Raw genomic sequence first — 72,089 nt, 5'->3', positions numbered from 1 at the left:
GGGCAGGAGTTTGGCATTCGATGGAAATATATCGTAAAATTCAACTATTATATTAGGTAAGGGTTTGTCTGAGTAAGCGATCTCGCGTATATTAACATTTAATGGATCGAGCTCAGCTTGTACAAACAAAACTTGAGGTCGAAGTAGGCGGGACCAATGCTCATCGAAAAATGCCCTCATTTCCCTAATAAATAAAAATTGTGATCTTCTCAAAGAAGATGCATAAATGTTTAAATATGTTTTTACCGTTAGAATGCGGAATCTGCAGGGAAGTGTAGGCAGTCGTGCTTCTTGATATAAAACATTGTTGGCTACAAATTTTGGCAAACCGAGACAATTCCGAATTGCCTCCCGCTCTAGAAGAAGCAGAGGGTTTATTTTGTACGCTGGCCCACCAGAGAATAGCACGCCTCCAAATTCCAATATCGGACGAACATACATACGATAAATCATCATTAAAGTGTCTCTGCGTAGCCCAGAGCGATGTCGGCCAAGTTTGCTTATCATGCCAACCGCGCGTGTCGCCCTAGATTTAACATGATCGATGTGATTTCGCCAGCTCAGGTTTGTGTCGTATATTACAGCGAGATATTTGATAAAGTCAACTTGCGGAATAATTTCCTGATGATATTGGAGAGAGATATTAATTGGTACATTCAATGGAAACACAATCAAAGCGCTTTTGTTAACATTGAGCGACATTCGAATATTCGCAAACCAGGCTTCAAGTGTTCCCAAGTATGACTGTAGTGTACTCTGTAATGAGTGAATATCACTCGCAGACGCAAAGAATGCTATGTCATCTGCATAGACATATACTTGTACACTACCGCACAACGGGATTGAACTTGGTAAAATGTTAAACAAAATAGGAGAAAGGACAGATCCCTGGGGAACTCCTCTTGTTTGACTATATTTTTGTGTCACCTAGCCACGCTGCGAACAATAAAATTTTCTATCCTTTAAAAATTCATGTATCCAATTGATTATATATCGAGGGAAATCCATGCTATTTAAAACGTTTAGGAGTATGACATGTTCTACACTATCGTAGGCTTTAGCTAAATCAAGGGTCACTAAAGCTGCATACTGCCGCCTGTGCCGTGCAAGCTTAATGCGTTCCTTTAAATCGACATGGGCGCACCATATCGAGCATCCGGGTCTAAATCCAATCTGACATGGGCTCAATAATGTATTATCCGTTAAAAATTTCATAATACGAATGTGTAATACTCTTTCTATTAATTTCATAACATTTGAGGTTAATGCGATTGGTCTGATATTATGTGGGTCCAATCCTGCTCCTTGGTTTTTGAGCAGGGGGATTATTTTTGCGAGTTTCCAGTCAGGAGGAATCCATGCATTCATGAGGAAGTAGTTAACGATATTGGAGAGGTCTCGTGGGGAGAGGTCAAACAATATTTTTAACATGCCTGATGTAATGCGATCTGGACCTGGAGCTGTGCCAGGGAGCAGCCGAATAACGTGCTGAAGTTCTTCCATTGATACCTCTATAAAGTCATCCCCTGATAGAACCCCTACGAAGTTTACTTGCAGCTGAGTTGTAAAACGCTCTTCTAAGGCTGGTTCTCCAGCTGGCGCGGGATCTTTCACTTCGTCGTCTCCTTCGCCGTTCTTGCTGGGCACGCAATGCTGATCGTTTTCTGGCTCAAAACACCAGGTGGCATTATTTCCCCTCCCAATGAAGCATCGACTCGATGCTCAACCACAAGACGTACTCGGAAAGTACACAAATTAGGCAGCACAAAAAAATGCAAACGCGCTAGCACACATACGGACATGCACACGAGGCAAAAAATACGTTCTGTGGTCGGGAACAAAAAAAAAAACCGCTTTGCAGTTCTTCGGTGGACGACGCGACTGCAGCAAAAAAGAAAAAAAGTTTGCTTCACCAGTACACTATAAGAACATCACCGTGTAAAATACGGCTTGAGGCGGACGACATGTACTATCTCTGCGCGTGGTAATCGGCACTTGGGCGATGGCAGGTCTCCGTCTGGAATCCCTTCATAGTTCACGTCACTGACACGTCTTAGTACTGTGTAGGTCCGAAGTACTTGCTCAGGAGTTTCTGGCTGATGTCTAGCCGTCTAATGGGGGTCTAAACCCAAACTTGGTCACCGGGCTCATGGGTAACTTGTCGACGGTGGAGATTGTACCCTATTGCATCGGCACACTGCTGCTGTCTTATGTGCACACGGGCCAGTTGACGTGCTCCTTCGGCGCGCTGAATGTACTCCTCGACGTCAGGAGCTAACTGGTCGAGCTGATCGATGTCTTCATACGGAATCATGGCGTCTAGCATAGTTTGACCATCTCGACCATAAACGAGGCGAAACGGGGTGAATCGTGTAGGTTCCTGCGTGGCAGTGTTGTACGCAAACGTTACGTACGGCAGGATTTCGTCCCACGTTTTGTGCTGCACATCTACGTACATGGAGATCATGTCTGCCAGTGTTTTGTTTAGTCTTTCTGTCATGCCCTTAGTCTGAGGGTGGTATGCAGTGACCTTTCGATGACACGTGTAACTCAACTGGAAGAGGTCGTCCAGATGCTTCGCCGGAAATGCCGTCCCTCGGTCAGCGATGATGAATGGCGGTGCGCCACGCCGAAGCACAATGTGATGCATAAAAAACTTGGGAACCTCAGATGCTATCCAGCGTGGTAGGGCATTCGTCTCAGCGTAACGCGTCAAGTAATCGGTTGCGACAACGATCCACTTATTGCCGGAGGAAGACAAGAGAAATGGTCCAAGGAGGTCCATTCCAACTTGATCAAACGGCGTACGAAGAGGGTCGATGGGTTGCGGTAGGCCTGCAGGCTTGAAGGGCGGTGACTTGCGGCGCTGGCATTCAGGGCATCCTTTCACGTAGCGTTTGACGCAAGCAGTCAGTCTAGGCTAGTAGCAGTGTTGCCAGGTCCGACGAGGCGGCGTAGCCAAAAGCTAGAGAAGTTGTAGCCCAAATGTATACAAACAGAAAAGAAGTGCAAAATATTTCGTAGCCAAATATAGCCATTGTTATTTGCAATTTTGTTTGTGTATACATTTTCACATTCCACAATAGCAATTCTTTTTTGCACAACCCGTCGTAGCAAAATGTCTGTGCCACCGTGACGGTCGGCTCTTTACATCAACAACAGCGACATCATGCTTGCACAGAACACTTTTGGGTTGGCCCTGGTAGCTCTTAAGTTCCAGCGAATTGCTGCAGAGGGCTAAATCAATGCTTTTATTTCATGACAGACAGTACTAAGTTATTTTTATTTATTTACAGTAATATTAACTACAAACTCTGTTTTTTAGTTGTAGTGAACACAAAATAATGTTCAGCGTCATCGATCTCTCACGTTATCTCTGCCTACGGCGTAGAAGTTCAACTGTCCAGTGATCTGCGATGGCGACATGCTCACGGCTTCTTTTTTGATGAGCTGAAACAAGTATTTCGCGCTATATGTCGTGTTATTTGTGTCATCGTCCTATTTTGTTTTCTCATTTTCTTGTTTTTGTTTTTCGATTAGCTTGGCCCGGATTAGCTGGGACACACACTACCTATATAGCGTCAATTTACATCAAACTGGCTGCCATCTTAGGTCTCTAGCACGCCAAGAACATGCGTTAAGAAAAGGGACAAGCAACAGATGCCATTCACTGTCTGAATCGGTGCAAGCAGAGCTTTAAAAGATTACTGCGCAAACCGGCACACTAGTACAAGAAGTGCGCAGTCGTTTTCGGCGACGAGCACGTCCCGAACTCGCTCGAAATGGCCGCGACGGCGTACAAACAGCAATGGTAAACAACAAATTGGTAACAGTGGTAATGCTGTGAAAACCGGTTACTGTCAAAAAGCAAACCATGTTGAAGGCTAATAAAGTTTAGAATAGGGGCCCCAAAAGTTTGGGGCCCCAAAGAGCTTTGCCGGTGTTAGCGTTCGGGCATGCAGGAATGAAGAGTTTTGGAATAGGCGTTTTGCGTTTGTGGATAGCGTGTTGCGTTTTCAGCGTCACTGCGGTGTCAAAGAAAAGCTGTTATAAATATTAAAATAAAATATACAATTTTATGATAAGAGAAGTAATTTAGACTTTCGTGTTCTCGCTTTTAATTACAATTTAGAACTTATTCTATTAGCAGCATGCAACTTGTTGCGCTTAGTTTTGAGTAACCAACTTTACGCACCCAGCCAAGTCAATTTGTGATAGGCCTACAAGCCATGAAATCGACAATGGAATTAGGAATCAGCGTCGTATAATGAATCAATCTTCATTACACATGTTAGTTGAGAGAAAGCGATAACTACAATCACTTCTCCTAGCTTACGAACTTCACGCATTACCACGAATCGAGCACAGTTTTATGCTAAATTAAAGCCGTCGCTTCGGTGGATGCCGCCATGTTTGTTGACGAAAGCTTTTGGGGCTCCCGCTAAATCGATGAAATAGCATGCCCGACGCAAAACCCAAACACAGTTTCAGTCTTGCGTAAGTGCAGTGGCTACGACGCTATTTCTTTGCGGCCCCAATGCATTTGAGGCCCCTATTCTAATACTCTAATAATTGCTGGGGTTTTACGTGCCAAAACCACGATATGATTGGGAGGCATGACGCAGCGGGGGACTCCGGAATAATTTTGGCCACCTCAGGTTCTTTAACGTGCACCTAAGTACACGGGTGTTCCTGCATTTCGCCTTGATCGAAATGCGGCCGCCGTGGCTGGGAATCAAACCCGCGTCCTCGAGCCAGCAGCACGATACCTCACAAGTTAAGCTAACGCGGTGGGTGAAGTTCATGTGACGTGGTGCACTGATCTCCTCGTGGCAAACATGTTTCGATATTAGTAGAATAAGTATCTGCATCTATGATGTTACGGGTAAACCATCTAGAAGTAAAAGCACCAGAACCCACCTTTCGCTTGGGGTCTTGCTCCCGTTCTTTTTTTATACGTTCTCGCATACTTGGCCCACTTCCCCATGTTTGGATTATCCTCTCTGAGGAGGATCCGATCTTACGTCCAACCTATCGAAATGAATCTCGAATCTAAGCGCGAAGAAAAGTCATCTAGCAAGAAAAGGAAAATGGCAGTAAAGCTTCGCGCCAGAAACATGGAGTAGGTCGAAAGCTGTGCCCGGCGCGATACAACATCCGGAAGACATGGCCATGAACACACTGGAGCGTGTCATCCACCCGTGCTTCCCTTCTTTCATGTCGGCGCCACGATCGCCCGACGGCCCCGACCCTATGTTACTGCTCTCCTTTCCTGAACGTAGCCATGTTAGTACAGTATACTGTGAAAAACTTCCTGGTTCATCCCGATGTCCGGGGATCGGGTGCCTAACGGTCAAGCAGGGTGTAAGTTTATGTGCATCAAGGATCAAAGCCACCGGCTCAGACAACGGCGCAGAGAAGGAAGGGGAGGGGGGGGGGGGCATTTCGCGCACGCACGCACGCACGCACAGCCACGCGGCCGGCTCAACCAGCTATAACACAGCCTTCGAGATTTGCTTCTACCCAATCAGAGCCACCTCTGCAGCATGGAATTGGGCGCCACTTATAGCCCAAAACACAGCCAAGTCGCAGATTTTCAGTAGCCCAAATATAGCCACATAGCCAACTCCTCCAAGTCGACGCCAAAAATTTTTCCCGTAGCCCAATTTGGCTATATATAGCCAAACCTGGCAACACTGGCTAGTAGTACAGTTATCGTACCCTGTCCAGAGTCCTTGAGTAGCCCAAGTGACCAGATGTCGGCTCGTCGTGGCAGGCTAAGAACATGTCGTCGCGAAGGGCTTGAGGCACTATATGTATATCGTGTCTGGCAATATATAGCTCACGCACTGGGTGATTGCCAAATGGGCACTTTGCCGGACGTGCGGCGCTTGGGCTGTTTTTTTTTTCTTGGAAAACAAGCACTAGGTTGTGTGGCTAGGCCGGTTTCTGCGTGGCGAAGATATGGCAACGAAGATATGCTCTTTTGTGCCTTCAATTGCTGACAGCAGGGACCTTATCATCCGTCATGTGATTTGGATGATTGTTTTGTACTTTTTCTTTTGAAAAGCACTAGTGAGTTGTTGCTTTGTGTCTGATTTCAATGTAGATATGCTGTTCTTGCCCTAAATTTTTTGCGAAAGTTTTTTGCTGGGCACACAAAAGAGCCGTTGGTTGTAGAGGTAAATAGCTTCGCAATAAAAAAAATGTGGCTCGACTCCACGCTGTGAAGGTGATTGGACAGTGAAGCTGTAAATGACACCCACAACGATTACCAATGTGACGTCACTTGAATTCACACACGTGGCTCTACAAAGAGTGAAACCAGAGACAAGGGAAATGTACTTAACCACACTCTTTATTACTTCACAACAACATTATATTCACGCTGTTCTTCTGGTGTCTTTACTTTCCGTGGTCTACACATGGTAGCCTGGAATGAACTGAATAAGTTGCTAGACCGTGGTGACATCACTACGTGATTTCTATGCTGTTGAGTACTTTTCCACTCGGAGTAGCTTACGCAACCGTAATATTTACCGGGAAACACACTCGCATTATTCGCAAACGTCATTAGCATACATTATACGGTTTGTACTTCACACGAGGGTTTTGAATGACGTCCACCCGTTTCGAAGCAGCTATAAACCTAATCTTTACCGAAACGCGTCGGAGGGTGTTTCGATTGTTCACACGCGCCTTATCATCCATCATGCAGTTTTGATGCTTGTTTCGTGCTGAGCTGTGCGTTTTTTTGCTTACGCCAACGGCACGAAAATTTCCTTGGCTGGTAGAGGTATACAGCTTCCCTGTAAAAAGACTTCCCTCTCCCGTTCTATGTTCGGAACGTAGACGCATATCGCCCTCCAAGTCGTAGCTCAAAAAGTAAAATCACGGAGGACCAACTACCATCCTCGGATGACGTGACCGCTCCTACTTCGGCAATGCTGCTATGCAAAAAAATTAGGCAGCCCCCAGACCTCTCCGCCGCGTGACATACGCATATCTGGGGCGGAAAATGTTAGCCATTCGCTCCGTGTGTTCATCAATCGAAATGTTTGTTTCTTGAACGGCCAATAAGTAAATATTATTTGCAACAAGAATACGGTTACCTTGACATTACCTTCTACGTCATGACACAAAGACCATTCGAAAGGTTAGCTGCCATTTTAAAGAAAAGAGAATCTACACCAGTTACCACACATCGTCCGTCTCGCATCCCCTGCTTCGTTGACACGGTGGTCCAGCCAGGCGCACCATTGGTTTTCTCGGCTTGGTTTCAAACCCGGCGTTTGACTTGAATGCCGGGCTTGAGCTTGAACGCCGGTCGGCTTCCCCGTGGAGCCTTCGATGGAGACCCGTCACTCCCTGTCTCTTGATGCATTTTCTCCTGCTCATCCACCTCCTCGTGATGTCTCTTAGCAGGTGAACAGCTAGACGTAGGCATCATGATGTCGAAAGTGTCCCACTGTTCGTCAAAAGGACAAGTTTCGCCAAAAAGGACAAGTTTCCATGGCGTATTTTCCTCAATCTCAACTGAGTTATTTGGTTCTGCCGTGTCATCCCACGGGCCTTTCCAGCTGTCCGATGGCTTGGCCTCATCAGCAGGTGCTGCCTTCTTCGGGGGCGTCAAAACCGAGGGCTGAGCATCTATCCCTTCATCAGCGGCTTCCACTCCGTCTAGCACGTCCGTCAGGTGGTCTCTCACGTCCTCCTACAATAACGGGCCTGTTGGGTAAGTTCGCACGCACTGGGTCTCGTCGTGGCCGTAACGACGAGAAAGCCCGCAGCGGGGTAGGCGGTACTCGCGACTTATGTGCCCGATGCCACGGCATCGGAGGCACAGAGGAGCCCTGCCTGGGGACGTGCACGAGCACACCTTCCGCTACACCCAGCTGGTGGGTAAAGTCCTCAGTGGTGACGCCTGCTTTCAGCTTCAGTGTCACAGAACGGATGGTTGACCCTTTGTCAGCGCATCCTTGTACCCGCCACTTGTCCCTGACGATTTCAGTCACTTTGCCAAAGGTGACAAAGCAGTGCGAACGTCCTCGTCAGGTACTCAGTGAAGATGCCAGTAGAGCATGATTCGAACGCCTCGGTCACACGGGTCGACGACCACACAACGGTGGTCCTTGACATCAAACGCGTCTGCAGCGACAATCTTCTTTTCCCCTTCTTTGTCCTTGGAAGTCACCGCCCACACATGGTTCTCGTGACATGCACCCAGGGCAACCACTTCCGGCATGAAAGACAGTCGTGTAAGACCGCTGAGAAAATGTTTCCCTTGTGAGGAAGAAGATCGTCATGGCGAAAAGCCCCGTCGCCATCGTGTGGCTCGTACCCAGTTCCCTCTCTGGCTACGCCCTACCTGCTGGTGCTTCGTTTATCGCTGCTGCGATACGACCCGAATAAACCCCCTTTACACCCTTTATAAGGCCTTGCGTTAAGTCTAAGCAGCGGAGCTGGTTATCGACGTAGCTTTTCTTCCAGGTTTTACTATTCTTGGCTAAGTTTTGCTAGGAAATGATAAGCGCTGCTAGGCACGATATTCCGAATCGGCTCCCTGCTGACGCGGAGATTCTCAGCTTGGCCGCGTGACGCCCTTCAAGATGAGTGGCCTCTTCTTCGGGTGTGCGGATCTTCTTTGGTCGTCCCATGTCAAGGGTACATGTAATCGCCACACAGTCAACAAGAGTTCTGCCGCCGTCGCGGCGGCTCCGAACTTTATCTACCCGGTGACGTCAGCCGCTGCACCTCCACATTTGCCGGGGCGTGGCTGGTCGAAACCTGCTGAGCCGACGCCAGAGGCACCTGCTGCAGTCACGGACACCACGCGCGTTCGGCGTGAACGCGGGGACATGGGGAAACTCGGGTGGTGTCGGCAGGAGCTCTGCGCGTGGCGCCCTTGGTGCTGCTACAATTTCTTTCTCTCTATCTCGTTCCCTCTTCCGAGCATTGCACGCGCCGCGTGCGTGCTTTCCTTCCCTCTCCTTAACGTCCCATGTCAGGCAACATGTGCACGGCACGGAGAGGAGGCGAAGCACACGCCGCTCCGCGAGGTGGTTGCTAGGCAAAGCAGGTGACTCATCGCTCAGAGATGTTTTCCGACTCGTGGCACAATTTACGGCCGGCTTAAACAGCTCCGCTGTTAAAAACTGTGTGCAATGGCAATGATAGCAAAGTCAGTTCGTTGTCCTAGCCTGGTTTTTCTGTTGACCTGATACCGCGGCCTTTCCGGGCCACTGAAACCGCTCCTTTGGAGCTCATGCTACGCACGACTGCTGATCACGGACGCAAGAAAGCAACTGATCGGCTAAACACGCACGCTCGCAGAAGGTGAATATATCTGAACCATATTAATATGTTATACCGGCAGCACAAAACAAATGTCAAAGGGGAACAGTTTCTATGAAGGCTTTGTTGAAATATTTGGTGACGGTGGAATAAAGTCATCTTTACGACCACATGTAGAGCAGAGTTGGAGCATTGTAGACATAAGGAAAACTCTGATTTTGCGAAAATTTAATGGATGGATGGATGACAAGACATGACAAGAACTTTATTTGAGTCCTGAGGAACTGAGATCTAGGCGAGCGAGCTCCCCCAGATTAGGTCGGTGGCTCCGCCCACGATGGGACCGGGAGACCAAGTCCCGTCGTGATGTCGTGGGCCCTCTGGACAGCCTGGAGTGGATGGAAAAAACTTTATTCGCTCGAAAAAGAAACGCCTAAAGAAAACGTCCTGTACAGGGTGTTGCCACCTGCCTGGCTAGTCCCATGTTGGGACCAGGAGGTCAAGCCTCCTAGCCCTATCACGGGCGTAGTGGACAGCCAGGACTTGAGGGATATGATTGTGGGATTTAATCATTCCTGAAAACCAGTCCCGGGAAATGCCAGGGCTGAGCGATCCACACTTCCAAAGCATATGTTCAAGTGTGGATATCTCCTTTTTGGATGCTTTGCATATAATATTCATGTCGTCAATGTTATACCATGCCTTCATTTATGCTGGTGATTAATATGAATATGTTTGTAATTTAATGCTAAACGCGCCACATCCCGTTGAGTTTCGGTGGTCGTGGGATGCTCCTTCCATTGGGGTGTTCCTTCAATGACCGAAATCAACAGATCTCTGAGGGCTCATGCGCTACACGTCGCGCAGCATGCACAGATAAGCAATCAATGAGTTGATAAGGATGATAAATAGTGATGAGGCGTTATAAGGCTATAATCACGGTTGATAATGGTCGACACGGATGGGTAAGGAACTAAAGAGCGATAAGAGCTTATAATGGTCGGAGCAATTTTGATAAAGTGAGGGTTGATGAGGTTTGGGTCAAGTCCGATAAGGTTGATACCGACGGATAGTGGTTGATAAGGCTCGGATGGAGTCCAATCATGGTGTCACGGAGTCCAATTTAGGCGTTGACACTGCGCATGCGCCAGTGTCCAGATTATGTTCGGCAGCGCGCCTGCGCATCGAGTAGCTCTGCTGCGAACCGATAGATGGCGCCGGGGTCAGCGGTCCCAGCTTAGCAGCGCCGGCGGCTTGACATTGCTCTGCTTCCGCTAAATTTTCGTTCAACGTAGAGTGAGTAAAACTCAAAATCTCGAAGGAAATTTGTTATTTCAGATTAAAGGATAAGTATACCAGGCTTAATGCTTCGCTAACATGAAGGTTCCTGGATTCCTGGAAGGTTCCTGGACGTGAATATGGATCGATCGGGCAGCACTCAAAGCCCACTCAAGTTACGCTCACGTGCACAATTTGTTTTGTCCGGTGTAGCCGTTCATCCAAGCATAAAAAAATGAAAGCGTTAGCCCATATGTGCTACACCTCGATCAGAAGAAAATGGTGACTGCACCGGAAAATGTTGTATTTCATCCTTATCGCTGCTTCCATTCACACTCGGAAAACCGTTCAAGCATCATTGCACGAATTCAGTGCAGCCGTTATATAAATTAAGAAATGAAACGGCGCAAGCATGCGATATGCAACGCACTAGAGCAAAGTGGCTGTTCATGGCTAGAACTTAAGATGAGAATGCACATCAGCTATGTAGAAACTCTTTCAAATGGGAATTTATTAGGCGGGACGAAGGCAGGTGTCTTATCTTGGATTAGAGCCTCACTAATACAGTTCACGGATGAAAACCTAAGCAAATGCCTTTTTTATTTGAATTCCACTTAACATAGACTGTGTATATTATTAATTTGGCTTTCGTCCATTGAGGACTGAGTGGCTCTTGCAAGATCTAAAAAAAAGAGGTGACTTTCTTTTTTCTTAAATTGTATATGAGAATATGCCAATGTATGCCTGTTTGACAATGCATGTGTGCTTGACAGCCGGTCCACACATGCACTTACGCCCACCCCACAATAATCCCATTGACATTTTTTTTGCAAAGGCACAATACGAAAAAAATTGTGCATGAAGCAGCTCGATAATTTTAATAGGGGTGAACCATCCCAGATGCTTATGCTCTCATACACTCCCAAAATGGAAAAAAATGTTGAATAAAAACATGCAACGTGTAATATACACCGCACGCGCATTGTAAAAAAAATTCTGTAGCCTGGATGGAACAGATTTCAAAATCAGGCACACATCTGCACAGAAAGCAGCAGTATGATACACGGTGCACAAAGATTTTAAAATATGCAAATGTCACGTAGCTGGACAGAAACATAGTAATGTTGTTGCCGTCCCTTAGAGATGCTCAGATTATTTTTTACATTCAGCCTAATTACATAATTAAGTAGCCTTAATCAATTAATCAACTTCTCAAATATTATAATTAGATTAAAAGTGTCAATGAGAAAATTGTTGAGCAACATGATAGACTCCCGATACAGCTTTCTATTGCTCAGTACGCGCTACGTAGAAGTGTTTTTCCGCGCGAGAAACAAGCCCACGAATACACGCAAAGTGCCACGAGCGGCCAGTTGCGCGGCAATTTTGGTGTATTCGCGGGTTTTTTTCACGCTCTGAAAACACTTTTATGTATCATGTATTGAGCAACAGAAATCTGTATCGGGAGTTTTCCATGTTGCTGTGCAATTCCCTCGTTCACACTTTTTATCCAATTATAGCATTAGAAAAGTTTATCAATCAATTATGAAAATAATGATGTAATTAGGCGGAATGCAAAAAATAATCTGAGTATCTCCAAGCGACGGCAGACAACATTACCTTGGTTCTGTCCAGCTACGTGACGTTTGCATATTTTTAAATCTTGGTGCATGATAATTAAGCCATCCAGTATGTATCGTATACACGCAGGAAAATTTGCACAAACTGCTGTGGCAACAGGAGGTTCTCTCTTCCGCAGCGGCCTTCGAGGTTTATTTGACCGTGTGAAGTTCTTTGGACAGTTTGGAAATAAGGTGAGCACCATTTTTAACGAGCTCCGCGTAATATGCCGTCGATATCGCATCCTCTGGAAAATGGCTGGCGCAGACATGGTCGGTAGGCATTAGAGCTCGGTCTGCCCTCAGATTTGCATTGCGCCACTGCTCTAGACGACCGCTGTCGGACGGCGCTTTGAATAAAGGCACACGCTCCGCACAAGTCCGGTATCCAGAATTGCAGTTCGGAACGAAGCACTTTCTACCCATTCCAAACGCCCCTCGGAAGGGCGCTGCCACCTTTGTTGAGGACCCATGGCGACAATACCCAAGCACAAGCTCATGAAATGCACGCGAACAAAAAGCGTGCCTTCAAAACAGCGAGGCCGCACATGCAAGCAGGAAAACGAAGCAGCCGCAGCACGCGCCTTGCCGCCGAGGCTGGAACCGCATTCCGCAGCGCCCCCTACGACGGCGCCGACCGAGCTGTAACCGAGCCGAACATAATCTGGACGCGAGCGGGCGGCGCTATCGCGCGCGTTGTGGGAGAGTGTCACCACCTCTCTCACTTATTTTTACACCGTGAGTCCAATAAGGTAACAGCCGATGAAGGTTGAAAACGGTCGGATTTAGTCCGATTAAGTTGATAACGTCCGAGAAGGGTTCATAACGGTTTATACTGGTCGGATCAAGTTTCATAACATTGATAATGACGCCGAGTTGCGTGGAGATTAGTGCATAGCACAATGCTTACGCATACTTAGACAACTCCCAGAAGAGTTTCTGGTGATATTTTTTGTCCTTTGCCGCTAAAACTAAATGATAATGGCTCCGCCGTAATCGAGAGTAGATATAACATGAAATGCCTACCGGCCAAGCAGATTTGTTGGGGATGATACTAGTCACAATGTTAAAATGTAGTGCATGTTCGCAGCGGTATACACCCCACGACACCACACCACAGCGTGCCATATTGTGCACTAATCTATTTTGTGTGCATGTGTGATTTTGTTTTCTTTCCATCCTTTTTTATTCTTTATTTTTACTTACTTTTTCTCTCTCTCTCTCTCTCCTTTCGCATCCCTTTACCCCTTTCCCCGGTACAGGGTAGCCAACCGGAGATAACCTCTGGTTAACCTCCCTGTCTTTTCTTTACCTTTTTTTCTCTCCCTCTCTCTCACATGGACGCTGTCCAGCTAGAAGAAGAAAACCGGCTGAAGGCGGGACGACAGGCAGCGAAAGACGCCAGGGAGACAGAGCGCGCTGCCCAGCTAGAAGAAGAAAAGCGCCTGAATGAGATGCCACACAGCGTGGAGTCATCTCTCGAGGTCACGCAAAATCCGCGCCGCGGAACTCAAGGACCGCTAGCGTTGAAAAGAACAGAGGCAATTCTGTCGCAGCGCCAAAAGACGACAACCAAGTTTATGGTGCCCTGTATCGGCCTTTTGAACGTCGCTGTTGGAAATGGCAAATAAAACTTCAGCGTACTAGAAGTTACAGCTTGAGTGACATTGTAAAAAAACAAGAACTCGGAAGCAATATTTTTTGTAACTTGTTCTGGCAGTAACCAACGTAGGTATGGGGTCCTATACAAAGGGTTGGGGGCCGGAGACCGCACTTTCTTAACTTTTCACTGGTTGCCCGGATGGTCTTGTTTTCTTATCGCAACGACGCCCAGACTGTTGTCGTTTGAGTGCCCTGATAACGGTTCTGGCTTTTGGGTCAAGGCCACTTGAATCTCGCCGACAACGTGAGCTAAAAGCATTTCATGCTTAAAGGCTTTGCATATAAAGGAAGCTATTATTGCGTTGCCTAGTGGAACTTATTTATCTTTCGTTACCTAGCGACAAGCCAATGACCCGCCAGACACGCCACGGAAGCGAGCGAGGGCGGCTGAGCCGGTGAGCGTTCCCCTGTTTAGCCTCCCGTTTGTCTTTTTTTATCTAGCTCTAGTCTCGTGGGCTTTCGGCGTATTTTTGCGTTCCTGCTGCACTTCGACGCGGCGCTCGTGCGCTATTAGAGCTCGACAACGTGTGAAATGTTCTGTGACAGTTGCGTTGCATTGCAAGCAATTTAGGCTTACGGTACAGCACGGGGCGTTGTGACGCAGTTAGCGAAAAATACCTCATCTGTTGTGGCGAGTTTAGTGCGCACTGGAATGCTACTGGGACATGACTGTGACGCTTTCTATGGGCCGCAACATTATTTAAACTTATTTCGGCACTCATGGGGGTTCCTTTTAGGTACGCTGGCCGCACAAGGCGTTGTGACGCAGTTAGCGAAGGAGAGGTCGGCCTCTGTGGCGCAGTTACTGTAACATTGGTAATATCTATAGTGTCGCGTTGACTGACTCATACGGGATGAGTTTGTGACGCTTTTCACGCCCCCCCCCCCCCCACAAAATGTGCCTAACTCAAGCTTGTCGGAAACGCGGTGAGCAACTTCTATGAGTGAAAACACGGGAGTGTGTTGCATGGGCTGGCAGAATGTGTAAAAGCTACCGCCGACGAACTGAAATACCACGAACTTGTAACTCGAAAATTGCGTCCTTTGAACGACTGAAACCAAGCTTTGTACTCACGCGTTTGTCTTTAGTGCGAGTAGAAGGCATTCTGCGAGCGTGTAGTCTGGTCTGGCTGGGAGCCTACGTGGTGGCCACCTCTGTGTACGTGCGTACCGTCGCGTCTGCTGAGGCCAAGTTGTGTCGAAAACGTTAAGTCGCCCTTATATTTGTGCTCTTAAAGCGCAGGAAATAAGGCCCGTGAATTCGGGAATACTTGGAAATCCCAAGTCATCGTAACTTATGTATGGTATTGTTTGAAATGCGTCAGGTGTTTTCTACGCCACGTTAGTAAAAGCGTATTGCCTTTGTTCGTAATGTCGCCCATTCATCACTTTCGCACTTTTCGCCTCTGCACGTAGTTTTGCTATAAGATCTAAATACCAGAACGACACATGCTTATAATGTACTTTTTTCAGCTTATGCCGTTTGGTGGAGCTTCGCACGTCAAATACTGCTTCTTCGCTGGTGCCAAAACATCGTATGAATGCACAATAACCCCGGAACGAGCATTCTTCTACAGCTAAATAAATATTTCCTAATTTTACAAGGCGTCTTGCGTCTACTTTATGAAATTGCACGTTCCACAGAGGACAGATTCGATGGAGGCTTGTAAAGATCGCTCGCAATCATATCGACTTACTAAAGAGAAAAAAAAAACGGTTCTACACGTAGACTGCGTGCGGTTTAGCAGTCGAAGCAAAACGTTACAGTGACGTTTCACTTCGAAACGCGGGTTACGCGCAAGCGTATGGCCGCCGCGAACATGCACAGTGAGCACCGCGGCCTCGAAGCACAAACGGAAAGAGCGCGGACGCTACATTGATCTCGACGGTGCAACGCCTGATGATGATGAATAAGCTTTAGTGCGCGAAGAGACTCCATTTGGTTAATCTCGGGTGCAGCCCTCTTGTAGAGCCCCACTGGCGGCGGCGGCTTGCCGAGCCTGGTTCAGGGCTCACCAGTGTGGCTCCTCAGTGCTAGCTTGGAAAGCTGTGCCTCCCAAGACCACGTTGCGAGTGTTTGTGATCAGCTCACCAGCCTGGATACCGCCTGGGCTGGGGAGTGCGTACACTGGTAAGTAGTGCGTGTCAATGTGGCTGTGTAGTCGTTGCACCAGGGGGATCTCTACCTGGTTATGTAAACCTCTGGAAAGATTGCGTGCAGTCTCGATGTGCTGGTTTGAAGGCGGCGCCAGGCCCTGGTTTGTTGGCGGCTTGACTAGGGGTGTGGTGGGGCGAATTCCGTCTGGTCAGGCGTTGGTCTTCCAACACCTACCTGCTCCTGATAGGTTCTTCATGGCAATATGTGGGCGGCCCCGAGGAGGGTTCTGCGGCTCGGCCAGCAAGTCCGCGAGCGACACAGTCCGCCTCCTGGTTTCCCCCAGGGCCGTGTGTCTTGGGCACCAGACAAGCGCATGGTCCTCAGTCAGCGTGAGGCCCAGGATATTGGTGACGCACATGGGAAGTGTGCCTCTAAGATATAACCGACAGGCGGCTTGTGAATAGTTCAGCCTGTATGCGGAGCCACCTCTTCGTTCTGCTTCGCTGAGTGCGAGGGCTATGGCTGCGGCCGCCGTGGTGGCGCTTGATCTGGTGCGTATAGACGCGAAGGCCACCACTTTGTTCTGTTTGATTGCCGCCGTTGCGTATGCCTGTTTTCTGGGGCCTCGGGGTGGTATGGGGTGAACGCTAGCGCCAGTGTAGAACGTATCAGGATCGTTTGTTCTCTTGAGGAGGTTTCGCAGTTTTCGTGCTCGCGCTTGCCGTCGCTTTTGGTTGTATAGCGGCTGCATGCTCTCGGGGAGTCGTTCCACGATGATGCGAGTTCGTAGATGCATCGGTACAACAGCCGTTTCGTCACCGCAGTATTGGGGGATAAGTGGGTATCCCAGTCCTTGCAGTAGGTTTCTGGCCTGGTCTGTGTGGTATTGCAACTTTTTCTTCTTGCGATTAGCGTGGCGGCTGCCAGTTCGACATATGTTATTTAGGCCGATCGACATCAGTCTGTCGGTGCTCGTGCAGCTTGGAAGTTGCAGTGCAGATTTATATGTGATTCTTGTGAGCTTGTCGATGTATTCAATTTCCGTCTTGCGTGTAGCTTGAAATGGTAGGGCGAAGGTGATTCGGCTGAGGACGAAGCCCTGTACGAGGCATAATGTCTTGACCTCTGTCATTCCATCTTTACTTGCTATTCTAGCTATGAGGTTTGTAATACTCTTAACAGTGTGTTTGACTTTGCCTATTGCCGTCTTTACGCTGGCATTTTCTTGTATGTGCGTGCCCAGAATTCGTGCTAGCGTGATCTGGTTGATGCCCTGTCCGGCCACATCCAAGTGAAGGGAGAGGGGGGGGGGTGCACGGTTGGACTGGGTGCGCGGTGGTCTTATTTACAGGTACTCCGATTTGTTTGGGGCGTAGGTCACACCTGCTGCCCAAAGGTATCTTTCAATCTTGTCTAAAATTAGCTATGGCAATATGCAATAGCATTTAATATACGTTAAGCTGCATAGAAGGGACCTTTCTTCTCAAACTACGACAATGGATCAAAGCATGCCGAGCATGCCGCTCTCCGCACATTGCACCAGTGAGACACGGTCCTGCCAGAACTCAAGAACTCCGTTGGCCAGCTTTGCAGGATTTTTCTCCTCCATGCGCAGCTTGTTCTGATGCAGACTTCATGCTTCGACAGCCATCATTCCGGCATTGAAGTTGCGCAGGAATGTTCCTCTCGGAGAGCAAATGCCACGAAAAAGCTGCCTAGCATCCTCTGAATGCGCGCTTTGTGAGTGCCTGGTGTCGATCTATATTACAGGCTACCAGAGGCACTTCTCTGTGCAAGTACATGTCGTTCATAGTGGGGACGTGGCACCACAGTTCGATCTTCATGTCGAGCCGCATGCATTTGGCGTTGCAGCCATCACCCACTTGCAGCCGTCGCCAAACAATGCGGAAGACCGCCCTCCATGTACACATGGAGGAAAATGACCAGTACCGTTTCTTTAGTGCTTCGCCATGTTAAATGCAAATATATGTAAAAATAAACAGCTACAAGTACAACACTTTAATTTTGCAGCTGTTTAGCGTTTGCAATTTTGAAGAAAACCAATAGTACAGCACATTAGATTTCTTGATGCCAGCACCTTACACACATGTAAGGCGAGTGTGCAAGCAGTGGTCAGGCTTCTCATCCACACCATGGTGAACCTGTTATTCAGAGGAACAAATTACCGTTTCCGTCAGGGCTTCGGAGTTTAGTTTTCTGGTTATTTTTTCTTCTTCCCAGTTTGTTCTTTTTATGTTTTTTATGTGTGTATACGTGTTTTGGCTACGCCACGATCAGCAAGCTAATCGAAAGGGCAAATCGTAATCGACATCGGGTTCAGCATTTTTTAAATACGATTGCTAGGTCCAGTGATTGTCCCCTGGCTGGCATTCAGGCATTGAGACCTCTCAAATGCAACAATCGCGTTCCTCTTGAAGGATTAGTGAACCGCTAACTTCACTGTGGTGCTACGTGCAAGCTATGTCAGTAAACGGATTTGTGCACTCTAAATATTCGTCTGAACGGCAGTAATCATAGGCGTATGGCTTCAAATCTGAGATAGGGGCCCTGAAAAATCGCATTCGCTTTCTAACTTCCGCGTCAAGTTTGCATCGCAATGTAGCGCACCGAGATCGTTGCGACCGCAGTATAACGCGTCGCACTTATGAGACGAAATCGATGCTCCAAGCATGCAAATGTCAGGACTAGTACGTGGTTGCTTCGTTCGCGTTACTTCTTGGAGTGCGCGAACATCAACTTGTGTAAAATTAAGCGCACGTGCATGCGCCCGGAAAACGGAGGACAAAGCTGATTCGCAAGCTAAATGTGTACTTTTCGCTCCGCCACGCAGGTGTACCTGCGGCATCAGCAGGCTGAATGTTTTTTAACAGCGAAGCTGTTTAAGCCAGCCATAAAACATGCGCGTTTCACAAAAAGCCAGCCGCGCTGTAGCCATGGCAACCAGCCACGCCGCAGCTGTTAGAACACCTGGCATAACCTCGTGACGTCATGCCAAGCCACGCATACGAAGTAGCGACAACCATGCAGCTGCTACCGCTAAGCCACGCCCAGTGACGGAGACACCTCGCGCAACCTATAGAGACTTTAGCACAACCGAGTTCCGCCGCGCTACCACCGCGCCGCAGTTTGTGTGACGTCACGCTTTCCTCCTTGCAGCAGCCGAGTTCTGCAGTGCCACAGCTGGCGATAAGCTTGCACTAGGGCTGCGCTAAGCTCGAGACACAGCGAAGCTGACCGATCGATTGCGTCTCCTGGTAGTATACCTAGATTGAACTTGGTTGTATCTACGTTCAACTTAGTAGCAGCTAGGTTCGGCCTTGGCTATGCCTGAGTTGAACTTGGTTATGCCAGGTATCTCTTAGGTTATGAAGCAATCGTCCGGCCAACTTCGCTGTGTCTCGACATTTACGCGGCCTAGTGAAACTTTGCCGTTTTTTTTTTTCAGTCGTCTGAGTTACTGTGCAGTGCTTAATTTTCGCATTGCACTTGGGCTTCTGCCGTCTATTAGTAGAAGATTCTACGGCTAGAGAAGGGCGACTCCGCTGTTTTTAAGTGTTGTTCGATACGGATAGAACCTCCTGCTGCACATATGGTGGGTCAATTCGCTTATAAACTTGGAAATAATTTTGTACAGCCGAAAAGCAAGTTATACAAACCGAGCCGAACTGGGTAACTGTAGCGAAAATTCATTGTATATATGTTCTGCGTGATAGCATCTTCGTGTGATGGCGTTGGCCCACGCGTCTCCCTTCAAGCACCTGCAGTGGTTTGGTATTGCGAGCACGAAATCTTTCAAGTTCGAATATAAGATATTTAAGAAAATCAACCTCTTGAGTATCATACGCTATTACATTAAAAGATTGTGTGCTTTAACATTCAGTGCCTACTGGCCGAAGGATGATTCTTGCAACGACGCGCAAAACTAATAATTCGCAAAAACCCACCACTCGGTCCCCGTCATCTGACATGAGCAAGAAAAAGGAGAAAGTGAGAAATTATACTATTGGCTCGCGCATGACAGTACATGTCACGGTAACGAACCAGAAGAATGAGAAGGATCATCATCATCATCCTATATTAATGCACACTGCAGGACGAAGGCCTCTCCCTGCGATCTTCAATTACCTCTGTCTTGTGCTAGCTGACTCCTACTTGCGCCTGCAAATTTCCTATCTTCATCACACCACCTAGATTTCTGCCGTCCTCGACTGCGCTTTACTTCTCTTGGTATCCATTCTGTAACTCTAATGGTCCACGTGGTATCCATCCTACGCATTACATGTCCTGCCCAGCTCTATTTTTTCTCTTAATGCCCATTAGAATATCGGCTATCCCCGTTTGCTCTCTGATCCGCACCACTTTCTTTTTGTCTCTTAACGTTAGGCCTAACATTTTTCGTTCCATCGCTCTTTGTGCGGTCCTTAACTTGTTCTCGAGCTTCTTTGTTGCCCTCCAAGTTTCTGCCCCGTACACTAGCACCGGTAGAATGCAATGAGAACGATATCTGTCATTAAATACTGCATTCATGTTAGCCAGTATGCAAAACCGGCTTCTCTACCTCTATCTCGCATACTTGTTTGCTTTTGTAGTTCGCTCCATTGTGCCCATCGCTGAAAAAAAAGAACCCCTCACTTATCACTGTGGGTGCCTCGATTCGTTCATAGCACCACACAGCCTAACACAACACAGTGCAAAAGCAAAAATAGCAGCTATCCAACGAGCAGTTTAGCTTTGTTGTTGACAATGTGTATAATTTATTTATTTATTTAGTGCATACTGCAAACGTTTAGGTCCAGGCATGGGGGCAATAGAATACATACGTAAAAACAAAAGAGAACATATTAGGAATAACCAAGTACAAATTTGTGCATGTTTTAGTCACACTGTGTCTGCAAACTTTCATTCCAATCTGATATTGGTCTGGGAAAATAAGAAAATTTATGTGTATCAGTTCGTGCATAATAGGGTGTTAGTGGGTCCGGATGATGCTGTCTTGTGCGCCGTGTTATTGCAGGCGTTATGCAAGTCGACAGCTTCTTCTTGGTTATGTAAGTCGATCTCTTATTGGTTCCCCGAACTCACTTGCAATAACATTACTTCTGAGCTGAACTGACCAAACTATTTCATTCGCCCTGCATTGTCCCAGGCGTGCCTGCCAGGCAAGAATAATGTGTGCTGTCTCTCACTACATGCTAGTATAATGAATGTTTCGTTTTGTTTTGTGTTACTTCTACGTGTGACGGCGTTGGCCCACGCGTCTCCCTTCAAGCACCTGCAGTGGTTTGGTATTGCGAGCACGAAATCTTTCAAGTTCGAATATAAGATATTCAGCTCGAATATAAGATATTCAGATATTCAGATATCAGCTCAGACCGCATTGCAATTGGGCAATGCAGTGAAGCCATTATAAAAACGCATATAAGATTTTTGTTTTTCCTCATTTTGTAGCGAACAAAGTTCCGTGTTTTAATGGCATTTCCTCCTAATTCTATGTCTATTCCAATAAGAGGCCCCATTACCCTGTTGGCCGCGGGCTTGCCTTCTAACGCTAGCGCATCCTGCTGTTCCTTAAATATGAATGCAACGCCTCGCGAAGTTTACAGCGAAGCTGTATATTGCTAGGGCATTCCGTTTGTCAGCGAGCAGAAAGCCCTCCTCCAAAAGGGGAGCGAGTGAGCGCAAAAGCGAGAGTTGGCGGCAGAAACACGCGGCAAAAACGCGCGTCAAAACCGGCATGGCGCTGACGCGCTCGTTTTTTGGTGCTAGCGTGCCGCGAGGCCACCGTGGCAAGCGCGTCTCGCCGCGCGGCAGCGCGATAACATCTCCCGCGCTCTCCGAACACGCGAGCAACACCACGAGCGCTCGTTGTTTCATGCGAGTGACGACGATCGTCGATTGAAAACCCGGCGCGGACCAACCACCACTCTACCAACCACCACAGCAGCTTCGCTGGTCAACCACATTCAGAGTGGAATGGCGGATGAATTTTTATTGCGATAGCAATTAAATGGACACTTCAACCGGATTTCTGCCGTCGGCGTCGCCGTCGGCGTCGCCGTCGCCGTGAGGTTCCCTATAGATAAAATCTTCGCCGCGCGCCGTATGCCCGAGCGGAAGCGTGCGGGGACGCGCGCTATCACGGAGAGCGAACACTCTCAATCTCCCACGCGCAAGCAAGGAAGCGGGAAGCCAGCGCCGGAGTGAGCGGGGGGGGGGGGGGGGGGCGCACTTCTACTCTGCCAACAACCGCGCTCGTCGCTCGCTCGCACCGTCGCTTATCTCCACACGGCTCTGACCTTTATGCGCCGTGCATTCGCCGCTCAGTTTCCGTTGAAGCGATAGACCGCACGTACCTTCGCCCGTTGCTGTGGCGTATGCGCTTGCTGCCAGCGTTTTGACAGTCGTTGTCTGCAGTCATTCAGTGTGATCTATTCGTGTTTGTTTGTGCGCGCTCACACCACGCTTGTTCATTCAGTTAGTAATAGTCGGGCCACATTTTCCAACGCACGCTACACATGCAATGCTATCGGCAGTGCAGCGCTACAGGTGTGTCCCTTCGCACGCGCTGCCCACGGGAAGCGCTTCTCATCAACACCACTGTTTCACACGCGCCTTCTCGTGGTCATCGAGTCTCTCTTCATGTCGGTCTACTTACGCCGCAGCACACCTGCTTACTTAATCAGCTCATGTTTACTACAATTCATATTGCTACCAAAGCCGCTCACCTTACTTCGTATGACATTGCTATGTTGCTATCGCATTCATTGCTTCGCCCTTAGGGCGAAACTGTGACATTTTTTTAAGTGACAGCTCGACATTTTGTTTGTAGGGGGCTTATGGACGCACAGCTGCTAACATGTGTGCTTCTCATTTCCTGTCAGATGTCCCTAGTCACTCTGTGCAGCATAGAGTAATTTTGGACAACAGTTGCACCAATAACCGAAGCGAGTGTATGCCCGCGCAACGTTTGCCGTTGTATTGACGTTCTCGTAAATATGCGTGTCATTTCTACATTTTCAACTGCAACAAAGACTTAGTGACTTAGCCTGTCGTCGTTAATGTTGCGGCCTGCGCATGGATACATCATCCTGCGGTGTTTTTCCTTTTCATTGTGGCGTGTTGACGTTGAAAACGAAGCGACGCGGCTTTCGGCAGCTAAGCGTAGCGTTAATAAAGGCGTGCGCACAGCCTGCGCACAGCGTCCGCACAGCCTCGGATGCACGTACGGCAGTGCAAGTGATGCGTATACCCATCACCAAATTGTCCGAGTGCCCACTGCTTCACAGCGTCGGAGCGCAAATAAACGCATTCCGGAGTGATGACCAGTGCGCGCAATCTCGGAGGCAACAACCGCCGACGTTGACCGCGGCCTTAGGTGCCACCACGGTGGTAGAATAGGAGTGGAGACCAAACGGCGCCGCTCCGCCAATGCGTCGCGCATGACGCGATGGCTCTCGAATTGCCGGCACTTTGCGTGAGGTGGCAGCAGGGGTAGTCTGGGCTCATTTCTCCGCTCCGCCGTACTTGAAAGTATGTAGATAGCAGGCGTCACGAGCACTGAAAATATATTTTTATTTCACCGACTTTGGAGAAAGAGCTTCGCGTCATAGTGCCGTACACCAGGGAGGTCTTCAATACCACGGAATAGTTACCGTCGCTTAAAACGGGCTTTCCGCGAAGATTTACGCATACAGCGTGACTTCGGCCGTGTAGTTTATTGCTTGTTTATTTGATTGTTTCGTTTGTTTATTTAGCCGGATGCAGATTGCTTCTGAGAACTGTACGGTGACTAATGCGTGATTGACAAATGAGTCATGCTTGAAAACAATATCTTTTTATATGTTCACGATCGACATACATTTGTTTCTTCTTCCTCGTTACAATATTAATAAACACTCCTTTATTAGCATATACGCGACTATGCAAAAACAGTATTTAATGTCTTACCAAAACTACTGTTGGCGTGTTAATCAATATATATATTTATGTATTATTATTATTATTATTATTATTATTATTATTAATGAAAAACGTTGGGTAGAGAAATCGTCAGTTTGCAAGCACGTCACTGAAATATAAAACCCCTGGGAGGACCGGCTGATATAAAAATGAAAGTTCATCGCCGCAGCCACTGTGATACTCGTTGTAGAAGCTTCAGCGTGCGCGATCTGTCTGCAGTGTGCATCCCAAGTGAATTAAGTCCACTGCGCCGCGTCTACAGCGGTCACGGCGGCTTCACTTACTGCGTGTTTCACGCCGCTTCTGTTCGTTGTTGCTCAGAGTGGCCGGCCAAGGTCGGCCGCGAACACGAAGGCGCGGCGTCGCCGCTCTGTCTAGATAGAACGGCGTATACTCCAGTCGTTTGCATTCTCCAGCATTTCGTAGGGGCGTGCACGTTTGCACTCGCCATGCGCAGGCGCCGGAACGGCGCTTGAAGGGAGCTGAACAATAAGTAAACAATTGGTGACTGCGCAACAGTGGAATTTAGTTACAGCCAGGTGATCCTATATCAACTACGCCCATAAGCCCAATGCTACCTACAATGACGTGAAAACCAAATATTTTTTTTGACGCTGTGCACTCGCCGGTAAGAATTTTCACGCTTCCAGCAAAATACACGCGCGTCCCTTGCTATCACAGCTCTGTGTCAGCCTTGACGAGATTAACCGCGCCTATTAGAAATTTTTAAGCTGCATAGAGTCTGATACCTTCATTTTTGTGGGCAATGCTAGCAGACAGCTTGTACAAGCTATTAAACATAAGCAACGCTTTAAAGACACAGAATTTGCGACAATAACCGAGCTTTTACAGCACAGCGAAAGCTTGCGACGCGCGTGTTTGAGCCCTTAAAACGTCTGTCGCCCCCTGGCAACCGCAGTAGAAACTCGGAGAGGTTCGGCGACATGCTTTCGACGCTCGTTTGGCCACCTCTCCTATTCTACCACCGTGGGTGCCACCATGCTGGCGGAAATGGCCTGCGGCGAGAGCCAATAGGCGTGCAGCTCTGACCCCTTGCTCTGCGTCAGACATGTTTGCCTTATACGCCCTACTGTGTTCGGTGTTCAGAGACATGACGACCGAACACAGTAGGTCTTAAAATCGTATCCTGCACAGTAGTTAATTACCTTTTTTCTTTTTAACAGCGGTGCTGTTTAAGCCGGTCATAATGCGTGCCGCCTGCTACTGCGTTGCCTAGAAACCTCCTCGCCGAGCGTCGCGCGCTTGCTCGTGAGAGAGAAAGAGAAAATGAGAGCGAGAGAGAGAGAGAGAGAAATTGTAGCACCACCAACCAACCAATGCGCATGGGTGCTGCCGACGCTATCCGCGCTTCTCCGTTTCCCCGCATTAGAAACGAATGCTCGCGGTGTCCGTTACTGCACCAGGCGCCTATGGCGGCGGCTCGTCCGAGCTCCCACCAGCTGCGCGCTACTGCGCACGCCGTGACGTCCTCCCGGCGCGTCGTCTACTGTGCGCCGCCCGTACACTGTGCTAGAGCACTGCACGGGCCCGGGCCGGCCCGAAAGCCCGGGCCCGGCCCGGCCCGGCCCGCGGGCCGGGCCGGGCCGTCCTAAGCGTTTGTCGGCGGGCTCGGGCCGGGCCCGGGCTTAAAGCCGCGTTAAAGCCCGGGCCCGGGCCGGGCTCGGGCTTGAGGCCGCGAGCCCGGGCCGGGTTCTGGCTTGAAGCCACGGGCGCGGGCCAGACTCGGGCCCGCTCATTGAAGGGCCTAATTAGGCCTTCGAACACACGCGACCGTTATGCATTGCATGTTTCAATGTATTCTGTGCCAAGCTGAAGTGACACGTGCAAGATGACTGTCATCATCATCATCAGCCTATATTTATGTCCACTGCAGAACGAAGGCCTCTCCCTGCGATCTCCAATTAACCCTGTCTTGCGCTAGCTGATTCCAATTTGCGCCTGCGAATTTCCTAACTTCATCACCCCACCTAGTTTTCTGCCGTCCTGGACTGCGCTTCCTTTCTCTTGGTATCCATTCTGTAGCTCTAATGGTCCACCGGTTATCCATCCTACGCATTATACATGGCGTGCCCAGCTACATATGTCAAGCTACATATGTAGCTTTTAGTCCAAAATGACCGTCCAGCATGTAAACTGGACAATAAACTGATTTGATTCGATTGATTTCGTCGGACACTTTGAAAATTATTATCTCGAAACTGGTTTAGTCCTGAGAATTTGTTCCAGGTGGATATGCCTTGCGAAGTCGGCGGCTATAATTCGTAGATTGAAAGATGTGCCATAAAGTAATTATTTAAAACGTTAATTAGCATAATAATGTTAATTCTTCAATTAGACGTTTTGATTTCTCGTGGAAATAATGGCGAGTAGTTTAGATCAAGGATTATAATTGCGCTATCTGCCACAGGCAATCTTTAAAAATTTGGTTCAGCTAAAATGAAACGCCCTGTATATTTGCATGCTCAATGACATCATAGAACTATAACGTACAAATCAAGGTAAGTGCATGCGCACCACCAGAAAAATAGTAGCACGGGCAATGGGCCGGATTACTGATGTTCCCGTGGGAGAAACAAAGATTTCGGCCTTTTATTGCTTATATACTGCAGCTTATTAAACCTCTAGAAGGTGAGGCTGACAGATACGGCACAATCTGCAAGTAAAAAAAAAGAATTTTTTTTTCTTACAGGCCGGGCCTGGTCATGCACACGCGGGCCCTAGATAAGCTTAGTAATGAACGCCCGGGCCCGGGCCGGGCCCGGGCTCAGTAACACGGGCCCGGGTCGGGCCCGGGCTTGGAACCACGGGCCCGGGCCGGGCCCGGGCTGGTCTCGGTCGTGTACGCCCGGGCCCGGGCCGGGCTCGGGCTTTGTATTACGGGCCCGGGCTGGGCTCGGGCCTCGTAAAGCGGGCCCGGGCCGGGCTCGGGCCGAAAAATCAGGCCCGTGCAGTGCTCTACACTGTGCATACGTTCGCCCCACTTCCCCTACGTGTGCTCGGACTGCAAGTGCTTCGTGAGGCGTTCCCCGATGCAACGAACCACGAGGAAATGGTTATATACTTGGTATAACTTATCACTTGGAATTACTTCGTATAACTTAGCATCACTTCTTATAGCCAGGACAAGCTAGGAACCGACCAGCTCCACTGTTTCTTTAGCCTTGCGCCACTAGTGCAAGCTACCCCGATCTTTTTTTCTTTGAGCTCCTTGGCTGACGTAGATGGGACACACGGTATATATACGTGCACTTATACCGGGTGTTTAGACGAAGACATTAAATATTAAAAAATAGCCGTTATGAAGTAAAAAGGCGGTTCCTTCGTAGACATGCCATCAGCGATGCCAACCACGGGTTGACGAGTGACACGTGGTAATTAGTCGCTAATTAACAAATATCGATTACCTTTGAAACTTTTAGTTTCCAGGAGTTCATCGTAATTGTGTAATTGAAGCGAGCTCTGCGTATAAGCCGTGTCAACTTTTGGATCTGGAAATACTCTATTACCTGCGGAACTGTGGCACTACGAAATTGGGCTATCAGATCGCGTGAAACCGAAACTGGCAGGCTGCAGCGAACACAAAGCAGCGCTTCTCGATGTGCCGTTCTGCTTACGCCACCCAGCAGAGGAGAGCCAGCGCACTGAAACAGCGAGGATCACGGAGCCGCAGCGCGCTGGCTGCCCGCTGCTTCGTAGAAACTTTCCGTAGAAACAACCGGTACGTAATTTAGGAAATTGGCAATATGCGGCTCAGACGGGACGATTTGTATAGGAGGTTTGCATTTTTACAAAAACGTTTAATTTTGACAGAGACAAGTGCTCTTTTCTGCAGACCCGCTGTTCTCCATTGTTTTCGTTATAAGTGCAGGACACTGCTGGTGCTTTTTTGTTTTGTTTTTGGCGGGCTCTCTTGTAACCTGTGCAGTGCAGCAGCGTTATCCCTGGTTGGTTTTACTAAATTTGTGTGCGGGATGGAATGTCCTCCTTTTTTGTCACATCTTCTGTGTCGAAAATTACCTGCGAAAAAGTACCCTGTTAAAGCTGTGAACTACAGCAGAGCATGAAAGTTGCTATTCTATTACAGGGACGAGTGTGTTCGTTCCTTCGTCCCTGTTTTCTGCCTTCGCGCTTCGATTCTACTAATAATTTTAATTATAGGGGTACGTGAGGGCGAAAGATTTGGTTTTTTTATATAACACGAAACGCAGTTAGGCTACAGTTTTCCTTGCCGTCTTCTTTTTCTTCTGTTTTTTTCCCGCTTTAACAATATCTTGTTCACCTCCCCCCTCCCTATGCATAGAATGCCATGTAAGCGTTCCTACACACGTCGATAAAATTGTATGCCATTCAGTAAAGCACTTCTTTACTACTTTAGCTCCTTACTTCTTTAGCTCTTTCCTATATATCGATACACACGCAATTTTTTTAGTGTTTAGAAGGTCTCTTTATTTGTCAGAATATTTATAGTGTTCGTGTTTAGCTCTTTTTGTGCAATGCTGCTTCTCGCAAGGTTCTGTCTTCAGATGGTCACCACAATGCAGCCGCCTTTCTGATATCTTTGCAGATATATAAGTAATAAAGGGAGCCGCGCTTGCCAGTGCATCTTGCTAATTAAAAAAAAACTGCCCCAACCATTTGTTCTTTACGGCTTCCGAAAAAAAAGAAACAGTGGCTCCTTGAAGTGGTCAGTTGCTGCATTTCGCTGAATGATCCATGGTCTCTTTAAGCGTAAATAGTGGTTGACTATGGCATTTTATCGTATTAATGCTAGTTTCGAATTAATGGCGCTCGGAGCTTTTTGTGAAGCGAAGCTTTGCGAGAGATCTTCTCCTTCGCACATCGGCGAAGTCTCGGTGTTTTCTTCTTCTACCTCTCGCTGTTGCAACGCGTGTGCGTCGTTCTCCACCTTGTCGTCGGCAAGCTGCGGAAAAAAGAAATGACGTAAGTGTAGCTTTTCCTGAGAGAGTTTCTAAATTAACGAAGTAACACTAAAAAAAAAAAAAAAACTCAAGCTCTTGAAAGCTCCCTTCTAAAATAGTGATAGATGAACAATTGTTCTGTACTACTTCCACTGAGCCACATTATCCGATTCCTGTTGCGTTAATTGACAAGGAGTAGTTAAAATTTAGCGTTGGTTAAGAGCAAAGTTTGCACTTCAGCAGCAATTGTTTCAGCGAGAATTGCGGAAATCTGGAACAATAACATATAATGATGCATCAAATAATGACTCAGTAACTCAGCAATAACGACGCATATCTCAGTTACGTAACGCATGTATATATATTTGGAAATCTCGAAATACCATCTCTCCGATACCTACATATCAATCTGAAAATCGTCGCGATACGACGACAGCGTGAGAAGGCGTACGACGGTGTGACGATAACAGAGATGATCCCCCCGCGACGACAACGGCCGCAGAACCAAGATGGCGTGAGGACAGCGATATCACGATCGCGGGACGACAATGACATGACAAGGGCTGCGCTTTCATTTTTCTACTAGTTTGCTCCACAAAGACCTGACACTCCACCGCATTAATTCGCTTTAAAATCCCGAAGATCCGGAGCAGCGTGAGAGTCGCCCTAAGCGCGAAGACTGCGGCAGGACGACACCGCGCATTTCAAAAAAGTGACGCGCAGTGGATGAACGGGCCTAGCAAACTGTTAGCCAAAGGCGTTGAAAACCCAGCAAAAGCTTTTAATTTTTTGTAATTCAGGGCCCTACTTTCAATGGAAAAGCTGTTACTACGTTCTAGAAATTCCCATTCGGTCATTTTTATCGTCCGATGTCCGGAATAATTATTAGTTCCGAGAATTACTCGCAGCGCACTAAATGCAAAATATTATGCGTGATTGCACGACCAGGCATTTTTCACATCAGCGGTGCCAGAATTGATTGCAGTTTTCTGCTATTCGGACGCAGGGCGGCCCATGCGTGAGCGAAGCATTAGTGTTTAGTACAAAATTAGATGGCGTACCTAAAGACTAGATAATAAACGTTACGGGAGGCTGGTTGTTTAACTATCATACTGCTCATTGTTAGTTTACCAAGTAAAATGACAAGCTATGCTGTACATTACGCTATCATTTAGAATACTGATTTTTTTGTGACGTGAACCGTCTTTAATATCGGCAAGAGGAGGTCACTTGCTGAAGCCGCGTACAACGAAAACATGCTATAGTGTCATAGCCAATATCTTTGTTAAGCGGCAACAACATTCACGCGATATTCAAGCGACAGCCACAAGGGACGCGGCAGGAACACCCTGTCGTGCTGTCGCGCTGCGGCTTATGGAGAAACCACATGAACGCGACATCGCGAAAAAGAGTGGCGACAGATTCACATTCTGCGAATAAACGCTATCGTGCACTCGTCGTGCGGCCTACCAAATTAACGAAGCCACCATGACAGCACCAAGACGTAGGCGGCTGTTTCATGACCGAGCTGACACGCACGTCATGGCATTCATATGATGACCTATCATTTATGTTTGTCGTACATTCTTGTCATACTATGCCAATTTTGGTGCCTACCGAGTTAACGAAACGACCATGAGAACACCACGACGTAGGTGGATGTTTCATGACCTACATGACACGCATGTCCTGACATTCATGTCATGACATTCTCGTTATGAGCTATCATTTATGGTTGTCATACGCTCTTGTCTGACTATGCCAATTTTGGTAAATTCCAAGTTAACGAAACGACCATGAGAGACATGGGCGGCTGTTTTATGATCTATATGACACGCATGTTATGACATCGTGTCATGACCAATTGTTTATGTTCGTCACACACTCTTGTCAAACTATGCCACTTTGGTACATGCCAAGTTAACGAAACGACCATGAAAGCACGAAGACGTAGGTGGCTAGATAGATACTCTCAAAGTGGCATATGTTCGCATTAAAATAATTACGGCAGAAGCCGTCTAACGGTGACCGTCAGCGCTAATGCGATTACCATGCAAGCAGCTTAGCGACACACCGTATTGCTGCGGTAACATTTATTTAAAATTGGTAGTGGTCATTCTGAGACGTGACGTACACTGTCTCCGGTATCGACCCACTCTGCTATGGCATTCGTTTACCAGTCACTCATGAATATGGCGATGGAATAACGAAGAAGGAATGAGTTTAATAGAGCGACATATATGACATCAATAGAGCGACATCATTCGATATGATGCTGATGGTATAATGACCGCAGCGCGACGACGACCGGTTGAGGACAATGTGATGAAGACGACGATGGCATAGTACAACCGGATGACGATGATGGACTATGGCACGACGACGTTATGACGGCGATAGTATCACAACGAATGCAGGGCAGCGACTGTCTGACGAAACGAAGACGCAGTGACGCCAATTGCATGACGAGGGCGGCGTTATCACGATTGAATGACAAGATAGTTATGATGGAATAACAAACAAGGAGCGACGTCGATAGAACAAGAAAGGCTGTACGACTACCACAACGTGACGAAAATGAGATTACGTTTGACGAAGTGATAAAAGTGGTAAAATGACAGGGGGACAATGACGGGCATGATGACAATGTGATGACGACGACGGCATAACGAAGTTAGAGTGAAGATGATAGGTCGTGCACGATAGCATCCCCAAGGAATGTATGAAAACGACCACTGTATGGCGACGATGCAATGACACTAATAGCATGTCAACAGTCTGAGGACAGTGGGCACGACGACGGGTGTGCGACAACGATGGCGTGATAACGACGGCGTGACGAGAGCCGAATGACGACGCTGGAGTTAGGATGGTAACGCGCACGATGGCATCACGGCGGCGGTATGACAACAAATGCGTGATGACTGTGTGACGACGATGAAGGGACGACGATTGCATGATGAGAGTCAGATGACAAAGCTGGGATGGCGACCACGCAATGACACCGACGTCATCACGGCCACGAGCGCATATACTTAGTGGCACATGGTATTAGACAACTTGGACCACTGGATTGGCGTAGAAGGCATGACGACGACTGCATCACGAGAGTCACATGATGCTTTAATGACGCCAATGGAGCTATTCGGCATGTCCTATGAAAAAAATAAAATAAAAAAGAATTGGCTCAAGCAAGAATTGCAAAGCTCTCTCGATGCTGAGATTATTAGGCCTAGCTTCTACGTCCTCATTCGCATCGCCGATTACTATGTACAGTGCCGAAAGAGGGCTGAACATATCGAATGTGTACTGACTGCAGTCTCGTGAACCGCCAGACCGATTTATTTATTACCAAATGCCAAAAATTTACATTAGCCATTAAACAGGTGGTCGTTCTTGCTTTCCTGCATCAACCTCCGCTAGGTATACTACCAAGTTACGCTCCAGGAGGAATTGTAGCACGTCACAGCTCTCGTCACTCTTTTCGATGTTTTTGTGTTATAACAGGCCGCTGCCCATGTGGTCTTCCCATATGCCTTGCTATAATTGTGCCGCTGTGCTCGTGCCTACTAAGGTAAATGGTGTGATCTTTCTCTTGCTTTTTAAGGTTTTTTCTTGTTCGCTAAGCATGTACAGTAATAGGGATAAAACCCCAAAATGCCTCGAAATTGATTTATTTTAGAGTAGTTACAGTAACCATTATACTAAAAGGTAGATATTTTTTTCTTTCGGGTAATTTCAAGTGACATAATGTACCAAAGCGAGAAACTATACAGCATGCGAGACCAACATTATAAACTTCAACTAAATTTATATCGTAATACTATGAGAACTACGTGTTCTGACTGATAAGATCTCACGCAAAAAAAATAAGAAGGTGCAGCTACAATATAACAAACAATTTCTTTAAGTTGTGAGGCTAGTCCGAGGTTTTAATTATACGTTGCTATGTTTCTCTATACATTCTGAATTTAGCCAATATTTATGAAAGAAGCAAGAATTGTGGCACACTCAAAACTCACCTTCAGCATATGGCGAAAAAACTTGAACCGTGCCCATAACTTCACGAATAAAGGGCTTGTGAGTGACACATTGTTCCTAGCAGTTTTGTCACCACCTGTTAAATGTAACATGGCAAAATAACGATCTTTTCTTTTTACACAGTTTAGGAGATCGTATACAAGGATGGGTAATGGAAAGTGAGTAGTGTGTGAGGACGAATAAAACCATGAACTTGAATCCCTCAATGGGAGATTCCTATATCCGACGAATTTGAATATACATCGTAACACTATTAGACTATTTCGTCTAAACTTCAATACGAGGCCCTTTCCCAGCCACCACCAGTTGTGCCTGTCTCGCGTCAGCCGATTCCGTACTATGCCTGCAAATTTGCTATCACACCACTTTATCATTTAATATGACGGTGACGTGTAAGAAGTGTGGATTCTGTTTTAAGAGTGGAGCTGTTTAAGGTTGAGGTTGATCCCTCAGGAGCGATGGTATTGCCAGTTTGGAGCGAAGTGGAGAGAGTGTGAAATGAGGAGCGGAGGTGCAGAGAGAGAAAGAAAGAGAGACAGACAGAGAGCGAGAGAAAAAGAAAAATAATAACAAAACAATCTTTCTTTGCAAGGTGGGATTCGAACCCGCGTACCCAAGGTCCGAAGGCGACGTCATAACCACTAGGCTATACTTTTTTAAATTTGTTTCATATGGTGAAAAATGCTGTCGAGAGCAATCGCACCAGTTCTTCAAACAGTTGGTGGACAGATTCTTCTTTGTGCGTGATCAAACTGATGCTTTCTTGAGAACTGTTATCTAAGCATGATTACAGCATTCTCTATCTGATTTTGTTGTATGATCATTTTTTTTGAAGCTGGACTGCTTAGTTCTTATTTGCGTGAAGAGGGTAGGTCTGTACGCTTGCTCAAGGAAAGATGTTCATATGAATACTTCTCTGATGTTACGAAAAAGCGTTTGTATTGGGATATTCTATATCTGTTCCTACCAATACCTGTCTATCGAGCTGTCTACAAGCTAGGTCTTGAGCACGATGTAATCAATCGCGTTAAAAAGTGCCCGTCAGACCCTTATATAAAACGTGTTTTTTTTATATTGCATACCGGCACTATCCCTGTAAAGCCATGGTTACAAAGTAAAGGTTTTTGATACCTTGGTCAGTAAACTATTTAATCTGTGACAAACCGTAAACGATTGAGCGTATTTTTCTAGACTGCCACGATGCCGTACTTCTGTGGGATGTCCTACAAAGAAGTCCTAAAAAAGAATTGCCGTTAAGCCCTTTTGGAATCCTGTTTCTTCCACGTGCGAATTAATACAGGGGAAGTGCCGAGTGATATGCTGAATGTTGCTTTGCATTCATAGCGTATGGAAGACGAGAATAGATATTAGGCATGCTCATATACAGGCTCACTCAGCAAGGCACTATTTTGTTGAGAGTATGATGTACAGACGAGACTTGTTCAGAGCGCAACGTGAACCCCCAGATGTGCTACCTGTGCTAGGCCAATTGACTTCTGTGGAGCCTTTCGAAACCACATACACTGGCCAAGTTGTGGCTCATGTATTTAGAATATGATAATTTTGTTTGTGTTTCTGAAATTGCAACAAAGAACAAAAAGCACTAGGCTATACATCCACGCCTTGCAGAACATGCATTTATGGGAACCATATGATTGCGTTGTACCAACGATTGTAACACAACTTGCTATGGGTGAGAGAAAGAGAAAATGAGAGCGAGAGAGAGAAATACACACACATAGAGAGAGAAAAAGAGAGAGAAAGAAAGAAAACACAGATAGAGAGAGAGAGAGTCGGGACTTGAACCCGGGTACTTAAGTCCGAAGGCGAGCGTCATATCCACTACGCTATACACCCACGCTGGCAGAGCTCCACTGTTTCATAAGATTTCACAAGCGTGGACCTGGCTTAATTTTCTTAACGCTTCGTCGTCATCACACGGTAAAATGTTTCAGCAGAAAGTACTTTAGTTAGCGCGATTGGAATCTGAGTATACTTAGCTGTCACAAAAGAGCGCGTAATCAAAGCGCGCGCCGCGTGTCACGCAAGCCAGCGAAAGAAGCACGCCAGCCCTGCGGCAGCTTCAACTGAGGGGGAGAGCGCATACGCCTCAAACAGCCGACGGGACTAACTGAGTCTAGATGTCAGAAGTATCGACGAAGCAACGGTAACCATAAAAAGAGAGAGAGAACGCGGGCGCCGAGACACCTTCTCATCCGGCGAGTCGAGAGAGAGAGAGAGAGAGTAGAGTACTACAGCGCGCCAACGCATTACTCACCCCCCCCCCCCCCCTCGACGACGCTCCGACCGCGGCGGTCAAAGATGCGAGAATTGACTAGATGGTTCCCATGCTTTGGCCATGCTACGTGATCCCAATTTTGACCGAAGCTTCCAGAACCCCTGGTGAACGCTATAAAAGCAGCCTGCGGGAATGCGAAGGGGGATCAGACCGCGCCGGCTAAGAGATGTAACGTGAAGACTGTATGTAACGTGAAGACTTCTGCGGAAAAATTGGATTCCCCGGCAAGCTATTGGACAAGTTCATCGAGCGTCTGCATTTCCGGAAGAAGTTCGTTCTTCGAGATTTGCCTCGAGCTACAGCGAGATCGTCCGACACAAGACCAGCACGGGTGAATACGATTGCGCACTAATGTTCCTATTTATTTTGCACTTTACCTGTTGGACTCTTAGTGCTTGTCGGTAATTATTTTCCTGTGTTTTGTGAATACCCATCTGAATTGTATTGTGATGTGTCTAGCCTAAGTGTGCACGTGTGTGCGTTACTGCCTTGTATGAAGAATATATTTTGTTGTGTTTTGAGAACTCTGGGCTCTGAATCGGTTTTTGGACAGCAACCGGCGTTCGCTGACCCACCAGAGGGCCCATTCTTAATGGTCCTTGCTTTCGTGGGATTACTTTCGGAAGCTGATAAGTCGGCTTTGGAATTTGGTCCGGCGTTTGCGCCTCGTTCACGGCGTCTGTAACATTAGCGCATTATTTTTGAGGGCCTTCGCGGGCGTGGCAGCAACCTGAGTAATGAAAATTCTGAACACTACAGAAAACTATTAACTTTTGGCGAGATATGAGCGTACGCATTTTTAGTGTCAGTGGCACGCGTGCATCTTTGTAATATGTTTAATGAGCTGCGAATCTTTACGGTTGAGAAGCGGATATAATTTACGAGGTGCTCACCTGTCGCTAGGCTAAGGACAGTTCCGAGGAGAAGTGTGAGCACAAACCCAAAGAAGGACATCCAATAGAAAGTGGCTTGGTACAGAAAAAACACAGGTGCCCTGTAGAAATAGACCAAGTAATGCGAACATTTCAATAAATGAACCAGTACTTCCTTAAACTCAAGGGCTAAAGTCGGGGTCAAACAATGTTATTGCGAGCGTCACTTCATTGGCTGTGTGCCTCATGACTCGTAATGACGTTATATGACCATGCATAGGCTATGTTTAAAGGCTCCCATCACGCTATACCTTTATTAGCAAATAGGAAGCCTCGAAAGAAGAGGGATTTCCTTGCCGTTGTAACTTCACTGATTTGTTTTGAGCGAACACACTGTCCAAATTATCCTTTTAATTTGAAATACTCTTAAGCAAAGAAAAAGCAATGTTGCAAAACACGATGGCCGTAACACAAAATTGTGAAATTGGACGTAGCAATTCATTAAAGTTGATGTGGCTTTTTAGCGTACGCAATGAGAAGTGAGGCTTAGGTTATGCTTGAGGTTTTCTCACGAACGGTATTTTCTGTGTACAGTGTAGTTCTAGTTTTAGTAGATTAACAGCTCGACTGATCGCGTGCATCGAAGTCGGGCGTGCGCTCCTCTGTCAACGCGACTACCATCGGAGCTAGCTTCCACAAGTGGGCAATTTTGTCTTGAGGCGAATAGTTAGTTATACACACTTACTACACGCTAGTAATTTTTCTGATAAGATCACCATTGGGTTTCCGTACGATCAGTAGCAGGAGACTGATGAGGAAAACAGTAAAACAAGCCGACCACCAAGTGTCGACTTAAAATGTGAAGCAGGAGCTTCAACAAATACTATCCGTATGTACAGTATGTCGTAAGTGAACCGTCTAAACGCAGGAGTAGTGCTTCACTTTTCTTTTTATTCGACAACTTGGCCTTTGGCATTATTATTATTATTATTATTATTATTATTATTATTATTATTATTATTATTATTATTATTATTATTATTATTATTTGATTTGAAAACCTATACACAGGAAAGAGAAATCGAGAAGCAAGGCTGGCAACTGCCACCATTGGCAGTTGCCAATGGTGCAGGCCAGTACGGTGCCCCAAGCTGCGCCCTACAACATTGGAGAGGCGACAATGACAACACTTCATATAGTTGATTCTACGCCAGGAATCATGAAAAAAAAAGCGCGCACCTAAGCATCGCTACACCGCACGGCAGGCGGTCGCCGGACGCGTACTGGCCTTTGGCATAGAACGCGTGAAGCATGCATGTTACATCTATGTTACACGAGCGTTTCTGGCCGATCGTGATTTTCACGTATAGGAGGCCTGTGAACGTTGAGATTTGTCAAAAATTCTATGAAACGACAGCTTAACTAGCCACCTATATGGGGCTGGCACATTGCACATGTTACCGTATGCACTTCTGGTCATTTGTTATCTATTAAAAAGATAGTAGTTCAAGATGCGAGATCAGGCTATCGAGTGAATCATTTTAGTCTGCATTAAATACGACTGTTCCATGAAGAACGTATTTTGTAACTATTCTTCGCTTTTAGCTCGGTCTTGCTTGATTTCTGAGTAAATGACACATGCGAGGCGCAGGTTCGGGCGACATTGTTGGACACAATTAAACTAGCAATGCGAACGGAGAGCTGGGCAAAAAAAGAAAGTAAGAAAGAAAGAAGAAGGAATAAAAAGGAAGGGACCAGAGTATACAGCGCCTTGTTTTTGCCCCTTCTTTTTTCGTTCAAGCTCTACCTTTACATTATTAGTTTAATTATTGTCAGAGGCTGCGCGTCATATGCACTTGTCTCATCATGATTTCATGTTCGTGTTAGTTAACGAGCAATTGACATATGAATACAGACACGCTCGTGTTTGGAAATTCTAAATCTACAGTTGAGTGCCGGTTTCTTGTTTTACGTAAACAAAGATCACCGAAGAGCGCACATGTGCATTGTGCATGAATTGACGCATGTAGTTAAATATCAACAGAACATTGAGTTTCTCGGTGGGCTGTGTTTTCCGTCGGCAACCTATATATATATATATATATGATTACTGCGAGATGGGTAGGCGACAGCGAGCGTCAGCTACTGCTTGCGCTTAAAAATGCCGCAGGAGAGAAACTGCTGATTATGCACTAACACAGCAAGATGTTTTTAAACATTAACGCCAGCCTAATTGCTTCTCAAACCGGCTGTGTAGATCAAAGCCGAACAGCACTGCGCGCGAGTATTAGAAGAAACATTGCACTACAGCCGATCACCACGCCTGCATTGGAATATGTCGCAATTGCAATCTTATGAGTGACAAAACGGCCTGCGTGTACGGAAATTAAATGCGACCATTCGACTGTGGAGTCATTGGGACCTCACACACACCTTTCAGACGGTAACACTGTGTGGTTTGTCGCTTCACAAGAGGCATTTATTGACAGCGGGCATCGGTCCAACGTTCGAGTCATGAGGCGAGGTGTTGCAACTGACGCCAGACTCCTTCCTATTGCGTGCCACATCTGCAGCACGCAGACCAGTACGGTGCCCCAAGCTGCGCCCTGCAACATTGGAGAGGCGACAATGACAACACTTCATATAGTTGGTTCTAAGCCAGGAATCATGAAAAAAAAAGCGCGCACCTAAGCATCGCTACTCCGCACGGCAGGCGGGCGCCGGACGCGTACCTTTGCGTTGACCCAGGGCGAGGAGATGGCCAGAAGAACGAGCCCAGCGAATGGACCCGAGGCAGTGGAGTAAAAGGAAACGAAAAGCTGTTGAGAAAGAGTAATTGAGTTGTTTAAAATTGTAGGACAGAGAACAGGGTACAGCCAAGTATATACGGAACGGAGTGTACAGACCCGCGCAGCCGTTCCAATGTGCGGCGCCGCAATCGCTAAGAGGGTCATCACGGTGCCGCTTGAAAACGCTGCAATATGAAGTGCGAAGTCCTTACAATTTCGAATTTACAAGAATCTGCTGGACTACATATTGACAGCACGACATGAACGTTTTCATCTACAGTGTGTGATCGATCGAACGTCAAAAATAGCATTAAAAGAAAGAAAAATTGCGGGCTATATATCGGATGTTCAAGGTTAAGCTTTACGGGACTTTTAAAGATCGCCAGTGGCAGCTAGGTAGCATAATTCTTATCGTTGAGCTGGCTTATTCGAAGAGGCGGACATTATTATTACTAAAATCGAAACCCATATTCAACTAATTAACAAAAATTGATTAATGAACTTTTTAGTTAATTACATTAAGACACATTGCATTTACGAATTGTAGCGGGTGAGTTTGCAAAACCACTTGAAATGAATTTCCAGGATGACACCAGTTTCTAGATATTATTTACCAAAGTGTGGGAAGAAATACATGGGCGTTCCAGTTACTTTTGTGCTTCAATGTATAAAACAGCATTTTGCTAAAAAACGTGGAACACTGCATTTTTACGCCGAGTTACATATCTCCAAACTAGTGTCGTTCTGGAAATTAATTCCAAGAGGATAAGCCCGACAAGCTCACCGGCTACAATTCGTAAATTGCAATATGTGTCAAAGTAATTAACTAGGAAGTTCATCAGTAATTTTTAATTAGTTGAATATGTGTTTCGGATTTCTCGCGCTTCTAATGCCCGCCTCTTCGAATAACCCAGCTTGACGATAATAATTATGCTTCATGCCACAGGCGATCTTAAAAATTCCGTAAAGCCTTATTAATTATTATTAATTATATTAATTATTAATATTAATTATTGATGCAAAACCCGAATAGGACACATTTGCTTCAAGACAGATACTTATATTTGACTGCTATGGTTAGGCTTGGTTATTACATCCCCCGGTTTTCTTCGCGCGATGACTGCGGTACTTCGACCTGAAAACTATTATATTATTTCTCTTCCGTACTGACGTTAACCGGAAGCTTTAGCTCGGGAACTTCTATCTAAGTACACTGGATCAAAGAAATCGTTTTCTCGGTAACCGATGTACCAGTTTGGATTATGTGTGCTGCATGTAAAAAAAATGACCGCATATCCACGACGAGAAGCACCGGGCATAGCCTCCTATATTTTTTAAAAAAATATAGGAGGCCATGCACCGGGGGATCATTCGGGTAAACCAGAGCTACAGCTACGGACGAGAGAGAAGGAGAGCGCGCGTTGGGAACGAACGCTCTTGTGCACCGCAGCGTCCCTAGCTACGGACGAGAGAGAGAGAGAGAACGCGTCGGGAATGAACGCCCTTGTGCACCGCGGCGCCCCTGGCTACGGATGAGAGAGAGAGCGTGCGTCGGGAACGAACGCCCTTGTGCACCGCAGCGCGCCTAGCTACGGACGAGAGAGAGAGCGTGCGTCGGGAACGAGAGAGAAAGAATAGCGAAACGAGCGCATTCGGGAAGCCAGTGCTACGGACGATAGAGAAAGAGAGCGCGCGTCGGGAACGAACGCTCTGGTGCACCGCAGCGCCCCTAGCTACGGACGAGAGAAAGAGAGCGCGTCGGGAACGAACGCCCGTGTGCACCGTAGCGCCCCTAGCTACGGACGAGAGAGAGAGAGAGAGCGTCGGGAATGAACGCCCTTGTGCTCCGCAGCGCCCCTAGCTACGGACGAGAGAGAGAGCGCGCGTCGGGAACGAACGCCCTTGTGCACCGCAGCGCCCCTAGCTACGGACGAGAGAGAGAGCGCGCGTCGGGAATGAACGCCCTTGTGCACCGCAGCGCCCCTAGCTACGGACGAGAGAGAGAGCGCGCGTCGGGAATGAACGCCCTTGTGCACCGCAGCGCCCCTAGCTACGGACGAGAGAGAGAGCGCGCGTCGGGAACGAACGCCCTTGTGCACCGCAGCGCCCCTAGCTACGGACGAGAGAGAGAGAGAGCGCGCGTCGGGAATGAACGCCCTTGTGCACCGCAGCGCCCCTAGCTACGGACGAGAGAGAGAGCGCGCGTCGGGAACGAACGCCCTTGTGCACCGCAGCGCCCCTAGCTACGGACGAGAGAGAGAGCGCGCGTCGGGAACGAACGCCCTTGTGCACCGCAGCGCCCCTAGCTACGGACGAGAGAGAGAGAGCGCGCGTCGGGAATGAACGCCCTTGTGCACCGCAGCGCCCCTAGCTACGGACGAGAGAGAGAGCGCGCGTCGGGAACGAACGCCCTTGTGCACCGCAGCGCCCCTAGCTACGGACGAGAGAGAGAGAGAGAGCGCGTCGGGAATGAACGCCCTTGTGCACCGCAGCGCCCCTGGCTACGGACGAGAGAGAGAGAGAGCGTTGGGAAAGAGAGAGAAAGAACAGCGAAACGAACGCATTCGGGTAAACCAGAGCTACGGGCGAGAGAGAAAGAGAGCACGCGCCAGGAACGAACGCTCTGGTGCACCGCAGCGCCCCTAGCTACGGACAAGAGAGAGAGCGCGCGTCGGGAACGAACGCCCTTGTAGGGTGCCTCGATGCCAGCGCCGCCGTTCAGGGTGGTGCCATCCTTTGACCGCACCCGCGCCGCCGCTTTCTCGCTGCGACGCCATTTTGAGTCACAGCGAGCGGTTGCGAGTGCTTGGTGCCGGTGCTTAGTTCGAGACACAGTGCGCGCGGATGCTTCGCTGACGCTTCTACTTGCTGGACAGTGTTCAGCCGCATGAATGACAAGCTTGTCAAGTGCATCGAGTCGACATGACGGGCTGTTGTGTTCCCAAGTGTACCGGATCGACGCGTAAAGGGCTTCGTTGTTTACGCTCCCCCGGGACCCAGAGCGAAGGAAGAGATGGGAAGCCCAAGTAAAGCGGTATCACTGGAAGGCAACGGATAGCTCCTACATTTGCGAGGTAAGTGTCAAGAAAGTTTAGACTGTCGCATCGTGTTTTTCATTTAAATAATAAAGTATTCTCTGATCCTCGCTCACGTACCTACGTTCGCTCACGAACTAAGCACTGCACCGATGCTGCCTATGGTTTGCGAGCGCGCGTCGCATAGGCTTTTGCCGTTTTGCATCGGCGCAGTCTATGCGAGTAGCACCCTTATTTTAACAACTGACGAAAATGCCTCGCCGCGAAATAGCCTTACATTAGCTACAAATCGTCATGTAAACCACCTATTTTACTTTTTCACGGGAAGCACACATCGTGTGTCTCTTGTTTCTTTTTTTTTTCCTCAGTTTATTTTTTCGCTACTGGTTATTTGGGACTAAAGAACGCAGTGCTTCTTCTGGGGAGAGCGGCTGTTGCGTACGTGGCAAGCGAAGCATTGTGATTTTCTCTATTCTCAGCAGATATCTTGCGGATCTCAGGTTGTTACGTTATATAGTTGATTTTTTAGACAAATATATTTGTAGCGTGGTGCTCGTAAGCCGATGGTCATTCGTGCTCATTCCCGATCGTAGTGGGTACTGTGACGGTCTTTAAATGCCTGTGCACGGTATGCGCAGGTGTAGTACAGTTAAGGGTTATCATGGGATTAAAATGCTTCGGCGCTTTCTGGCATGGTGTTTGTTGTAGCCTGTGCATTTCTTCGAAACGTGTGAAGCCAGGTAATACAGCATTACTTCTGCGAAAATTTATTTTTAAGCACTGTAATGGGTTCTCTGTATTTACAAGGCAACTTTTCATATCAATAATCACTTTTGTTGTTTTACTTGTACTTAGAAACACTTTGAAGAGGACCAGTACGAGGGAAATCGACAGGATGGGCGCCGTTTGTTAAAGTCAACAGCCCTACATCATCATGGACTATGTTTTCGAAGTGAAAAACATTGCTAATCTGTATTTGACTGTCTTAGTTTCATTTACGGTTTTTGTACGCGATATGTATGCAGTGTTGTTTATTTTTTCAATGTAGTTATCAGTGTTCTAATAGTTATTTATAAAATGTTCTGTACTCGCCATCGATGTGTTTGGCTGATGCGACGTATTCGATGGTAGCTGATGTATTCCGGCTGGATATCTTGATTAATATTACCCGCGGTTGCGTTTTCTTGTTTGCATTCATGTTTTCGATTTATGTTGTGTGTAATAAGGTTGATGTACTCACTTGAACCCCCCTCCATGTAATGAATAAATTAAAAAAAAACTCTCACTATCCCGAATTGTGTGTCGAGCCTACCTTGCGAATTTTTTTTATCTCGTCTTTCAACATAACCTTCAGGCGCTACACAGTACATATAATTTTTCATGTACATATCTCTTTCATGATTGATTGTACCAGACATTATAAGTAAATGTATTTTGTGCATCGTTTGGTTTCTTCTGTGTACTACGCAAGATTGACACAGACAAGTTACGTTACATGTTTCTCTACAGCACTAACTAAACCTTATTTTCACATCGCAGTTATTTTTACACCAGCTTAATCGTGTCAGCACACAGTTTTGTGGGGAAAAAAAAGCAAAATTGCGCGTAGATATCGTCAAATAATTGCAACGAACGCGAAGAGCACGCGCAACGCAAGGGAAACTAACCGCCGTGCGCGAGTGGCTGGCTACGGTAAAGGAGGCGTGACGTGTAAACCAAAATACAACAGCGAAAAAGAAAAAAAACTTCCACACACAGGGGGTCGCAAACCTTATATACCAAGCATCGAAGCGCAAAAAATAGTGCGTATTTCAAACATACACACGGCATATTCAATGTAAATTGTATTAGTCAACTTGGGGCATGTTCCCGGCGCCATACATTTACGTCTTGGACCTTCGACGAGTTAACGGCTATTGGTTATAAAGATGTGCATATGCGATACCGATACAAAAATCCTCATCAAGGCAAAGCACTTGGAAGTGCGCCGCGAGTAACACTATTTATGAACGCAAGCGTAGCTGAGTCTCAGCTCGTGTGACTCAATATGGCGGCGCCAGCGGGGTTGTCTCCACCCTGGACGGCGGCGCAGGGCATCGAGGCACCCTACGCCCTTGTGTACCGCAGCGCCCCTAGCTACGGACTAGAGAGAGAGAGAGAGCGCGCCGGTAACGAGAGAGAAAGAGAAACGAACGCCCTTGTGCATCGCAGCGCCCCTAGTACGGACGAGAGAGAGAGCGCGCGCGTCGAGAACGACAGAGAAAGAGATTGAGAAAGAAATCACAGCTCTGCCTCTAGCGGGAGCGGCGAGTACTAGCGTGGCTACGACGGCGCGACGAGGGACAAGGCTCGACCCTAAGGAGCTTCGCCCCTGAAAGGTAGGATACAAGACTACAAGCAGCAAAGTTTTTAATAGCCAAGCTGTTAAAGCTAGAGGGGAAACGTCCGAAGTCCGCAGCAAACTTTGCGCCGCTGCCCAGCAACAACCAAGCCACAGCTGCGCACCACCTGGCCAAACCACGCCTAGCCGCGCATGCGCCGAAGCAGTAGCGATGACGTCACCTCGCGTTGCCTAGTAACCATCGGCGCAGGTGCGCGGTCGCGGCGCCCGACACTAGAGTGTACTAGACAATGGTCGAGTGGGCCGAACGGCGCTCTGCCGCTGAGGCGCCGCGTGTGGAAAAATAGTGCGAGGGCGCTGCGAGTGAACTGGATTGGGGCGGAGACGCGCTCCGCGGCATATTCAACGTACTTTCGCTGCTGGCGCCGAGGCGGATTGCGCATAGTACGCTCTTAAAATAGAGCTTTATTTCATCCGCAAATTTATGTTTACACCATTTTGCCAAACATATATATTTGAGGCATGGATTATACAACGCGACGTCTTCAATTTTGCTGTCGTTGTCAAGCGCGTCGTCTGCTAGCGAGCGCGCGTTCGCTACGCGGACGCTGGCGGACGCCCAGTTTTTCTCGCAGAACCTCTGTGCAGTACATTTTTTAAATGTTTTAGTTGCTTTGGTGCGCCCATGAATCTTGACGGCCAGTACCAAATGTAGTTTTAGCCAGGTGAACTGCTGTTTTTACCACTTTCTTCTAAATGCAACTGGTATCTCTGCATCATGAATGCTACGTAAGAAAATTTTATTATTGATATCGTGTCATTTTACGCGCGCTTCTTGTTGGTAGATATTGATCAGGGACAATGATCGAAGAAAACAATTTTAGAGTGAAATAAACCAGGTTTATTAACTCTAAAGTTCCTAGATCTCATTCGATATGAACGCCCCGTTTTGGGGCAACCTGTAAATCTGCTAACTTGATTTAGACAAGAATTTTTTACAGTCTCACCATGTTTGCAACCCATTAAAACTGAGTGCCCCATGTGGTACCACACTTATCTTCAACGAACGCAACAGATCTGCACATATCTCTACGTGTATGTGCGACATGCCGTTCCTTTAATTGTTTCATTATGGTCGTTATGATAGCCCACCGGATAATTGAAAGCAGCCGTTTATAATATACAAGCTGATGAGTTGAGCGGTCATACATTTGGGATCGAACGGCATTATATACATTTATGTATGAAATATAGGATAAGCGTAACATGTTTTTCTCGGAAATAAGACTCGAGAATAATTTATGTTGTTTACACCCGCAGAAATAAGCCGAAAAACTCAGCCACCTGCTTTTTTCTTTTTCTTTTTTTAATATAAGCAAATTCTTCGGCTTCATGTAGCGAAACCACGATATGATTATGAGGCACCCGGTTTAGTTTTCGCCACCTGGGGTTCTATAACGTGCACCTAAATAGAAGTACACGAGTCTTTTTCCATTTCATTCCCATCGAATTCCGCGACCTGGGGCGGTACTCTGTAAGAGTACAATAAGTGGACTGTTCATTTCGGCTGTCGCTGATTGGCTGCTGCTTCACGTGCAGGAAGGTGCCAGCCAGTGTCTTTCCTGCACGTGAAGCAGCAGCCAATCAGCGACAGCCGAAATGGACAGTCCACTAATTGGAACAGAATACCCCCCCCCCCCCCACCCCACCCCCGCTCCTGGATTGAACCAGCGACCTCCAGTTTAGCAGCGCAACGCTGTATCCACTATATATGTAGCCCCCAATTAGGCTACCGCGCAAGCTTTCTTTTCTTTTTCTTTTTTCTTATTTGAAGTATCGACTGGAAAAAAATTCCACGTACGGCTTACGGCCAAGGATTAGCATCCCACCGCCTAACTGAATGACTAACTAAAACCATTTTCGGCGCTCGAGGTCCGACTGCAATAAATAACCTCGTACGAATTACTCCGCATTCTGTCACGCGAGGAAGGCGGAAACTTGAATGGAATGTTGCGCTGCAGTTTACTCTTTTTTTAAAGTCTATAACAATGCTTCCCGTAAATCTGAGTACAAGGCGCCGGATGGGGCAGTTATGCTTTACTTGTTTGGAGCGGCAAGCAGGAAGGTTACATATCTTTCTTCGTCTGCGTTTCGCAAGACCTACTGATAGAAAACTATATGGGCAACAATACACACGAGAGATACATGCTGCTTGAAGAACGAGAAAAAATATTTGTTCTCCAAAGGGAACCGTACAATGGCATTGTAGAATGAAATCCGACACTGCGGCCGCAATCCACGCGCAATCACTGAGCGGCATTAGAAAATAAAATTAAATAAAGAAGAGAAAGAAAGGAATTTATTCTTAAGGCATAAGTACATGTCATATGCAATTATGAACCCCATTTGAGCGGTCTGAACGCAAATACCAGCGCGCGAAGTAGTACGAATGACCCTGCCGAGCAGTATCACCAGCAGTTTCCAACGGCGCAACCTTGATGCGGCCCAATCAACTTCGACCGCAGCGCCGCCACAGTATCTGTGCACGTCGGGCGCCTCACTGCAAAGCATGCGCCGCCCCAGCCGCTCGTCCCACTCGACCGTATTCCAGTACACTCTACCCGACACAGACACGGCTTCGCCGACCTCCCGCCAGCTGCTCGCTACTGCGCATGCGCGGTGACGTCATCCCGGCGTGGCGTCTGCTGCGCGCCGCCCGTATACTGTGCTTAGCTTCCGCCCCACATCGTATTACTTAGCATCACTTGGCATTACTTCGTAGAACTTAGCATCACTTCGTATAGCCACGACCAGCTACGAAAAAATCAGCTCTGCTGTGTCTTTAGCCTTGCGCCACTAGTGCAAGCTACCCCGAATTTTTTTTTCGACGTAATTTTTTTTATAAAAAAATGTTGGAGATTCAAAATTGAAGAAATGTCAAGTACGTATTTTTCAACTCTAACCCAGTATCAATAACGTGACAATTATGTCAACTGAACCTAATAAATCATCTAAAGCGGAAAAAGTTGATGTTTTATACACAGCTCTGTATTATAATCCAGAGTTCGACGGAAACCCATCTGGCGAGGAATGAGCATAGTGAAACAAAACGATAACTCGCCAATAGAAATACATGTATTGGAAAATAAAACTTTACGTTTCGAGTCCCGTACGGACCCTTGAACACATGATGATGATATATGTTGTTTTTTGGCACAAGGGCCAGCTATGGCCAAAGAGCGCCAAGACGTGTTGTACTGAGTGAGCAATGGTATTATCAATGACAGCAAACACAATGAACACAATGAAACCCTTGAACACAATCAAAGTAAACACGGTGGCTCTTGTTTAAATATGGGATAGATGGCGTAGTGCGCCTGTGTAGATTTCTGGCAGATTCCCACGTGTCCTGTTTATCGCATGTTGCGTCGTCTGAATTTGCAGCGATTCAAGCATTAGTCTTGCAGGCAGTTTTTCTCTGTGGCGATTATGGATGCTGATTCCCAGTCTATGCAGCGACCTGTGTTCTCGTGGTGTTCTGATAAAGCGTTTGAAGATGAGTTGCCCTTGGCGACATCGTACAGATGCTGTTTTATGCGTTTTTTGAAGTTACCGGTCTCGTCGACATAGGTTGCGCCACAATCTCTGCACGGTATTTTATACGCACCACCGGGGTGCCCCTATCGTTCCAAGGGGTTTTTTACGCGCATCACTTGACCACGTAACTTGCTTGACGGGACAGGCGCAACCCAAACGTCCTACTCATTGAAAACTCTTGTCTAAGCCTCGCTTACCCCGCGCGCATACGGAATGGCTGCGCGTTTACACTTCTTAATAACCGCTTGGCGGTTGGGCGCCAAGCGGTTACCGTAAACTGGATACTGGGCTTGAATGAGTTGAGGTGGGCCAGGGTCGTTTGGACGTCACTGGGGCGAATAACACAAAAACAGTCGTCAACGTAACGGACGAAGAATTTTGGAGCGGGCGAGAAGGACGACAACGCGGCATCCTCGATGGCCTCCAGGGCTAGATATATGAAGAGGAATATGAAGAGAGGAGCCGCATTGCTTTCCTTGATGTTCTCGTGGAACGCATGGATAAAGGTTTCGTTACAACGGTATATCGAAAGCCCACGCATACGAAAAAATACCTCGATTTCCTTTCCCGTACACTCAAAGGGCCATAAGCGCTCGGTCGTGTCATCCCTGTCAGATCGCGCCTTCCGTCTCTGTTCGAGCCCTACAAGATGCAGAACAGAACTGGACACGGTACGGAGGGACTTGTCGAATAACGGATACCCGCCTTAAATGCTCACAGAGCAGGAACGTCGTGCCTCAGCGCCCAACCGCCAAGCGGTGACAAAGAAGTGTAAACGCGCAGCCACTCCGTATGCGCGCGTGGTAAGCGAGGCTTTGGCAAGAGTTCTCAATGAGCACGACGTGTGGGTTGCGCATGTCCCGTCAAGCAAGTTACGTTGTCAAATTATGCGCGTAAAATACCCCTTGGAACGATCGAGGTACCCCGGTGTTGTGTATAAAATACCGTGCAGAGATTGTGACGCAACCTATGTCGGCGAGACCGGTAACTTCAAAAAACGCATAAAACAGCATCAGTACGATGTCGCCAAGGGCAACTCATTTTCAAACGCTTTATCAGAACACCACGAAAACACAAGTCACTGCATAGACTGGGAATCAGCATCCATAATCGCCACACAGAACAAACTGCCTTCAAGACTAATGCTTGTGTCGCTGCACATTCAGACGACGCAACATGCGATAAACAGAACACGTGGGAATCTGCCAGAAATCTACACACGCGCACTACGCCATCTATCCCATATTTAAACAAGAACCACCGTGTTTGCTTTCATTGTGATCAAGGGTCCCGTACGGGACTCTAAACGTCAAGTTTTATGTTCCAATACATGTATTTACATTGGCGAGTGTTCGTTTTATTTCACTGAGCTCTGTATTATATTAATAATTTGCGAGTAGGACTAATGGAAAACTCTTTTAAATATCTTAACATTTCCACGTAAGCTGTAAGTTCATATATTCAGTTTGCCCACTTAAGGTTTCCTAAAAGATGCAGTTTACCCGACAGCGATATCGATTTTTGGCGCAAAGCTACGAATTTGGCAAATTCGTGTGTGGTTCTTTTTTCTTTTTGTATAGTTGCCAACTCTCGGGAATAAAAAAAAATGTTCCTTTCCAACAGTCATGGAAATTTAACATTATCTCTCCAAATGCAACAAATGGGCGGTCTATTCGGTCCAGCGGTTATCACGCAAAAGCCTTTATGCTTTTTACATGTACTTGTATAGGGAATTTGGACATGGCCCTGAGCTAAAGGTTTCCTCTTAAATATTGTTGCACTTCATTAACGTTTACCGCGATCATGGATTTCAGATTGGAATGCGTGAGAAGTCCACATATCGAACTACGTCCTCTTGAACAACTGCGCAACTTTGTCACACTTTCAAAAGTATGAAAGGCGTTTCCTGCACTCTAAGCGTTCTTGAAGAATGCGGCCAGCTTGAAGTAAGGTGAGAACATGTTACCCAGCGCGCGGATGATGAAAACACCTCTCCGCCCGGTCATCCTCACGTGCGGCTTGACGATGTCGATGTAAAATACTGTTGCGTGGGAGTTGACGACCGATGAAACTGTACTGTGGAAGTTGAAAAAAGAGGTAAAAAAGAAGAACAAAGTAGTACCGCGTCGATTTGCTGTATTTCTGGCCGATTTCTTACATGCGCAAATTGTCCTGCACTGGTATCTTGCGTCAAAACTGCCATCAATGCTAACTAACTACAATCAAAACTAACAACAATGCTAGGTACACGCACCATTTATCCCCAAGATAAATTTCCATCCATCTATCCACCCGTCCGTCCATCCGTCTATCTATCTATCTATCTATCTATCTATCTATCTATCTATCTATCTATCTATCTATCTATCTATCTATCTATCTATCACATGCCAGCTTTCCCAACTAAATGTCGCCAAAATTAAAGGGAGGCAATGCAAACAGCGCCAACTGTATTTTAATAGGCATTGTTGACGCTAGTCATGAGTACATTTTCATTGTGCACACGTAGTATATACCTGAATAAATTCGGCTAGCCAACTTGATTTATCTTGCTATCGATAAGGTGTCAGTGGAAGAGTTGCGGAGGATGTCCATATAAAACAGATAACAGCGCTTAAAGACACCTATAGGGATTTTGCGATTTAAAGCCACCAATAGGTAATACTAGACAAAATTTAATACATACCACGTGGCAACGCCTCCGCGCCTCAGCGATAACAGTAGTCCATATAATACCTAGGTTATTCAAACACTGCCATCGATTATTCTTGTTCATCGTTGACAACTTTTTCATTGACACCTTATCGATTACTTAAAGGGATACGGACACAAAAGTGGGCGGGTGGTTTTTTGCGTCGGAACAAAAGTTGAACTGTTGAAAATGACGAATACAACAAGCGGCTTTGAAAAAAGGAAAAGAGCGAGAAACATCTTTTTTGTGATTTTCTGTTGCACCTTGCCTCCAAGCGGCCGCCGGCAGAAGCTGAAATTTGACGTCATAACACCCACCAGCGCGCGCGCGTGCGCGGCCAAGGTCGGCCACAGCCATCGGAGTGTTTCCAGGGGTGTCGGTCCCTTGCAGCGTTTGTTTAACCCCTTTCGACGATGTTCGCACGTGGTCCGTTCGCAAAATTATCCCTGTCGGCGCTCCACGCAGGTGGTGCGTCTTACATGCGCCTTCCCGCGGTCGTCGCTTGGTATTGACGTGTTCACCGCGGAGGAAATAAATGCCCAGACAGCATCGTCGGTCGTGACACGCCGTCGCACACGTTTCCCAGAAACCAGAAGATACGCAAACTTTGGATACCTGCCTTTCAGCCATCACTCACAGCCTGGAGACCTCTAAAAAAACACTTCATTAGCGAGGACCACTTGATGATTATGTGACCAGCCCGGTTGTGCTGAAAAGCCTCGGCATACCGCTCAAAAGGAAATGCTTAAAGCCTGACGCTGTACCATCGGTCTTCTTACGAAAACGCAAGGCAGAAATGATCAGCGGCGCGTTGAAAAAGAGGAGACGAAAAGACGTCGGTACTGGTTTCGTTCACTTGCACCCTTCTTGAGCAGTGTGAGAGCGAGACTGGGGCGAGATGCCCGAGGCTGGGCACGAAGGCAGTAATGTCTTTAAAAATGTTGGCAAAGCATAGTAAAACAATACAAGGCTAGCGATCGCGACTCACGAGATCAGACACACACACAGCTCTGCTTCTCCACAGGCTAAAATCAGAAAAAACTGGGAGAACGCCAGACAGGTGCTGCCATCTGTCGGTAGGCTTGCGAAGTGGACGTGAGAGTCCCGGAAGTACTGATATACCTCACAGCAGTTGCTCACGCCGACGGCATAAACTACTATTCAGTCATCCACGCAGTGCTGAAGTACCCCGCAGCTGCCTCGCCTTCGTGCGCTCTTGAAAAAGCAATTTTATAGAGGAAATGACAAATAATTCTTGCACAAGTGTCTGGTGTAGAGCGAAATCTTCGCGCTACGGTTCGCGAAAACCTGAGTGGCCCTTCCACGGCCGCCTGCTCTTCTTTGTCGCTTGACGCGGAAGGCTCGTAACCGTAGGCGGTAATATTTCTTCCAAGTTGGAATGGTCCTCGTCTTCAGACGTGTACTCATCGCTGGTAGAGGCACCAGAACTCGAATAGATGCTCGCGACGGCGGAGTCGGCGCGCTTCGAATGACCGTGGCCGGCCGGCTGGCTATCTGACGAGGGTGTCGTGACGTCACGCCTTCCAACTCCCGCGGGTCTGGCGGCGAGGCGCGCGCTCCACAAAAATGCCAAAAATAAAGCCATCGGCGCAAAAATGACCTAAGTGACTACTTCTTTTCGGTGTAATCACACGCTGAGAATTCCTTTTCAGCATTTTCGTGAAATTTTCAGATTTCGTGTCCGTATCCCTTTAACGTATATAAGAGGTAGACAATAAAGAATATTTAACAATTGTTTGTGTAAAATCAGCTAGACTAGCGTGAAAACGCGTATCAAAATAGAGCCAGCTGTTTTTCGCGCAGTGTTCTCCGTTCTTTCCTAATTCTCGGCGGAATTCAGCTGCTTCATTCGGTACATACCAATCTTTAATGAACATACTTAACGTGGACGTAAATAAAAAAAATAAAAGCTAATGGCTCAGCGTCAACTGATACGTCTTTTTTGTGGCACGGGGCATTGGTTTTACGGTCAAGAACCCGAGGTGGTGAAAACTAAACCGGAGCCTCCCACTACTACGTGCGTCACAGCCAAATTATGGTTCTGGTTCGTAAAACCGCACGATTTAATTAATCTACGTATTTTTTTATTTGGACGTCCGTGAGCGTGTGTAACGTTAGCGCTTTTCCAGGTAAGCGCGAATTATTTTACACCGCAGCACGACAAGGTGAGCTGGTGCATTCACTGTGCATCGAAGTAAAAAAAGAAAAAAAAGAAACATTGTGTTCCATCATTATAGAAAATGTAGTGCAATTTTATTGCGATAGCAATTATATGGACACTTCAACCGGATTTCAGCCGTCAGCGTCGCCGTTGCCGTCGCCGTGAGGTTCCGTATAGATAAAATATTCGCCGCGCGCCGTATGCCCGAGCGGAAGCGTGCGGGGACGCACGCTATCACGGAGAGCGAGCGCACTCAATCTCCCACGCGCAAGCAAGGAAGCGGGAAGCGAGCGCCGGAGGGAGCAGGGGGGGGGGGGGCACTTCTACTCTGCCAACAACCGCGCTCGTCGCTCGCCCGCACCGTCTCTTATCTACACACGGCTCTGACCTTTGTATGCGCTGTGCATTCGCCGCTCAGTTTCCGTTGAAGCGATAGACCGCACGTACCTTCGCCCGCTTTGGCGTATGCGCTTGCTGCCAGCGTTTTGACAGTCGTTGTCTGCAGTCATTCAGTGTTACCTATTCATGTTTGTTTGTGCGCGCTCACACCACGCTTGTTCATTCAGTTAGTAATAGTCGGGCCACATTTTCCAACACACGCTACACATGCAACGCTGCCCGGATCGGCAGTGCAGCGCTACAGGTGTGTCGCTTCGCACGCGCTGCCCACGGGAAGTGCTTCTCATCAACACCACCGTTTCACACGCGCCTTCTCGTGGTCATCGAGTCTCTCTTCATGTCGGTCTACTTACGCCGCAGCACACCTGCTTACTTAATCAGCTCATGTTTACTACAATTAATATTGCTACCAAAGCTGCTCACCTTACTTCGTATGACATTGCTATGTTGCTATCGCATTATTCATTGCTTCGCCCTTAGGGCGAAACTGACATTTTTTTGGTTACGTTCATATCAATGTTGCTGGCACATCTGTAACTCTCATATGCAATAAAACGTACAGTGTCCACAGTCGCCTATTCGCACCATAGTGCTTTATTACCTTTTCGTATCATTCCGCGCTGGTACGCCCTTCGAAATTGCGCTATCTGTTAGTGGAACACCTGCTTGGGCGCGGAACACAATTGCAACAATAAGATTATTCCACGCCACAAGAAATGGTGCGAGAGGCAGAAAATACTTTTCATCTGAATTGTTTAGTGGAGCGTGTAGGCTTTTAGCACATACCCAAGCATCGCCTTACCTTGTAGAAGCTCCTAGAAGGCCAGCCAGAAACAAACCTCGTAGCATCGTTACACTGGCCAGTCTTTCAGTCACGTAATGAGGAACAATCTGGCGTATGATAGAAAGATACGGCACGATTTTTCTCAATAGGCAAAGTCACAATGTTCAAATAATATGAACATGAAAAGCCATATACGATGCTGTTATATACTATGGTAATGTGAATGTTGATGAGATGCAATGAAGTAGACAGGTGCAGATAAGTGTCGCTTTATAATTTCCCGCTTTTCAGAGGACATTCACTTGAGAGGTGGTCATAGCGCTAGAAGACACGGACAAGAACGAGAGAACAGGACGAGCGCTAACTTTCAATGCCCAGTTGAAAGTTAGCGCTCGTCCTGTTCTCGCGTTCTTGTCAGTGTCTTCTAGCGCTATGACTACCTCTGATGTATGTAACCAACTAGCCCAAAAAGCCATACTTGTAAAATTCACTTGAGTGTCCGACTACGACTTTCGAAGTAGCAGGCATACTTGGGAAAATGTTGCCGTGGATACAAAACCGGGAACGCGATGTTCTGCCCAATGTATTGTAAGAGCGTATTGATTGAAAATTTAGCACCAGCTTGAACAAGTAATGAATACTGAGGTAAGGCGACGCCACCGCTTTGAAGCCGCACTGGCTGGCTCGCTTCCAGACGCACCTTATATCTCTTTGTAGGAATGATATCGGCAATATTTGCTCTATGGCACTATGTCACTAGTCTGGCCACAGTGCATTAAATTATGCTCTTTCGGTCCCAGTGCCACAAAATCCAATATGCATGAGTGGTTGGTGTCGGAGAAACAGTGCATATATTTCCAAGACAAGCTTAACTAAGCCCCGAAATACTTACCGCGCGACCTTCACCTTTGAGACAAAAGGTGAACGCAGAAATATTGAAACAGTAGAATCGACATTGAAACACCTGTTGAATGACTGCAAGCTGGGCAAGCCGGAACGGATTCGTTATAAATAATGCGCAAGAGAACCAACGAAGAAGTAAAGAACGAGAGGGATGCAGCGCTCTAACGACTGAAGAAAATATATTTCGGCGCAGGTACGCGCATTTAGGTCGGAAATTAGGCAGTCACATGGGAAAGAAAGGGAGAAGGCGTGGACGTTAACTTGTATAGGCATGTAGGATACAAGCAGACTTCTCACATGGTCATCAACACAATATAGGGCGACAAAGCTACATCAAATAACGACACAGTTAAGAGCTTGTTAGAAAAAAAAAACGATCTTTTTCAGCGCTTGCGCCGAAATGAAGTTTCGTGAGGTCCTTGCCTGCTTGTAGTACTTTGCTTGTTTTCATGTTCGTCAGCGCATCGTTTACAATGTCTAGAAATGCCCAATTGAGTCGGTTTCGCAGAATAATGTATACCGCAGCCCCAAATGTGGCATGTGAAAGTGTGAAAAAGTCCTTATCCTCGATGCAATGTGAAATATGCATTCATTACACCCCGTTAATCAAGGAATATACAGGGTGTCACAACTATAACACACCAGGATTTAAAAATGCGCAAATGCCACGTAGCTGGCCACAATCAAGATAATGTTGTTAGACGTCGCTTGTAGATACTCAGATTTTATTTAGCATTCCGCTGAATTACACTATTAAAGTACTAATTATTTAATAAAATGTCAAACATAATTAGATGAAAAGGGTCAATGAGAAAATTGTGGAGCAACATTAAAAACTGCCGATACAGCTTTCTGTTGCTCAATAAGTACTACACCAAAGTCATATTCCGAGCGTGAAAGAAGTCCACGAATACAACCAAACTGTCTCGAGCGGCCAGTAGCGCAGCAACCTTGCGTGTATTTTCGGGCTTCATTCGCGCATCGAAAAACACTTTATGTCTATAGCACGTATTGAGCAACAGAAAGTTCTATCGGAAGTTTTTCATGTTGCTCTGCAATTTTATTATTGACACTTTTCATCTAATATAATTATAATATTTGACGAGCGGTATAAATGATGTGCACTAAATATATAAAAAGTGAAATGCAAGAAATAATCTGAATGTCTCCAAATGACGGCAAGCAACATTTCCTCGGCTCGTTCCAGCTACGTGGCATTTGCATATTTTTAAATCTTGGTGCATGATAGTAGGGATACGCTGTATAGTTCAGCAACGAAGGGAAATACGTTTGCATATAAACCATACGCAGACGGCTGGTACTATTGACACCCGCCGTGGTGGCGTAGTGGCTTTAGCATTGGGCTGCTAAGCCCGAGAGCGGGCGATCAAATCCCGGCCAGGGCGGCCGCATTTCGATAGGGGCGAAATGCAAAAGATGCCCGTGTATCGTGCATTGGATGTACAGTACTCAGCGACTGAAACGCGACACTTGGACTGCACGGTGGCCAGCGCTTCTTGCGTCACTGGTGAGCGCTGGGGGACATCTGGGAGCGCAAAATGCAGTCACAATGAACTAAAAAGACCCTCTCTTTCATACGATACAAAAATGTCACAGGCCTGCGCGGCACACGCAGCACAGTCACAGCGTAAGCTGGTTGAGCGGCGCAAGAGTAGCTTAAATTTCGGCACCACGCACAACAAGGTCATCGCAACAAAGTGTCTTCTCCTCGATTTTAACGAGAACGATCTGAACTGTCCGCCCGGCCTCGGCGTCGACGGCGAGGTGCGGCTTGCAATGCTTTCTGCACAGCAGTGTGCTGAGCCCGATGATGCCTGGTTGTAGCCGCGCACGTAGCTCGGCGATTCGCTTCTTCAGCAGCGGTTCGTACCTTGCGAGGAGACGCCATAACGTGTACCGAAGAGGTAGCCAGAATACGTGGAGCACACCTAACATCGTGATAGCGTTGATTGCGCGCTTCGTCTGAATCGCATCTCGTCGCACGCGGCGGTTGCAGGCACCTTAACTAGATGGCACCACCATACTGGCGGAGGCTCGGGTCGTCTGCGCCTGCGCGCGTGCCTGTAGGGCGCGTATAAAGGGAATTTTTCTTCTGCCTGAGTGGTAAAATATCCGACTCCCACGCTGCGGGCCTCGGTTCGATCCCGGCGGAGAGCGGGTACTTTTTTCGGATTTCCGGCGATAGCGGTTACGGGGCCAGGGGCGGCGGCATCATCGCGACAAGAAACGGCTATTGGAATCAGCCCATAACAGCTTACGCTGTAAAATGCATCAACTTGGTGCCTCCAGTGGCAACCTGGGGCGCAAAAAAGGGCCGGCAACCACACGCTTCGAGTATAGTTTCAATTGCTGAGCACTGCACTTAAAGAACCCCCCAGGTAGTCGAAATTAGTCAGGAGTCTCCCATTACAGCGTGCCTCAGCATCATATCGTGGCTCTGGCACGTGAAACCATAGAACTTATTTGTTTTTAAATATTCACCGTGTAGTAGGAAAGATCACCGCGAAAAATGAAAAAAAAAGTTTTGTACATCCAAAAAGTCACAACTGTCTAGAGCGTGGCAACGTGAACATTGGCATCATTTGCGCATGTTACCCTCAGGCACCGCGAGATTGAGAGCGGCTTTGTTTATAAGCGCGCGAAGCCAAACGGGCAAGCCATTAAAATTTGACGGCCCTTCCATTCCGTGAAGACGGATGATAAGTAAAGCTTGTCCCTTTGTATACCTAAACGTCCCCTTTGTCATCAACGTAATGTTTATTGGATTGTGCCCTTGTGATTAACGAGATGTGCATTGTGTGGATACTTTTGACATCAATGAATACAAGTTGGCAGTGAAACACATGTTTATTGAATATCGGAACCTGCACGGGTCAATTTTTGCAAGTGAGCAGAGTAGCTTTGTGATCGCTGTGGTATACTGCAAGAGGTTCGGTCATCTCGACGTCACACATGTCGTTTGTAAATGGCAAATCTACACACGCACGTCTTATAGTAGTAGTTATGTGTTCGGGGTAGCGATGCCGTCGTGGTCGTTGCACCGTCGTCATTACACCATTGTCACCCGAGGCCATCACTGGCACAGTCGTCGTCATATTATCGTGGTTACGGTATTGTTGTATCATTGTCATCACCTAGCGTGACATCATCTCATTGTCATTATGGCGTCGTCATCATACCGCCTTACATCGACGACGATTTTTCTTCGTCGTTGTATTGCAATCAAAATGCTGTCAATCAGTCGTGAATATTCCGCAGTTGTCATGCCATCACGTGAATATTCCGCAGTTGTCATGCCGTCATCATTGATAGTCCCTGCCATATACCGTAGTCGTAATGCCTCCGTAGTCGTGCCATCGTCATCAGTGCAGCTTCGTCACCCGTCATGCCGTCGTCGTCACGCATTAGTTGTCATGCCGTCGGCGGGATGCGGTAGCTGCATCGTCATCACTGTAATTACGACTTTCCGCTCTCGTCATGCCATCGACGTCACGTTGTCATTTGACCATCGACATCACTTCAGTATCGCCATCCCATTGTTGTCATGTCGTTGTCAAACAAGATGGGCTGGTGGATAGCCGTGATTATGGAAGGCGCGAAAACCGACCCCTCTATCTCGACGCCCGCAGCAGCCGGAGAACGCCGACGAATGCCAGATACGTCGGCCACGCCTCGCGCCGGACTATAGAGTGTTGCGCTTTCGCCGGCGTGGCGTCCTCGTGCCGAGTGCACTCGCGCTTCGACGCTACGTCGGACTATAAAGTCGCCTTTATAAGACTGTGCGCCGACTCCGAATATTGTCCCAATATTCGGGGTCGGCTAAGTTTGGCTAAGAAGAAGCCAAGGCAAACCAAGTTAAGCAAAGTTAAAGCTAGAACCAGCCAAGCCAAACCAAGTTAAGAAAAGGAAAGCAAAGTTAAAGTTAGGGAAGTGCCACCAACTTCGCTGTTTGCCCAGTCTTCGCACCACTTAGTGTGAAGGTGCCCCTAATTTTTTTAGGAGGTGCTCCGCCCCTTACTCGGCAGGCGAACTGCAGCCCTGCGGCACCAATCCGACGAGCGCTGGAGGTGATTTTATTATCTGTAGTGCCTTATGCGGGGCAATTCTAACTCTCCGATGTTTCGGTTAATAATTTATTCGCAATTAATCGGTTCATGTGGCACGAGCAAAAACAGGAAAGCGGGTATAGTCGTAATGGTGCACGCATTTCCATGAGGCACTGCACATGATGGTCACCACGTTTGTTCGACCAAGATTCTTGGCACAGAATACCGTTTCGTTGGCCACCTCAGCGCGAAGGCCCCTGCTCGTGAAGTAGTGAAGGTCGGTACCAGTTAATTTTCATGCATTTAGTTGTGCATTATGAGTGCTGTGTTATACCAAAGACACATGCTTTTTGTCCACCATTGTAGGTAAGTAGGTGCGAAACCATAAAATACGAGTACACTGTTGTAGTGCCTGAAGGTGCCAAATAAACAAGGCAACTAATGTTCTGTGTTGCAGCTAGGCTTATTTGATGTGAATTGAGATATCATTAACCTTTGTGGGAAACGACTCGGTCTCGCATTCCACGGCAGCAGGCTCCAGTCTCGGAACTCCGCGCCTAAGGGTGCCCAGCCGCAGCTCGCGCGTTCCTCGCGTCACTGCTTGTCCTCTTCCTCGTCCCCACTTGGCTCTTATTCCACTATTCTCGTCAGCGTTCCCACACTGCCCCTCCCTCTGCGAGGGCGTTGACGGCGCTGGCTGGCAACACGGCAGTCGAACCCGGCGGCATGGACGACGAGAGATGCCGAGTTGCCGTGGGCGACGACGCTACGCGCTCGCTGAGCACGGCCACGATCACAACGAGACACACACCGCTGCTCCGCGTTGCAAAATTACTCGCTCACTCCGTCACGTCGTCAAAGCGAGTGCACCGCTAGGCACAAAACGAGGAGAAGCGACGAGTCGGCGGCGGGTGGTGTAGTTGGTCGTCGGCACAACGGGTGCAAGCATTCGCTAGAGCCATTCCTTCCTCCATGGCCAGCGCTTTTCCTCGCAGCTGAGCTGCGAGGGCCTTGACGGCACTGGCTCACGGTGGCCGGCAGCGACGGCATGACACTCCTTCCGGCGGGCGAACCTTGGAGACTGATAATGCACCGAACGAGGATTGGCGGAGCCGTCAACGCCCGAGTCACCGAGGTCTTCTAGGAACCCTCAGGCACTAAACCTGACTGGCTTCCATGACGGACTCCTGGCGAAGATTGACCAGGTGGTGCAGCCTCGGAGTTGAGGTCTTGCAGGAACCGAAGTCCCTAAACCATGCTGTGGTCTGGCAGGAACCCAAAGACCCTAAATCGTCCCCTGGTGCACACCTGGTCTGGTTTTCTTCTCCGACCTCGTTCTGGCGAGGGCACACAGCAGGTCACCGGAAGGAGCCGCCGCCCTCTCAATGTCTTGCCACCAGAGATCAAAGCACACCGCAGCACGCACGGTCTCGAAGTGCCGCGCCGGGAGCTGCAGCAGCGCGTAGAAGACCACGCCACCACCAGGACCCATGCCAGGCTCGAGGACGGCGTCGGAGGAAGAACCGGCGGAATCGCACGTCATCGAACACCAGAGGAGCAGCTGGCACCGCGGAAGTTATCACGCGCCATGGCCGGGTAGGAGTCGCTACTAGCCATGAAACGGGTACCTCCAGCCTTCCCCACGACCATGGTCCGTCACGGAATGCAGCCGGGGCCACACGTTGGGCGCCAATGCGACAAACGACTCAGTCCCGCAATCCACGGCAGCAGGATCCAATCTCGGAATGCCGTGCCCAAGGGTGCCCAGCCGCAGCTCGCGCGTTCCTCGCGCCACTGCTCGCGCGGCCGTCCGGAGGGGCAGTGTGGGAACGCTGTAGGCCAATAGTGGAAATAAGAGCCAACTGGAGACAACGAAGAGGACGGACGCGCGAGCTGCGGCTGGGCACCCTTGGGCACGGCATTCCCATACTGGAGCCTGCTGCCGTGGACTGCGGGACCGAGTCGTTTCCCACACCTTTTACCTCCCGAGTTATTTCTGAAAAATGGTTTCCAAACTGCCACTTTTTAGTGCTAGATTGAAGTGGCACATTAATTAAGTGCCCGATATACAGTCAAAATAATATATTGAATTGCAGAACGCCGACAAAATTTGTTTACCTGCAAAGAAAGTTGTCTTCTCACATGGTTAGAAGTTGGAGTTTTCAGCGCAGTGAGCGTGAAAGTACATGCATATATATATTGTTACATGTAGCTGATGCACAAGCCAATTTACAATATTTTTACACTGGTGGCTAGTGGAGGGCTGGTGGAAGAGGTCGTCACAAGAAGACGTAGCAGCTGTGTTGGGAAGGCACCTGATGTGTTGGGATACCTGGTGGCTTTTAGCATGCTCGAGACGGCGAAACTCCGTGAGGATCGTATCGATGCTGGTGACGTTAGTAAACACCAGTAAATTGAAGTCGTCGACATCAATGGCTTTAAAGACGTGATTTCCCTTATCGCCCTCTGACATGTTCGGGTCGGCTTTGCGATGAAGAACCAAGACGTCGAGAATGTACTAAACGTAGGACTCGGGCTACGTCTGTACGCATGTGGCAAGGGCCTTTTTTTGCGTTGAGTTGGCGACCAAATGGATTGCCAAAAAAAGGTTGCGCAGCTTCTCTTTCAAGAGATCCCAACTCGTGATATCCTCTTCGTGGGTCCGGGACCATGGCCGTGGAGTGCCGTCGAATTAGAAAAGAACGTAGGCAAGCATAATAGTCGATCCCACTTGTGACTCGTGCTGATATACGTTCGTACAAGAGGAGCTTGTCGTCAACATCAGGACTGCCGACTCCGGTGAAAACACTAGGATCCTGAAGGGGGGGGGGGGGGGGACTGGTGACGCAGGTCCTGGCTTCAGGGGTAGAGGCTTGCGTAGATATAGTACCGCAAGCAGGAGCTTAAGTTGCATTGTCGGCGGTGCGACCGCTGCGAAACTCTATGGCGGGTACCGGGAACGCTAAACTCCACCAAATAATGTTACGTGAAGCTGATACAAAAGCCTATTTGCAATATATTTATACGTAGACTAATAGTGGCCAAGATGGCGACCCTATACCAACAGGGAACGCGTCGCCTTCCACCTCTTCAGTGCAGCAGCACAGTGGCGGCTGTTCCGTATCAATATACCGGGTGTTTCAGCGAACATTTTCAAAAATTCTTAAAGGTTGCCTGTGGCAAATAGCCCAATTATAGTTCATCAGGTGGTCTACTCGAAGAGGCGTACATTACTTGCACAAGAAATTGAAATGCGTAATAGCCACATTAACAAAAGGATCGCTAATTAGGTTTTTAATTAATTACCTGATGGCCGATATTGCAATTTGCAAATTGTAGCTATGGAGTTCGCAAGGCGGATCCAATTGGGACGAATTCTCGGGATGACGCCAGTTTCGAGATAATAATTCTCGAACTTTGCGGAGAAATGCATTGGGCGTTCCAGTTACTTGCTTAACAAAACGTCGCTTTATGCATTAAATCTCAAAGGTAACTGGAACGCCAATGTATTTCTCCGTAAAGTTCAGGAATTAATATCTCGAAACTGGTGTCATCCCGAAAATTCGTTCCAATTGGATCCGCCTTGCGAACTCCATAGCTACAATTTGCAAATTGCAATATGGGCCATCAGGGTAGTAGATAAGAACTTAATTAGTGAATTTTTGTCAATTAGTCGATTATGCATTCCAATTTCTTGTGCAAGTAATGTCCGCCTCTTCGAGTAGACCAGCTCATTAACCAGAATTGTGCTATCTGCCAGAGGCAACCTTTAAAAAATTTTGAAAGTGTGCGCTGAAACACCCTGTAAAGCACTGGCCTAAGAGCCCCCCCCCCCCCCTTCCCCTGAAGGGAGGCTTTAAGCCCTGGTTGCCATGACACCATCGTCGTAATACAGTCGTTACTTCATTGTCCTCATGTCGTTGTCACGTTATCGTCGTTATAACACCGTCATAAATTGAGAATCGACGTGTCATTCTCGTGTGTGCGTCGTCGTTATGCGCCTTTACTTTTCGATCGCTATCATTCCTTATTAGCTGGAAGCAAGTTTAAGAGACACTGCTTACAGAAAAAAGTGAATTTACGATGACAAAGGGAAATTTACGAATTGAGAAAAGTTCAGATAAAATGACGCATATAATGTGACTGACGTGGTCACAGCTCATAACCCATAACTGACCTGGTCATAGCTTCTGATGACACCACTCAAAACCGGGTCGCAGTCTCTGTACCAGTAAACTAAGGCCAAAGAAGTTCCCACGGACAGAGAGAAGAAGAACAACACGAAGAGAGGGCCGGCGATGGCTATCCTGCAAATGAAGATAGGGTATAACGTCATAACGGGCAGAATGTTTTTTTTTCAGCATGGTACAGTTCAAAAAAGCCCGAGCGTAATTTTGTTGTTTTATAGCACTTATAGCTTTGCTAGGTTTGCAACGACTGCGACCAAGAAAACGACTTTCGAAAAAAAAAGCAAACTGGTTATTAATTTTGACTCTACCGACTTCCAGATCTATGTGAAAACATAGGCTCATTGTTCGCTTCTGATCAGCAGCCTGTAAACGTCCATTGCAGGACCGAGGCGTCCCTCAGGCAGCATCTCCGATTACCTTTGTCTTGTGTCAGCCGACGTCTTACTGAGCCCGTAAAACAACCGTTGTGGCCTAGTGGTTATAGCGTGGCGCTGCTAAGCCTGAGGGCGAGCGATAAAATGCCGGCCTCGGCGGCCGCATTTCGAAGGCGGAAAAATGCCAGAACGTCTGTGTACTGTGCATTTGGTGCAAGTTAACGAACCGCAGGTGACCAAAAATTAAACAGGTGTCCTCCTCTACAACGTGCCCCATAATAGTATCATGGGTTTAGTACGTAAAACTCGAAAATGTTTTTATTAAATGCCCGTAAATTTCTTAATTGTAGTGCACCACGAAATCTTAGGTAGTCTTCGACACTATTCGCTGTTTCCCTTCTCCTGGCGCCTAGCTTGTAATTCTAATGAGATCGTAGAACACAGTTTATTCGAGAGCAGCCTTGCATTTCCTGGATGTAGATGTAGATGTAGAGCCTTGGAGTTACTGGCACATACCCACTCTGGGGGATTGGCCAAGAACCGGGTAGTTTGAAATAACAATCAGAAGGGAGATGTATAAAACAAAACAAACATAAATGTGGGAATATATACGCATCTGAGAATGAATAATTAGAATATATCAAATGACTTGAATAGAATAAGGAGTAAATGATTAATTAAAAAAAAGAAGTAGACAGCAAGTCATCAAATTTGTAAAAATATTTCGGTACCCTAAGCCGTGATTCTGTCATCTAAATCTTTCTGACCCTGTAATGTAATTCTGGATGGCATCTACAACCTTCCCCTCGCTGTGCCCAAGGGTAGAGGCCCCCAATGATAGTAAATTTTGAACATTTAATTCTAATCTAAGAAGGCGGAACGGTGTTTCTAAGGTTCCCTTTCGCAATTCAGAATATCTTTGACAGGCAATGAGAAAGTGATCTAATGTTTCATGTTGTCCACAATAGGAACAGTTAGGTGAGGGAACCAGACCAGCTCTGTGTAGGTAAAAATTTAAAAATGGAATTCTGCAGCGTAGTCTAGTGATTGCGACTTCAAGTGATCGCGTTTGACAGAGTTTGCTATTCCAATAATGCGACAAGTGCTGAAAATCTGACGAGTTTGTTAAAGAACGGGCGTGAAATTCACGCAGCATCATTTTTCTCCGAAATCTAGCCCCTATGATGAAAGCTGAAATCGGTAGGATATGAATTACCGGGCCATTCAGGGACGCTTTCGCCAACGAATCTGCCATTTCGTTTAGAAATAGGCCCTTATGCCCTGGTACCCACACCAATCTAATCAAAGCTAAGTGAGGGGGCACTAACGATTTGAAAGCTCGCAAAACTGGGGAATTATCGGACGCTGTGAGGGAGGAGCACAGAGATAAAGAATCCGTCACGATTACTGTAGAACATGTTGATGTATTGAGTTTACGGAGGGCTAGAACGACGGCTAAAAATTCCGCTAGAAAGATCGGTACGAAGTCTGGGAGGTGAAGAGAGAACGACCAATCAAGAATAAGAGAAAATATTCCAATTCCACACTTTTCTTCATTTTGAGAAGCATCAGTGGCAATAACTGTCTTGATCGGAACGTGCAAAAAGTAATCATTTAATATTGAGCTTAGCATGCGGTAAGATAATGCCTTTGCATTGTTAGGGAAAATATCATCATACTGAATTTTAATGGAATTGGTGTTGTAAACAACAGGACTCACCTCACGAATTTGTATGTTTATTTGATCTAGGAGAGTTTGAATAAAAATAATTTGTGGTGTGTGGAATCGCGGCCAGTACAATCCGAAAAACAAGTCCGGCTGGGAGATGAAAACTGTTTGTGAACGCCTTATAGGGGATTCATATAGTCTTAAATATGACTGCACAGCTAATAATCGAAACCTCGTAACAAGAGATGGCATCCTAGCTTCCAGATGCAAAACTTCATTTGCTACAAATTTAGGTAGCCCTAAACATTGTCGTAAGGCCTGCCTCTCCAGAAGAACAAGGGGGCGAAGTTTATATCCAGGAGCTCCAGAGTACAGTACGCATCCAAATTCCAATACCGGTCGAACATACATGCGGTATATTGTTAAAAGCGTTGCTCTTCGCATTCCTGATCGACTCTTGCTCAGCCTACGCAGCAAGCCAACCGCACGAATACCTTTTGTTGCAATATAGTCAATGTGTGCCTTCCATGATAGTGAACCGTCATATATCACCCCAAGATACTTGACTGTCTCTACTTGTGGGATAATATGTAGATGATAAGAGAGTGAAATATATATGGGGTCCGTTAATGGAAATGTTAGCACTGAGCATTTGTTAACGTTGAGACAGAGATGCATCGCATCAAGCCATCTTTCTATAGCAGACAAGTATGTCTGTAATACTTGATAAAGTTTTTGGATGTCATTTGCCGATGAAAAAAACGCTATGTCATCAGCGTACACATAAGTATGTACATCATCATGACATGGGATGGAACTCATTAGAATATTAAATAAGACTGGAGAAAGTACTGCCCCTTGTGGAACGCCTCTTGACTGTGCGTACCTAGCCGAAGAAATGCCGCTTTGGAAGCAATAAAATTCTCTGTTCCTTAAAAATTCTGAAATCCATACTTGAAGGTATTTTGGAAGGTTAATCTTTTGAAGCTGATTGATCAATATCACATGTTCAACACTGTCATATGCTTTTGAGATATCTAGAGTGACTATTGCCGCATACTGTCTTTGGCGCCTTGCCAACTGAATACGGCTTTCAAGGTCAATATGGGCCTGCCATATAGAGCACTGTGATCTGAAACCAATTTGTTTCGGACTTAGAATCGATCGCTCATTAAGAAAATTTACGATACGAATATTGATAACTCTTTCAATCAATTTTACTAAATTTGAAGTTAACGCGATTGGCCTTATATTGTCTAATATATAGCCGTCACTCGGATTTTTAAGCAACGGAATGACCTTGGCAATTTTCCACTCCAATGGAACCCATGCCCTTCTGACGGAATAATTGATTATGTCTAATAAACATTCTGGTGATTCTTTATATAAAATTTTTAACATGGTCGAAGTGATTCCATCGGGCCCCGGAGCCGCTGATGGAAAGTTTTGTAAGATATCTGATAATTCAGTCTTCGAAATTTCCGTGAAATCTTCCTCAGATGGGGATAGCAATGGAGCTAAAGGTTGTTGGGCAGAAAAGCGACTTTCTAGCCCTCTAGCGATTACCTCCAACGAATTCTTTATTTCTTCTGGAGACAAAACTGCGGATTCTGCATTTATTGGTCGCGGAATCATTTTCTTGGCGCGTAGAAACCTAAACAGCGCGCGTTTATTGTTTGATTTAGAAAGAAATGCAAAATGCTGGGTGTCGTACTCATCTTTAGCCTTCAACACTGTCCGTCTAAAAGTACCTGCATAGAATTTGTAATCCAGCCAGTTTTGAGGGCATTGATTATGTAATAGTTTTTTCCAAGCTGCCTTCCTTCGCCTGTAGTCACGCGAACAGTCATCATTCCACCAAGGGGAAGAATTCGTTTTAACTGGTTGTATAACGAATTGAGATTTTTCCCGCGAATCTTTTAAAACAGAACAAATGCTCAGTGCTTTCGATTTGAGATTAACATCAGTCAGAGAAGCCAATGCGGATCGCAAGGAATTTTGAAATTTACTGTAGTTTATGAAAGTACGCGCATTAGAAAGGCAGGAGGTAACTGGACGTAAAATATAAAAAATGATCGGTATGTGGTCGCTATTTGTGGCATGATCAACAGTCGACCAGGTGGCCAGGGAAATGCTTGAGCTTGCAAAAGTCAAGTCTAAGGCAGAAGCAGCCTGACCTCTGACGAAAGTAGGTCGTCCGGAATTTGCGCACGTAAGATTATTGTCCTGGGACCAGTTCCATAAGCGATTGCCACTCTGATCTGTTTTTAATCCCCATGTAATATGGTGGGAGTTAAAGTCCCCAGCTAGTAAAACATCTTTTCCGCAAGTAGTAATGATAGTATCCAAGGGGCGCGTGTCCTGAACACCTGAGGGAAAATATGCATTGGCTATAAAAAATGGCCGACAGGATGGAAGGCTTATGTCTAACACTAGTATTTCGTACTCGGAGGACAGTAGCTTTAGAGCTATCTTCGCCTTATGGCAAATTTTGGAAGATATCAGTGTCAATAAACCACCTCCTCTCGAAGATCGATCTAATCGGAATGAACGATAATTTTTTAATGAAAATTTCTATCTGGTGTAAGCCAAGTTTCTTGCAATAAGATAATATCAGGATTTAACTGAACTGTAAGACAATCTAAATCTGTATAAGCAGCAAATATCGAACGACAGTTCCACTGTAATACTCTCAAGGATCCTATTTTGAAGATAGTATTGCAGAAGCAACAACCTTCTCCAAAATGTTCTCCTTGAGAACTGTACTGGGCGGAGACTTTTTGGACTTGTTCTGAGGGGACATAGAAGAAGCTCGGTTCAACGGGGACCAGCTGCGTTTTTGAGCCCGTGCATCCAGGTCAACGTCTGTGGAGACGTGCAAATCAAGAGTATGTTGGTCAGGTTTCGAGGAAGATGCAGAGTTTTCATGGCTGTTTTCAGAGGGAAGAGCGCCAACGTTATTAATATCTCTCGTTTCTCTAATAGGTGGAAGTTTAGAGGTGTCAGGAGTCATTGCTGTTGTTAACTGCAGAATATTAGCGATCTGGGTATTGACTACCTGAGATATGCATTCAGAGATGCTGACTACTAATCGCTCCATTGCGTTGGCCATTGCTTTTTCAACTGCGGCGTTAATTGCCTGCGTAAGAGTCGCGTCTGTGAAAGAAGGATGACGAGCAGTAACACCAGCATACCCGTGAGTCCTCTCCTTAATAGTAGCAATAGCTTCTCTCCTAGAACACCTCCTTTTATCAATTATTTCCAACACCTGCGTTTCTTCTACTCGAGCTGGACAGTCTGAATAGTCAGCAGGGTGAGATCCATCACAAAGGCAACACTTCTGATCTTGGGATGTACAATCACTGTTAGAATGACCCTCACCACATGTGCAGCATCGTAGACCAGATTTACATCCGCCAGCACTATGGCCATATCGCCAGCAATTCCGGCATTGTAGAGGACGTGACGCCAGCGCATCGACTCTGAAGACTAAAGGCCACGCTTTAATTTCCGATGGGCAAGAAGTGCCTGCAAAAGTCGCAATCACTGACTCAGTGGGGACTCTCTTATTGTCCACAACGCGATTGCAGCGGTAAACAGCTACCACGCCTATCATAGAGAGCTTCTCCAAGGTCTCGGATGGACTTAGTTGCGAGTCGACTCCACGTACGATGCCCTTTGTGCATGCAAGATGTGGCGGAATATACGCACTCACCGGGACGGAAGCAAATGAGGAACACTTAAGCAGGTCCGCTACACATGCCTGGTCTGGTGACCTGCATACTATCCCTCCTCGACCGAACTGCCGGACATCAGTGATGCTCTGGTAGTTGGGAGTCACAGCATGTAGTTGTTCTTGGGTAGCTTTAGGGTTGTTCAATCTGATAGAGGCCCCACCCAAGGGCACCAACGCGACGGGAATGCTGCTCACGCCGCTGCGGAGAAAGAGGTCTAAAGGTAGATCATCATTCTGTAGAGATGCTGACCAAGGGGAACTCCCCTGTCCAGGAGAATTCCTGGACATCAGTGCAGTCGCAAACGTATCACAATGAAGAAAATGGGCTGCTTCAACCGAACTGAAAAGAAAAGAAATAAACACAGATATCAACAAAATTAATGAAAACTACCCGGTACTTGACCAACCCAGCCCAGGGGGCAAGCCAAGGAGAGAAGAAGCCAAGGAGGCAGCGGTGACGTGACAAGCGAGACGGGACAAGCGAGGCGGAGAACAACGCTTTGGAGACCTCGAAGCTTGCTGGTTGGTTCATTTCCTGGATGCTTGCACCGGACCCTCAACATCATCGTCATCATCATCATCATCATCATTAGCAGCAGCAGCAGCAGCAGCAGCAGCAGCGGCGGCGGCGGCGGCGGCAGCAGCAGCAGCAGCAGCAGCCTATATTTATGCACACTACAGGACGAAGGCTTCTTCCTGTGATCTCCAATTACCCCTGTCTTGCGCTAGCTGATTCCACCTTGTGCCCGCAAATTTCCTAACTTCATCACCTCACCTAGTTTTCTGCCGTCCTCGACTGCGCTTCCCTTCTCTTGGTATCCGTTCTTTAACCCTAATGGTCCACCGCTTATCGATCCTACGCATTACATGGCCTGTCCAGCTCCATTTTTTTCTCTTAATGTCAATCTAAATATCGGCTATCACCGTTTGAGCTCTGATCCACCCAGCTCTCTTTCTTTCTCCTAACGTTAGAAGAACGTAAACTTTTTGTAGCGTTAGCTACACTGGCCTAGCCAAGCCCGTTTCGCGCGGCACATCAAGAGCCGTGCTGCGCATGCGCAAGGATCAGTGATGTCACACGGCTTGCGCACCGGGGCCACCGGAGCCGGCACCTCTCGCGCACTCCGCCGCCGCCGCGCGCGACTCACCGCCGCCGGTCTGCGCATTCCAGAGGAGTGACGTCGTACCGTGGTAGACGCACTGGCGCCGGCGCGCGCTCGCTGTGCAGTCGCCGTCTGACACTGCGCTGGCGCCGCTGCGCTTCTGACTGGCGTTTGCCAGTGTGGTATAGCCATGGAGAAGGAGAGCGCAAATGCTGCTCAACAGCGCAGAAGAACGGAGAAGCTTGACTCATAAAAATAATCTTATCTTAAGAATAATCTTAAGAATAAGCTAAGAATAATCAGCTGAACCTTTGCTAACGCTACGTATATCCTGGCATAGCCGAGCTAAGCCACTGCAATTTTTTTTATTGCGATAGCAATTATAAGGACACTCCAGAGCAGATTTATGCCGTCGGCGTCGCCGTCGTCGTTGCCGTCGCCGTGAGGTTCCGTATGACGTCAAAGGCGATGAAATTGTCGCCGCGCGCCGAACGCTGTATGTGCGAGTAAAAGGTCGCGAGCCACGCGCGCTTTCACGGGGAGTGAACGCACGGCGGCGAACAAACGCTCGTTCTGCACCGTTCTCCCTTAAGGGCTGCAGAATTAAGCGTCTCTTTCCTCCTTTACAATCACCATATATGTAGAGCAAACGCGACTTTTTCAGACACGCGAGAGGCCGTGGGGAGGGGGGGGGTAAGGGAAGGGAGGACGATGTTTAGCTGCGGCACAAACTGCCTATTTATATAAAAAGTTGTCGCAGTTTCACCTGAAAGGCGAAGCATCAATTGCGATAGCAAATTTGTAGAGAGCTATACGGAGTAATGATATTAGCTTTATCAGCTGTATAAACTTGGACATGCAGCAGCACCGGCAACACGCATCGGCGTGTGCCGCCGTCGGCGTTTTGCCCGCGTTCGCTCAAAATGCGTGCGGCGTTGGTGACTGTTGCCGGAGCCTCTGATATAAATAGGCACTTGGTGCCGCAGCTAAACGTCGCCTCCCTTCCCTCCCCCACCCCCCCTCCCCCACAGCCTCTCGCGCGTCGGAAGAAGGCGCGTTTGCTCTACATATATGCTGATTGTAAAGGAGGAAAGAGACGCCTACTTCTGCAGCCCTTAAGGGAGCACGGCGCAGAACGCGCGTTTGTTCTCCGCCGTGCGTTCATTCCCCGTAAAAGCGCGCGCCCCTCGCGCTCTTTCACTCGCACATACAGCGTTCGGCGCGCGGCGCCGATTTCATCCCCATTGACGTCATACGGAACCTCACGGCGACGGCGACGGCGACGCCGACGGCAGAAATCTGCTTTTGAGTGTCCATATAATTGCTATCGCAATAAAAAGTTGTCGCAGTTTCACCTGAAACGCGAAGCATCAATTGCGATAGCAAACTTGTAGAGAGCTATACGGAGTAATGATATTAGCTTTATCAGCTGTATAAACTTGGACATGCAGCAGCATCGGCAACACGCAGAACTGTTGTCGACGCCATCGGTGTTTTGCCCGCGTTCGCTCAATATGCGTGCAGCGTTGGTGACTGTTGCCGGAGCCTCTGATATAAATAGGCAGATAGATAAGTGGTTCTTGAGGGAAAGGGAAAGGTTGACGCTATCTTCTGGTGCCGCAGCTAAACGTCGCCTCCCTTCCCTCCCCCTCCCCCACGGTCTCTCGCTCGTCGGAAGAAGGCGCGTTTGCTCTACATACATGGTGATTGTGAAGGAGAACAGAGACGCCTACTTCTGCAGCCCTTAAGCGAGCACGGCGCAGAACGCGCGTTTGTTCTCCGCCGTGCGTTCACTCCCCGTGAAAGACGCGCCCCTCGCGCCCTTTCACTCGCACATACAGCGTTCGGCGCGCGGCGACGACTTCTCCAAATGACGTCATACGGAACCTCACGGCGACGGCGACGGCAGAAATCTGCTTTTGAGTGTCCATATAATTGCTATCGCAATAAAAGTTGTCGCAGTTTCATCTGAAAGGCGAAGCATCAATTGCGATAGCAAATTTGTAGAGAGCTATACGGAGTAATGATAGTAGCTTTATCAGCTGTATAAACTTGGACATGCAGCAGCACCGGCAACACGCAGAACTGTTGTCGACGCCGTGGGCGTTTTGCCCGCGTTCGCTCAAAATGCGTGCGGCGTTGGTG

At 47.4% G+C, this 72,089-nt stretch overlaps 1 protein-coding gene across 1 annotated transcript; it reads right to left on the bottom strand.

Annotated features, from left to right (window-relative positions):
- Positions 1–28,630: 28,630 nt before the first annotated feature.
- Positions 28,631–49,899, bottom strand: LOC119443944 (sodium-dependent multivitamin transporter-like). Its single transcript, XM_049665011.1, has 7 exons — positions 49,812–49,899; positions 38,990–39,057; positions 38,816–38,902; positions 38,517–38,689; positions 36,105–36,205; positions 32,894–32,988; positions 28,631–28,873 (listed from the first exon to the last, which is right to left on the bottom strand). Exons 1-7 carry the CDS (start codon positions 49,849–49,851, stop codon positions 28,706–28,708), a joined length of 732 nt encoding a protein of 243 aa, XP_049520968.1. The 5' UTR covers positions 49,852–49,899; the 3' UTR covers positions 28,631–28,705.
- Between the last annotated feature and the right edge of the window lie 22,190 nt (positions 49,900–72,089).

The sequence above is a fragment of the Dermacentor silvarum genome, chromosome 3, assembly GCF_013339745.2.
Source record: "Dermacentor silvarum isolate Dsil-2018 chromosome 3, BIME_Dsil_1.4, whole genome shotgun sequence".
NCBI classification, from domain to species: domain Eukaryota; kingdom Metazoa; phylum Arthropoda; class Arachnida; order Ixodida; family Ixodidae; genus Dermacentor; species Dermacentor silvarum.
This window is presented reverse-complemented; position numbering and strand designations above follow the sequence as displayed.

Excerpts from the sequence above, each read along its gene's own strand:
- LOC119443944 (XM_049665011.1), bottom strand. The coding sequence starts at position 49,851 with ATGACCGGGCGGAGAGGTGTTTTCATCATCCGCGCGCTGG. Across the intron at positions 32,989-36,104 it reads TGTCCTTAGCCTAGCGACAG|GTGGTGACAAAACTGCTAGG; the intron begins GTGAGCACCTCG and ends TACATTTAACAG. Across the intron at positions 28,874-32,893 it reads TTTTTCGCCATATGCTGAAG|CTTGCCGACGACAAGGTGGA; the intron begins GTGAGTTTTGAG and ends TTTTTTCCGCAG.